The following is a 72,089-nucleotide window of genomic DNA, read 5'->3' as shown; positions in this document are numbered from 1 at the left end:
GGGATAGTTTGGAATCTCCATACGCCCTGGAGACCACAATCTAGTGGCCAAGTGGAACAGATGAATCAGACATTAAAAGGGCAGATTAAGAAAATTTGTCAGGAAGCGAAGATACAGTGGCCTCAGGCACTACCTCTAGCCTTGCTAAGAATCAGGATTAAACCCAGAGAAAGGATAGGAGTAAGTCCATACGAAATTTTGTATGGAAAACCATATCATGCTACAACCTACAAAGGGGACCCTCACTTAGTAGGAGATCAAGTATTGTTGAGTTACATTTTGTCTTTAAATAAAGTCCTTACAGCGCTGCGAGGAGCATTGCAGTGGAACCGGCCTCTGCCCTTGGAGAATCCTGTCCATGACATACAGCCAGGAGATCAAGTATATGTGAAAAACTGGAATACGGAACCCTTGAAAGAAGTATGGGACGGTCCTCACCAGGTGATCATGACTACCTACACGGCAGTGAAAGTCCAAGGGATCGAAAATTGGATTCACTACACTCGAATCAAGAAGGTCCCGTCAAGATGGGAAGTACAGCCTCTGTCAGCAACAAAGCTGGTGTTCAGGGCAAGGCCTTAGTTCTTTTAACATTAGTCTGTATAATGCAGGTGGGAGAAGCGTTTGTTAAAATTACAGTTCCGGAGCCAGATGTAATGGTGCCTGAGGGTGCGGGAGTAAATTTAACCTGTTTGTTTCCTGACAACCAGAGAACTGGATTAAAAGAAGTACATGCAGCTTGGAAACAAATCACCACAGACGAGGTATTTACAGAAGGAATTGTGACACTTTGGGATATGGAACAGCGAAGAGGTAACACCACATTGACAATATCTCATATGCAAGCTGATCAGGTAGGACAATTCTCATGCATTGTGCAGATTAGAGAAAGTTTTGATTATGGGAACATAAATGTAGGTATTCTAAAAGAGAATGGGAGAACATGGCAGGTGACAGAAGCTGGAAAAACACAACAAGAATTGGGACAAGAAAATTTAATAGTGGGATTAGTTAGGGATTTTGGACAAGTACAAAATACTACGTCCATCACTGCATGTTTACCTTTACCTAAAGCGGCGGGAGATCCAATACCATGGGGCATCATTCCCGTTGGGGAAATGCCTCCAGTAACTATAAATGGGACAAAAAGATGTAATAAAGAAGTACGGAATCATACTAAGATGATAGAGGAAACCTATACAGTTCAAGGGAAATGGTCAACACCGGGACAAAAGAGTGAGTGCCTAAAATTACTAAATCCAATTTTTACAAGAATTGGACGGTTCAAGAATGTAGGATGGTGTACTTATGACATAAGACAAAAAGACAAAAACCAGTCACAGAATTTTCTTATGAGATAGTATGTCAAGAAGGGAAGGAAGAATGGGAACATTGGAAAACCATTTGGGGTCCTAGTTTGTTAGAACCTTACAGTTACATAGGACCAGTACATTGGTGTGTCGAATGGTCAGGCCAGAGAGAGCAAGGACATCTAGGAGTGTTAGGAACTGAAACAGTAAGATGGGATCGAGTGACCCTCACACCTAGCTGGAATTGTAGCAAAATCATCACCTGTGATACCCCTGAATCCCAACTTGGTTTAGTGCCAGTACGGATACTATTAAAATGGGGCTGTGAATGTCAAAGGTATAATCATACAATAACAGGTGAAATAAAAGGGGCATGGAAAGATTGTCAGACGACTACCATCAGGAGTCCAGGGCATTCAGTGTGGGTAATGGGGCACGGACAGTGGACTACTCATATGCCTATTAATGGCCCGGTCACACAGATTACTTTAGGAGTCCCTACACTTTGCCCTTTTTGGAAACAGTCTAAATTAACGCAAAAAGAGATGCAGTCACGAACAAAGAGAGAAACAAATGAAGCGGCAGGAGAACTAGGATTGGGAGATGAAGATGAATGGCATGAACCCTCATCAGGAATTAAATTTGGATGGGTATTGGAGTCCTTGTTTGCACCAATTTCTACATATAGAAACCGGGAGATGCTGTACAAATTAGTAGGACAAACTGAGAGGCTAGCCGCAGTTACAAAGAAAGGATTTAGGGATCGAAACTTACAGTTGCAGGCAACGACAAGAATGACAATTCAAAATAGAATGGCATTAGATTTGCTTTTATTAAAAGAACATGGAGTCTGTGGGTACCTCCAAGGAAAGGTTGACCATTGCTGCGTACATATCCCAAATGTCACAGAAGAAGTAGAAAAAGACATAAGTCAATTAGAACAAATTGAAACAAAAGTGCATGAAGTCCAGGAGGAAGATGAACATAACTGGGTAGGAGCACTGTTTAGCTCCCTAGGAATCCAAGTCTCTGGTTGGATATCATCAATTGTACAATATGTAATAATGATTGTATTGATTATTGTAGTATGCATGATTATGTATAGATGTCTTTTAGGAATGATTGCCAGAGAAGGAACTCATACTCGACGTGTTATGAGAGCACTGACCCGGAAAGAAGTAATCCTGCCAACTCGAAAAGAAGACTCACCATCCTACTTAGAAACCATAACTTGAAGAATTGAGCATCCTTGCAGAAAATCTGAAGAATGCTCAAAAGGGGGGAGTTGATACCGAAATAATGAGAAAAAGGACTAATGTAGATATAGTAGTAGTTATGCTAAGGCTTAGAAAACTGCAGTTCTCGGACAGGCCCTGGGAACCAGCCCTGGGAATGAGCTGGGGACTGTGGAAACAATAATTAAAGATAATTAAAGAATTTAGTGGAGCATATAAGAACATCTAGAAACTTTCAGGATAAGGCTAAAGTATAATAATAAATAAAGGGTTCTGGTGATGGGAAAACATGCAAGGGGGAATTAAAGGGGGGTAGCCTATAGTTTTGAATAGACATGCAAAATTTATAACTTTTAGGAATGATATCTACAAGATTTATGTATCTGTATTGTCTTGAAGAATGTGTACCTCTGCACGTGGACTACTTTGTAAAAAGGTATAAAAAACTTGACGAAAAAGGGAACTGTGGGATCCTGACTTTGGACGCGAGTCCACAGGTTCCCCAGGCCCTGAATAAAGCACCGCATAAACTGACACTCTGTTAGTTTGTGTTCTGTTTGGGGCATCGGGCAGCAGCAGGACTGGCAATCTCAACTCTGTCACCGCCCAAATCTTTTAGAAGATGCCCTTCCTTCTCAGCCTGTGAATGAGCTGCACATTCCCTTTGAAACTGTCAGAGGCTTCTTAAAGACACAAAGTCCCACTTACGGCTTTTTGCTTGGTTTGGAAGTGCAGAAGGGCAATTCTCCATCCATCAGCTCCAGACTGCACTGCCTTAGGAACACGGCCCCCTCGCCAGGTTTTGCCCACTCGTGGCAATTCTAGAGGAGGAAGAAAGTGCAATTGCACAATTCTAACCAAAAAGGAATGACAAGTGGGACAGACTAAACATCTTGTCTAGATCCAGGCGTTCAGCTGGGACTGTGGAGAGTTTGGGTTCTTGCCAACTGGACGTGTGTCCCTAACTGCAATGTCTTGGCCTGCAGGAGAGTCTCCCTCACCTGCAGAAGCAGAAAGCTCAGGTGCTGTGCTCAGAACGGGCTCGTCTGATGCAAAGCTGTCAGAGCCATGTGAGGGCAGAGCGGGCCCAGCCGTGCCCAGGGCTGAGCCCAGCAGAGCCCTGGCAGAGCCCAGAGCAGCCTCAGCATCTGCAGAGCCCGGCTGCAAGGAGAGAAACCAGAAACCGCCCGTCAGCTGAAGGCTCCTGTCCCCCTTGTCCCAGCTCCCGCCGTGCCCAGGCCGTGCTGGCCGTGCCCAGAGCTGGGCACAAACCTCCCAATCACTGCTGCCTCTGGGAGCAGAGCAGGAGGGCAGGACTGTGCCCAGCCTGCAGCCAGCCATGGCACATCCAGCCCCTCAGCAGCTGCCCAGAGCCAAAAAGCAGCTTGGCAGCCAACTGAAGAATTCATGGCATCTGCCCCAGCAATTGGGGAAACCTTTGGTGCCCAGCCAGGCTATGCTGTGCCCAGATCTGGGAGCATCCCCCTGGCTGTGGACTCACCCACAAATTGGGTGTGGAGTGTGTCTGTGAAGAAGGTGCCAGAATCCAGTCCATCATCTTCAGCTGGCCAGGCTGAGGAAGAGATTGTCATCATTGAGGTTGTCCTTAGTGTCCCCAGCAGCTGCCCCACCTGGAACAGCTTCTCCAGGGGCTCCTTCTCCTTCCCTGGGGGCCAGACCAGGCTGTCAGTGTTCTGCCCAGGGCCCCAGCCATGAGTGAACCAGACAAGGAAACCCAGGGCGGATGGTGGCCACCAGTGCTTGCCACACCAGGTCTCCAGCTCAGCTCCAGCCCAAGAGCTGCATGCTCCCTTCTGATGATCCCTGCTCAGAGCTACAGGCACTCTGGTTTGCTTTGCCACTGATTGCCAAGAGATGTGTGCAGCTGTTACCTGCCAGGCTCCTGGATCCAGCTGTGCCTGTGGATCTCTCCCATCTTCTAGGGCAGACGAACACCCTGAATCCAAGGATCGTGGAAAAGGTCTTCTAAGGATGGCCTGTCCAACGGTTGCATGGACAAACACCTCTTAATAACATCTTGGCACTCTGAAGAGAGAAACCAGAAATCACCAGTACGTTGCAGAAGTTGCCTCCCCCCCTCCCCCCTTTCCCGTGCCCAGGCCATGCTGGGTGTACCCAGGGTTGTGCCTAAACTTCCCCATGGATTTACTGTTTAGAGGAGAGCAGGAGAGCAGGACTTGTGCCACCTCCTCAGCAGCTGCCAGAGCAGGATGCTCACGACCCCGCTGCTGTCTCCCAGCACTGCTATTCCCCCCTGCCCAGAGATGAGGATCCACCTTGAGAGAGCCGTTGTGGGAACAAGATCCGTCCCCAGATGATCTCCTGGCCCCTCCTGAACGGGTGCTTCCCCACGACCAGGTGGTACAGCAGGAGGCCCAGGGACCAGATCGTTGCTGCCTCGCCATGGTAGTGCTGGTGGTGGATCCACTCTGGTGGGCTGTAGGACAGGGTTCCTATGGAATACAGATGGAGTTCAGAAGGAGGATGCTGCTGCTCCCAGAGCCTCGCCCCAGCATCCCTGGGCATTCAGGGGCTGCCCCAGTGGCACACGGGGTGACTCGCTGCCCTCTCACCAGCACTTGGGACTTGCGTACAGACTCGGGGCTGGAAAAGAAGCCACCGGTGCTGGAAGAGGGCAGCCGAAGCCTTGAGAAGGCCCAACCATGGCACGGAAAAGAAAAACCCACCCAGGGGTGGAGAAAACCCACTCTCCTCCCCGCCTGCACGGCCCTCAGAAAATGTTAGTAAGCCAAGGCAAACAAGGGGAGAGGTGCAGTTCGAGCCCTTCCTCGCCTGCACACCAAACCAGCCAGGGCACGGAGTCAGACCCCCCCCCTGTTACCCCCATGGGGTTTTTGTCGGCCTGGCTGCCCCAGCTCCAACCCCAGCCCAGGGCAGAGCGGGTGATGAAGGCTGTCAGCAGGGCTGGGAGCTGGCTCCCCTCACACCCCCACCCAAATCAACTTGGCTCAAGCATTAATCCCATCCCGGCTCCAATAGGCAGAAGCCTCAGTGCTGCAGCCCGGCTGGGCCATAAGATGCCCAGGAGCAGCCCCTGGGAGGGCTCACCTGCAAACTGGGTGTAGGCTGTGTCCTGGAGGAAGGCGCCACAGCCAAAGTCGATCAGTTTCAGCTGTCCGGTGGCCAGGTCGAGCACGATGTTCTCGGGCTTGATGTCCCTGTGCAGGACCCCGCAGCTGCTGCAGTGCCGCACGGCCTCCAGCACCTGGCGGAACAGCCCCCGCGCCTCCTCCTCCGGCAGGAACCTCCGCTCCGCCAGCAAACCCGACAGGTCCTGGCACCGCTCCGGACGCTCCAGCACCAACAAGAAGCTGTTGGGCAGCTCAACCCACTCCAGGAGCTGAATGACAGCAGCACACCCAGAGGACACCTTGTCCAGCAGCACGATCTCCAGGGGCGCACGGGCGCCGTGGGGCTGCGCGAGGACCACGATGCCGTCAGTGGGGCTGAGGCCGTGCCAGGGCTCTGGGACCCCTCAGCCAGCCCGGGACGCTCTGTATCCCCCGCTCGCTCTCCCTGCAGGGCTCCCGGCGGCTCCCACCCTGCCGGGCCCCAGCTCCTCGCCGCCCGGCACGCCCCGGCTTCGGCCGCTGGCCCCGCTCACTCACCAGCTCGCCCCAGTGCCGGATGCGATCCCGTGGCACGCATTTGATTGCCACCTGCGAGCAAGGGGTAGAAGCGGGCTGAGCTTACCGCCCGCTCCGCCGCGCCCCGGCCTCCTCCTCTTCCTCCTCTGCCTCTCTTCCTCTTCCCCCACCCTCCTCCTCCTCGTCCTCTGCCCGCCGCCGGCCCCGCCACTCACCGGGGCGCCGTCCGCGAGGCGCGTCCCCGAGTAGACGCTGCCGAAGCCGCCGCTGCCCAGCAGCGAACCCAGCCGGTACCGCTCCTGCAAGGCCTCCTGCGCCTTCCCTGCGGGCGACACGCGGCCGTCAGCGCTCGGCCCGGGGCCAGACACGGCCCCCGAGCGCCCCCCGACCGTCCCGGGCCGGGCATCCCCACCCGCCCCGGGCCCCGGCGGCTCAGGGCCGGCGGCCGCGCTGCCGAGCGGCGGAGCTCGGGCCGGGGAAGCCGCAGCGGAGGCGGCGGGAGCGGCCGCGCCGCGTGTGTCCTCCGCCGGCCCCGGGAGGAGCCGGCACCGCCGCCGAAGCCGCGACTGGACTCCGCGTCGGGGCCGGCACCGGGCTCGGGACAGGCGGAGCCAAAGAGCGGCGATGCCGCCCCCGGCCCAGGCACTGATGCCCGCCCAGCAGCGCCAGCGCCAATACCGCCAGAGCCGGGCGGAGGCGAGGCCGCGGCGGGACGGCCGGGGGCGGGGACGGGGCAGCCCCGCCCGGGGCCGGGAGTGGGGTGGGGACATGGCCCGGCCTGGCGCGGGGAGAGGAGGGGCCGGGACAGGGACACCGAGAGGGGAGGGGGAGACCGGGAAAGGGGTACTGGGAGAGGCTGCGGGACACCGCGACAGAGTGTGGGACAGCGGGAGAGTGAGACGAGGAACAAGAGAAGGGACGTCGAGGGTCTGCGGGATCGCTTCTTCTCTGCTGCTGCTGCCGAAGCGCCGCGAGCGTTTGTCCGCGAGTCCGTTCCCCGTGTGTCCGTTCCCCGCGTGTCCGTTCCCGGTGTGTCCGTTCCCGGTGTGTCCGTTCCCTGTGTGTCCGTTCCCGGTGTGTCCGTTCCGCCCCGTGCACCCCGGGGCAGCACGGGCCGCTCCGCACCGGGGCCGAACTGGAGTCACGGAGCATCTCTTCCTCCTGCACCCACTCAAAACCACCGTCTTGTTTAGCTGCTTCTTCATTAGATTGGAACTGTGATAAATGTGATTCGTGACAATTAAATTGTAACTATATTAGCAAAATTGTATTTAGATCAATAGAAAACAATTGCTACAGAGTGAGGGGGGAGATGGGTGAGACAGGGCAAAGGACATCTTCCAGATGTTGGGAGTCGAAGAAAGATGTTGGAAGGGAATAGTAGAAGGACGTAGGTCTGACAAGCAGCATCTAGAAATACAAAGTTTCGACCTTGAAATGGGACAAAATGGGATGATTCCAGGCATGGGACTCAAAGTCTTGCTGTGGAAAACATCTGCTCAGTCACATAGTGGCCATGCGCTCCCCGCAGGTTACACAGCAGACACTGAGGAAGACGATGAGCCTTCATCGGAAATAAGATCCTCAAAAGGATGAGAGACGCCCTAACCCATTAGTAGAGCATGCGCCATACAACACAGTGACATAGATTTTAGGAATAGAAACTAGGAGGAGTTTTCTATAAACTTCTGTAGCATACAGTATATAAGTGGGATTGTCAGCCTGGATGCTTTGGTACGTGAGGAAGGGCGAGTCCCTCCTCGTACCCCTGGTAGGGGGAGGGTCCCCTCCCCGGTCAGTTATGCTTATGCTTTATACAAACCTCAATTATACTAAATTGCTTACTCTCAAATTTTACTTTTCCTGAAATATATGTATTCAATATTCATTTTAATACTTTGATTGTATTAATTTCCAATACTTTGATATTTTTGTAGTCCTCTCTAATACTTTAATTGTATCCATTTTTAATTGTTATTATTAAAAATTTGCTGCTACATTTAATCTCGTTGCTTGATAAATTGGAAAAATAGAATATCATTCACAACAGAACTTTTATTTCCTGCAGGCTTGCAACTTGTCCCCTGTGCTCGCATGCCCCGGGCCCTATCCCGCCCGCTCGCCCCGCGCTGCAGTCTGTTCCTCACAAGCAAGCAAAGCGCTGTCCGCACTTTCCTCTGGAGCAGAGCAAAGTGCCGAAGGAGGAGCCTGCCAGGGCCAGGCACAGCCAGCCCCGTGGGAGGGCAGAGCAGCACATGAGGAGTGAGAAATGCAGCCCCTGCAGGGCAGCGCTGCTCTCCGGCCGCTCCGGGTGGGCAGCGGCAGCAGAGGGGCCACGCCCGGCGCGGTGCCCTCATCCCCAGGGCTGTTCCTATTTTCTTGTTCAGTTCCGGGTGAAAATCGCAGACTGCCGACAGGAGAATTAAAATAAAAGAATGAAACTGCTATTTCTGCCGAGTTTGGATCCCAGTCCTATACAGCAGCTCAGCTGCCTGCCTCCTCCCTGCCAATCCAGCCCTTTCAGCCTGGAGCAAAGGCCCTCTCTGCAAAGAAACTGCTGGCTGCTTTATTTGTCCTGCTGTTCATCGACACAGCTAGAAAAGCAAACTAGTTTGGATCCTCAGTCTGTCAAAACATGTGAACTTTGCCATGTTAAGCCAAGAGACAGAGTCTTGACCCCTGCACGATGTCCTAGGAATCACCTTTGTTGCTGCTGTGTATTGTCACTGCTGAGGGTGAAATACTGTGAGAGCACGTGCCCTGTCTATAGAACCCATAGCCAACCTAAGTTCTGTGCTTTAAAATCTTGCATTTGCAGGTTCCTGATGTCTCCAGCATTGCTTTCAAAGCAAAACAGGGAGAAGGCAAACTGTGTGTAGCTAATGATACTGCAGAGTGCATCAAACTTGCTAAGTCCTAGGTCTTCGAGGTAACATCAGTTGATGTAGAACCAGTGCAACACAGAAAAGGGGAGCGTATAAGGAAAGGAATTAATAGTATATGTGAACATCTTGGGTTGTTTCCTTCCATTGTCATTTCACTTCTGGAAAGCTGCTCCGCTTTTCCAAGCATTTTCTCTACATTGGTGTTTGCTCTTTTCACAAACTTTTCCTGGAGGACGAGCTCCTGTCACAAGACGTGCCACCAACTGCAGAGTCTCTTAGCTTTCCACACTGTGCGTGCTGCACTGTCCTTCAGCAAAGCAGGACAAAGGTTTTGAGAACTTGAAAACTTGTCCTTTCTTTTGCTGGTGGGCTGGGGAGTTGTGCCGTGGGTAAGGTTTTCACTGTTACTGTTCTGATCTAAGAAAACAGGAGGTGGTACCAGGACTTGCTAGGGAATACAAGCCTGGCTGAATTCAGAGAAAGAATCTCCAGGGCCTGCAGGCAGAAGTGGAGAGTTGTGTGATAATCATTCCAACCTCTCAGTGGACGTCTTGAAAATTATCTGGAATGTGAAAATGGTCTGACAGAGGGAGTTTGTTTCTGAGTTCGGGGTAGACGATTCCACATCCGGTGCATTGGTGCATAAATCAAGAGTACAATCTGCTCATGATAAGCACCAGAACAAGCTGGACCTCTCAAAGTAGCCAACTAAAAGAATCTGAACAGGGGAAATGTAGGGAATGGCTTGGTTAACCTTGCCTATGTTATAGATAATAAAAAGATTTAGCCAAATTGAGTATAATCAGAAATAAGTGATAATTTATTTCATGGCCGGGATACAGTCCACAACACCCAAAATCGCAAAGAGCAACGCTGAGCCCGGGTAAACACACTGTGATCCAAACTCTACTGCTCCGGATTGCCCAATGTTCACAAAACCACTTTTCAGTCCAGTTTATATACAGTTTTTCATAGCCTGGAGCAGAGGTCTTTGTCTCCTTTCCTTGCTTTGCATATTCATGTATTTTATTCATGTAGTTTCCTTTCTCTGCATGGGGCTGGACAAAACCATATTCTGGGAGACCATGAATTCTGATGAAGGCAGGCCTTGGTTTAGGGAAGCTGGTATTGAGATGTATTTTTCCCGATTAATCCTGGGTGCTTGGCGCTCAGTGTCTGGGTGTTCTCTGGACTGTTTTTGAAGAGAGCCATCTCCTTGTGGCCACGTCCATTCACTTGTTAATTTGGGCTGTCCTGCTTTTGTTGGCTGTTACAATGTTGTGGTGAAGCAATCTGTGGGTTTTTTTTTTCCATTTGTGGTTTTCTTTTTGGTTTCTGAGTTTATTTTATTCATACAAACACTGTTTATTAATTTACAACTTTACACGAATTACATCAGATATTACACCTGGAAGAAGGGTAATTTTTTCTAATAATTACTAATCCATTCCCTTGGCTTTTGGCTTTCTTAGCAAGGCCATTTCCATCCCAGGAGCCATCACAATGTCACAAGGGCCCCTTGGTTCCATGAGGTTCATTGGTGTCACCATGGTCTCCTTGGTTCCAGGAGCCATCACAATGTCACAACAGACCCTTGGTTCCATGAGGTTCCTGCAGCAGGACTTCCCTATGGCCCAGCAGAGCTCATCTGTTCTGTCCATCAGCTGGGCCATCACTCAGGGCATCTTCCCCCTCTCAGGAATTGCTGAGATAACCCAGGCCGGACATCTGTCCTGTCCTGAGTTCTCTCTGGTGCCAGGGAGGTGGAATTCCCAGCTGGCCATGAACATCTGGCCTTGAGAGCAGCCTGAAGGGAGATAAGCCTTCAATTTCTGAGTGACACACACTTCACTTTACAAACTATAAAAGCCACACAAAACTTTCACCAAGCAGAAATCTTCTGCACAGTCCCTGCAAATGGGTAGGGTTCCTCCCCCAAGTCTGGATGCATCTTGGTGGTTCCTTTTGTGGAAGCTGAGTGAAAGGGCTCCATGTGTACTCCCTCATCAGTTTGGTGGTAAGTTCCATTGACTCTTGATCTCTGCTATTTCTTCACTAGCTGTAATGTAGGGAATTTTATTGTGCACTGGGTTTGTATCTACCTCTACTTCCTCTGTTTATCCTGTGCAGTAAGTAGTCCGTTCAAAGTCTGTTAATCTTGAGTCCATTCAGTAAATAATTCATTTTATAATAGACCTAATTTGCCATTCTTAAGAACTTGAGAACAAGAGCAATTTGGGGTGCAGGTCACCTGAAAAAAAGCTACTGCAAAAAACCTGAGCATAAAGCAGGACTTGTCTAAGCTTTCACTCCATTTGTAACATATTTCAATTAAAATAAAAAGAGAAAAGCACTTTTTTGCCCATTTATTATTTTCCTGTTTATACACTGTTATCAGCAATCTCCAGTTGATATTGATCCCCAGCACCTCCTAATGCAGTCTGAATAGAGATGAAAATCAAGACCCTTATGGCTGACAATCAATCACACACTGTCCCTACCCCCACCCCACCATTTCCCCCATCCAAACCCTGGCACTCAGAGCAGCCTTGTGCAAATCTGAGCTCCCTCCCCTCCAGGCTGTGCCTGCAGCTTTCAGCTCCTTGGCACCAACTCCCACCTGCTTTCCTTGGAGAAGGAGCTGCCCCAGACACAGAGGGATGTTCATTTCTTGTCAGCAAACAAAACCAAAGGCAGGCACAGCTCCATAAAAAAACAGAATTCCAGCCCAAGGAGTGCTGGGCAATGGAGCCACATCCAGGGGTGTCCCCAGGGCTCAGGATTGGGGCCAGGGCAGTGAAATCTCTTTATTGTTGATCTGGACGAGGGCATGGAGGGCACCCTGAGACAGTGTCCAGGTGAGGCCAAGCTGTGTGGGAGTGTGGCTGTGCTGCAGGGCAGGAAGCTCTGCAGAGGGATCTGGACAGGCTGGAGCCATGGGCCCAGGACAATTGGATGAGGTTCACCAAGGCCAAGGGCTGGCTCCTGCCCTGGGCTCACAACCACCCCAAATCCCTGCCTGTGCCCTGCCCCTGATCCCCACAGCCTGTCCTGTTTCCTTCATCCCTGCATTGCCAGGGACTTTCTGGGACAAGGCAGCTCTGCTGTGGGGATGGAGGGAGGTGCAAGTGCCAGCACTGCAGTGGGAACCACAACTCATCAGGTTTGTGCCCTTTGGGGGTCAGCAACTGGTGAGACTCAGAGGCACAGAAGGTTTCTCTTCTTGGCCAACATAAAACAAAGTACCCATGATAAAATTCAATAAACTTCAAAATTCTTTCCTCAGCTCTGTGCAATGTCAAAGCAGTATCTGATGTATCCACCATGAACAAGGTATTTCCATACAGGAACAGTTTTAGACACAGACATTAGAGAGGGTGATTCTGTGATAGATGTAGACACAATTAAGATGTTGACTAATGTGGAATGACCAGAGAACAAGAGGAGGAGGAAATCTGGGAGCAATGGCAAAGCCATAGGAGCTGGTCTAGTGAAGAGATGTCCTTAGACATGGCCATTTAAACAGGAGAGGTGGAAAGACCCAAATGAAGGGGGACATGAAATAATAGACAGTGTAGTGGTAACACAGGTACAGGGGAAGATCAGTATTTCCTGTCCTGCCATCTGTACACACCCAGGAAATCTCTCTTCTCTTCTGGTGGAACATATTTTACATTTTGCAAAGTACTCAAATGCCCCAGCTAATGAGATGTGCTCGTGCACCTTCCAAGCTGCAGGTCCCCTACAGCCCCAGAGGGGTCCTGTCCCATAAACATCTGCTCCAGCCCATTCCAAAATCGGGAGCAGCATCGTCCCAGGAGCGTCAGGGAGCTGAGGTTGGAAGGGACCTCAGAGAGTCTGCAGCCAAACCTGTCAGAAACTGGGTCAGACCAAGGGGTTCAAGGCTTGATTTGGTGTGGATTGGAAAATCCCAAAGGCCAGGGATGGGGAAGCATCTCAGAACCTGTCTGAGCCCATGGGAACAAAGGTTTTCCACATGTCCTGTCTGATCTGCCCTCATTCCCCTTCCACCCATTGTCTTTTGTCCCCCCCAGCCCCCCCAGTGCAGAGCCTGGCTCTGTGTTCTCCATCAGCTCCTGGCTGGCACTGCCAGGCTGGCATGAGGAGCCCCTCAGCCTTCCCTGCTCCGGGCTGGACAAGCCCAGCTCCCTCAGCCTCTCCTCACAGCCAAAGGGCTCCAGCCCCACCTTGGAGGCCCTTCCCTCACTCTGCTCCAGCTGCCAGACATCTTTCCTGCCCTGGGCAACCCAAACCAGGCCCCAGTGACCTGGATAATCCACGGCCTTGATGTCCTGGTCACACAGCCCTGGCCCCTTGTCCCCGTGTCAGGCTCTGGGGTTGATTTGTGGAACATCCTTGGGGGAGGCTGTGGCTCCAGGTGGAGCAGGGGGATCCCGGGGGACAGGGGACCCTGCTGGGCACGAACAGCATTGGACTTGTCTGGGGAAACTGTGAGGGGGGGCTGGGGCAGAGTGACCAACCCAGTGACCTCACACAGCCCTGCTGGGATGTCACACAGCCCCTCCTGTGATGTCACAGCCTGCTCTGTGATGTCACACCTCTGTCCTGTGATGTCACAGTCATCTCTGTGATGTCACAGGGACAGCCTGTGACACTCAATGACCTCGCATACCTCACTCTGTGATGTCATAGCCCACTCGGTGATGTCATAGCCCACTCTGTGACCTCATGTTACCAGATGATTAATTGCCCATCCCAGCTGAGCTAACACAATTCCTGTTCTCCAAAACCACTGGCCTCTGCAAACTGCACAATGCTCATTGTGTGAGAAAGAGAACGGGAAGTTCCCCAGCCTCAGTGTCCTGCCAGCTCAGCCAGGCTGAACTGGAACATTGGGGTCCACGACCACCAGGGACCACCAGAGAGACCCCCAGGACAGAAGAACCCATGGGTAAAGGGGAGGGGAAATATGTTCATGATTTTGGGGAAATGATTATCATATGTGTGTTTAGTCCAGGACAGTCAATGAATAAGTTTGCAAAGTACAGAATATAAACAGAAACTTTCCTGTACTCGGCTTTGGGAGGAGCTGTCCCCTGTGTATCCAGCCAAATAAAGAATGCTGCTTTTTAATGCTATATTGGTGTTTGGGAGTTTTTTATTTTACTGAATTTTTGGTAACACTCCCACTGCCCAGGAAAGCTCTGTCTCCAGCTGTTCACAAACAGAGAAGGGTTGGTAGGAGATGTGGTGCTCAGAGGCTGTTTGGGGTACTGTGACCATGAAATTATTGAGTTCTTAAATATTCTGTGAAAGAAGGAGGGGCATCAACACAATTTCTACACTGCCCTTACAGAGAGCAGAATTCAGCCTATTCAGGATACAGATTTGGGAATAACTGACTTTTTCAAGGGAAACAGTCCTTAAAAACAAAGCATTCCAAGAAGGATGGAGACAGTTCAAGAAAGAAATCATGAATGAGAAGGAGGAGCATGTCCCAGTGTGCCAGAAGTGAGCTAGAGAGGAAAATGACTGGCCTGGCTGGGTATGGAGCTTTTTCCAGGCACTCAGGGAGAAAAGAGAGTGCATCACCTTTGGACAGAGGTGCAGGCAACTCAGGAAGTGTTTAAGGATGTTGTTAGGTCATGCAGAAAGAAAATGAGAGAAGTGAAAACTCAGTTTGGACTTAACCTGGACACTTTTGTGAAAAATAATAGAAAATATTTCTATAAATAAGTTATTAGCAAACCATGGGACAAGGAGAATCTCAGCTCTTTATTGGATGCTGTGGGGAATAGAGAAACTGAAGATGAGAAAAAGGCTGAGCTACTTAACCCATTCTTTGCCTCAGTTTCGAACAATAAGCCAGGATGTCCTGAGGACAAGTGTTCTCCTGAGCTGGTAGATGGGGACAGGGAGCAGAACAGACCCCTGTAATCCAGGAGGAAGCAGCTGGGGACCTGCTGAGCCACTCAGATGATCACAGGTGGCTCTGGCACCAGATGGGATCCATCCCAGGGAGATGAGGGAGCTGCTGGATGAGCTCCCCAAGCTGCTCTCCATCATTTCTCATCAGTGCTGGCTCAGCAGGGAGGTGCCAGAGGACTGGAGGTGCCAATGTGAGCCCATCCCCAAGAAGGGCTGGAAGGAGGATGTGGGGAAGTGCAGGCCTGTCAGCCTGACCTGGGTGTCTGGTGAGGTGATGGAACAGATCACCTTGAGTGCCATCACAGGGCACCTACAGGATGGCTGAGGGATCAGAGCCAGCCAGCGTGGATTTCAATATCTGCACTGATGATCTGGATGAGGGCATTGAGTGCAGCATCAGCAAATGTGCAGATGGCACCAAGGTGGGTGTGAGTGTGGATGTGCTGGAGGGTAGGAGGGCTCTGCAGAGGGACTCAGACACCACTGTGACACTGACACTGCGGGGTGTCATGGCACCAAGAAACTATTGTGACACCCAGGGGCTCCATGGAACCAAAGGGACATTGTGACACTGGGAGGCCTCATGAAATTGTGACACCCTAGGGCTGTATGGAACTTTGCTGACAATAAGTTGGGTGTGAGTGTGGATGTGCTGGAGGGTTGGAGGGCTCTGCAGAGGGACCTGGACAGGCTGGATCCAGGGCCCAAATCCAACAAGGTGAGGTTTAACAAGACCAAGTGCCAGGTCCTGCACTTGGGCCACAACAACCCCTGCAGTGCTCCAGGCTGGGGACAGAGTGGCTGGACAGCAGCCAGGCAGAAAGGGACCTGGGGGCACTGATGGGCAGCAGGCTGGACATGAGCCAGCAGTGTGCCCAGGTGGCCAAGAAGGCCAATGGCACCTGGCCTGGGTCAGGAATGGTGTGGCCAGCAGGAGCAGGGCAGTGATTCTTCCCCTGTGCTCAGCACTGGTTGGGCAGCACCTCGAGTGCTGTGTCCAGTTCTGAGCCCCAATTTAGGAAGGACATGGAAGGGCTGGAGCGTGTCCAGAGCAGGGCAAGAAGGCTGGTGAGGGGTGTGGAACACAAGTGCTGTGAGCAGTGGCTGAGGGAGCTGGGGATGTTTATCCTGGAGGAGGCTGAGGGGAGACCTCATGACTCTCTACAACTCCCTGACAGGAGGGTGCAGCCAGGTGGGGATCTGGCTCTTCTCCCAGGAAACAGTGAAAGGACAAGAGGACACAGCCTTAAGCAGTGCCAAGGGAGGTTTAGGCTGGACATTAGGAAATATTCTTCACAAAAAGGGTGATTGAGCATTGGAATGGGCTGCCCAGGGATGTGGGTGAGTCACCATCCTTAGAAGCTGTTCAGGAAAGACTGGATGTGGCACTGAGTGCCATGGTCTGGGTGACAAGGTGGTGTTGGGTCACAGGTAGGACCTGCTGCTCTAAAGGTCTTTTCCAGCCTGGGTGATTCTGTGATTCTGTGATGATTGTGACACTGCAGAGCCCTGGGGAAGCAAGGGGCTATTGTGACACTGTGGGGCTAAATGGAACCAAGGTCCATCAATGACTCTGGGTCATTGTGGAACCATGGAGGCCACAGTGACACAGAGGACTTTGTTGAACCAAGGGGCCATTGTTACACTGTAGGGACTTGTGGAACTAAGGGAACAATTTTGACACCTGGGTGCTCCCTGGAACTAAGGGCCCACTGTGATACTGCAGGGCCTCATGTACTTAGGCATCATTGTGACACTGACACTGCAGGGTGTCATAGCACCAGGAATCCATTGTGACACTGCAGGATCATGTGTCACCAGGGCTCCATTGTGGCACTGTGCAAACGCAGAGTCCATTGTGACACAGTGGAACCTTGGGTAACAATGGGGCCATGGTGACACTGCAGGGCCCCATGGAACCAAGGGGTCAGTGTTACTCTTTGGGGCCTCATGGAACCACAGAGACCACTGTGACCCTGCTGGACCTCGTATAACCAAGAGGCCATTGTGACACTGCAGAGACTCATGGAATGGAGGAAAGAATTTTGACACCGTGGTGCCCCAGGGGTGCAAGAGGACACTGAGACACTGTGTAACAAAGTTACCATTGCTGCACTGCGAGACCTCATGGAACTAATGGGCATTGTGACACTGCAGGGCTCAGGAGCAAGGATCCATTGTGACACTACAGAGCATCATGGAATCGTGGAGACCATTGTGACACTCTGTGGCCTCATGGAACCCTGGTGACACCAAGCTGGGTGTGAGTGTGGATCTGCTGGAAGGTAGGAGGGCTCTGCACAGGGACTTAGACAGGCTGGATCCAGGGCCCAAATCCAACAAGGTGAGGTTTAACAAGACCAAGTGCCAGGTCCTGCACTTGGGCCACAACAACCCCTGCAGTGCTCCAGGCTGGGGACAGAGTGGCTGGACAGCAGCCAGGCAGAAAGGGACCTGGGGGCACTGATGGACAGCAGGCTGGACATGAGCCAGCAGTGTGCCCAGGTGGCCAAGAAGGCCAATGGCTCCTGGCCTGGATCAGGAATGGTGTGGCCTTCAGGAGCAGGGCAGTGATTCTTCCCCTGTGCTCAGCACTGGTTGGGGAGCACCTCGAGTTCTGGGTCCCCAATTTAGGAAGGACATGGAAGGGCTGGAGCGTGTCCAGAGAAGGGCAAAGAAGGGTGGTGAGGGGTCTGGAACACAAGTGCTGTGAGGAGTGGCTGAGGGAGCTGGGGTTGTTTATCCTGGAGAAGAGGAGAGTCAGGAAGACAAGGTGATGTCAGGGCACAGATTGGACTTGATGATCTCCAGGGTCTTTTCCAGCCTTGCTGATTCTGTGATTCTCTGAAAACACCCCTGGGGCAGTTGCAGGATGAGCCCTGGGCCTCCTCTTCACAAGGTCCAGCAGCCCAGGTCCCTCAGCTTCTCCACACAGCCCCAAAGCCCATCCTGTCAGTCCTGCAGAGCCTCTCCAGCCCCTCCTCATTGCCCACAACAGGGAGCCCCACACCCAGACACAGCAGCCCAGATGTGCCCCCCTGGCCTTTGGTGCCTCTGGCAAGGGAGCAGCACGAGGCACTGCAGGACCCTGCAGACAATTCCTGAAGCACTTGGAGGATGATCCTGCTCCCCAGGGGATGTTACCAGGGTGCCAACTCAGGAACCGAAATAAGGAGTGAGGCCAGAGAAGAAATTGCGAACAGGGATGGGCTGTTTGCAGGGGAGGTGATAGGGTGAACAAGAGGAAGAATTCTGCACAAAGAAAGAGTAAAGAAAGCAAAGGTGAAGCCAAGGAAATGCTCAGGGCAGTTTGGAGGAGGCTGCCAGGCTCCCCTGGCTCTGAGCAACAACATTTGCAGTGGGACAGGAAACTCACAGCTGATGGGAACAAATTCCTGGCTGACTTCAGAGGCCACAACAAAGCTGAGTGGTTTCCCTGCCGTCCCCCAGCCCTTGCTGGCCCCAGGGGCTGATGGCATTTGTGCTCACTCAGCTCCATGTCCCCACAGCAGCACCATGGGGGTGCTGAGCCTGCTGTGTGCAATGCAAACAGGGGCTCCTGAGCCAGTGCTGCCGTGTGTGTGCCTGCAAGGATGCGGCTCCTGTGTGAGCTGGGGGAGAGGCCAGGGCTGCAGAGGGGGGATGTTGTTGGCAGGTGCATGAGGACGCTCTGGGACGCTGCCCTGGGGTGTCCAGCACAGTGGGGATGGATCAGCCCCTGCTCTGCTGCTCCTTGCCAGGGTGTCCCCCTTGCAGGGACCTTGCAGAGCACCAGCCATGCTGTTTGCCCCCAGCCTGCCCACGGCCAGCCTGGGGCTGCTCCCGGGGCTTTTCTGTGCTCAGCATTGTCCTGGCCAAGTGTTGTGGAGAGAGCGTGGCCAAGGAGCCTGGAGCCCCCAGGCCCTGCCCTGAGGCATCAGCGCTGCCCCAGCAGTGCCCATGGCCTGTCCCTGCTGCAGCCCCAGCACTGCCACCCCCAGGGCTGTGCCCGGCCCCGAGAGCACTCAGGCCCTGCAGCAACACGAGGGCCAGGAGGGCAGCGGGGCAGTGGCACGGGAGCAGCACTGGCCACACCAAGTGCTGCTGCTGCTGGGCACAGCTGCTGTGCCAGCACTGATCTGCCCCAGCTCTGCACACAGACATTGCTGCTGCAGCTCCAGAGAAGGGAACAGAAGGGGCATCTCTGGAGAAATCTTTGCTGGGAGAATCTTTATTTTATTTTGTTTAAAGTTACCAAGAGTGCAGCCCCTCATTGACACAGTCTCTGGGTCACAGAAAAGATGGAGAAAATCAAAAGGAAATACAGCACAAATAATGACATTTCTTTGTCTACAATATTGAAAAGCTAAAACAAAGGAAAGTAAAGAACAAACCAACAAGCAAACCAACAAGAAGAATCAAAGGAGACTTTTATTACAAGTGATTTTCAGAAATTGGCCAGCAGTTTACTGTTTCTGAAACCATCTAGTGTTCAGTCTCCACACTGCAGCCTTGAGCTCCTGATTCCTTAGGCTGTAAATGAGAGGGTTCAGGGTTGGAGGCACCACTGAGTACAGAACTGACAGGGCCAGATCGAGAGATGGGGATGAGATGGAGGGGGGCTTCAGGTAGGCAAACACTGCAGTGCTTAGGAACAGGGAGACCACAGCCAGGTGAGGGAGGCAGGTGGAAAAGGCTTTGTGCCGTCCCTGCTCAGAGGGGATCCTCAGCACAGCCCTGAAGATCTGCACATAGGAGAAAACAATGAACACAAAACAGCCAAATACCAAACAGACACTAACAGCAATGAGCCCAATTTCCCTGAGATAAGATTTGGAGCAGGAGAGCTTGAGGATGGGTGGGATTTCACAGAAGAACTGGCTTAGGGCATTTCCATGGCACAGGGGCAGGGAAAATGTATTGGCTATGTGCAGCAGAGCATTGAGAAAGGCACTGGCCCAGGCAGCTGCTGCCATGTGGGCACAAGCTCTGCTGCCCAGGAGGGTCCCGTAGTGCAGGGGTTTGCAGATGGACACGTAGCGGTCGTAGCACATGATGGTCAGGAGGGAAAACTCTGCAGCAATGAAGAACACAAAGAAAAAGAGCTGAGCAGCACATCCTTCATAGGAGATGTTGCTGGTGTCCCAGAGGGAATTGTGCATGGCTTTGGGGACAGTGGTGCAGATGGAGCCCAGGTCAGTGAGGGCCAGGTTGAGCAGGAAGAAGAACATGGGGGTGTGCAGGTGGTGGCCGCAGGCTACGGCGCTGATGATGAGGCCGTTGGCCAGGAGGGCAGCCAGGGAGATGGCCAGGAAGAGGCAGAAGTGCAGGAGCTGCAGCTGCCGCGTGTCTGCCAATGGCAGCAGGAGGAAGTGGCTGATGGAGCTGCTGTTGGACATTTGCTGTGTCTTGGCGTGGGGATCTGTAAGAAAAGTAATGAGGGAATAGTTCAGTTTGGAGAGGATTTTAAATATCCCAGCCCAGCTTGGTGTCACTTTCCCCCCACTGCCTGCCCAGGGCTCTGCTGCCTGGAGCTGTCCCTGCCAGCAGCTGCTTCCCTGTGCCCAGGGCTGGGCCCTGCCAGTGCTGCCAGAGCCCAGCCCAGCCCTGGGGGCTCAGCTCTGCCCTGCACACCCCTCCCAGCACAGGGCACTGCCCAGGACCAGCTCTGCTTCTGCAGGCTCTGATGGCAATGTCATAGCTATCCTGAGGAGGCTGGAAAAGTGACACTGATGCTGCCTGTGAGGGACCCTGGGCTAATTTCTGTCAGTGACTGCTTTATTAAAATCCAAGAAAAAATCTTATATTTTTTCCAAGCTGAACTTAGAGATTAATATCTATATGCAATTTCCCATCTAAGCAACCCAGAGCAGTAGATTATAAAATCAGGATTTTCTTTTTTAGGCAGGCCCTGCCTCACTGTGCTCCCTGTGTAATCTACCTAGAAACATTCTGGAGTTAAATGTTATGCTGGGAGCAGCAGTCCTGAACAATGCAGCATCCTCACCACACAAGGACAACCCTTCCAAGCCTTACCAGCTGTCTCCTTCCACCCAGACCTTGTCCCCCAGTGCTGGGAGCAGCTCCCAGGGCTGGCTGAGAGCTGTCCCTGGCAGGCAGCAGAGTCCCTGCCCCAGCACAGTGCCCTGGGCTGCAGGACCCTGCTCTGCACCACAGCCCTGGGCACCCCTGGCTGCTCTACACAAGAGATCATCAGAGAATGTACTCACACAGTCTGCAGGCATTGGGATGTTGCAGCTTGAGGAGATCACTGCAGGAGCTGCAGCTGCATTGTCCTGCAGCCAGAGGCTTCCTGTGTCAAGGGCTGGGAGTGATTCTGCCCCAGTCACTTCTCAGCATCTTCCCAGCCCTGACTGATTGAAGCTCTCTGTGCCTCTGTGCTGTGCCCGGGGTGGCTGCAGGCAGTGCCCCAGCCCTGCTGGTCTGGGAGAAAAGCTGCTCATCCAGAGAAATGTGTTTTTGAAGCTCTTCTTGGTTGCCAGGATCGCCTTCTGATCCAGGAGCCCAGCCCAGCTCATCAGCACAGACACAGCACAAGGACTTTAATGACCCCCTCAGGGATTGGGGCTGAGTCTCTGAACATCAGTCCCTGAGTGGGAGCAGAAGAAACTTCTCAAGAACTCCAATTCACAATCAAACTCCAAAGTTTCCTAAAGTTTTAATGGGTCCCAATGAGGGACACAACTGAGAAAGTGTCCCCAGGTTCCAGTTAGAGCAGGAAATTGGAGGCAGAGATGATAGGTGGAGACAAAGAGAAGCCAAATCTTGGTGACCTGGGGCACAGCAGGGTCTGTGCCACCAAGGGCTGGGAGGAGACACCTTGTCCTGAGCCACTGGGGCCTCCTGGCACAGACCCAGCAAGGCTGGCCACTGTCACCCCTTGTCCTGCCCTCAGCTTCCCCCCACTTCCCAGTGGCCTCAGGTGTCTGCTGGGATGAGTCCCTGGGGAGCCTTGGTCAGGAATGGCCCTGGGGGCTCCTTCTTGCTCCCAGGGACTGCAGGTTTTTCCAACGACTTTGGTTTTTGCTTTTGCCTTGGAGTCTCTGAGAGTTTTGTGCAATCATGGCCTCCAATTATCTGCTTTAATTAGTCCCTTGAGAGGCTCTGTCAGTAACAACACTCAGTTGGGCTGATTAATGCTTCAAATACTTCAGTTTTTTTAAAGTACTTGGAGGTTCCCTTTTGACACCAACTGTTTTAGTAGTTTATGCAATCATGGCCCCAATTATCTACTTTAATTAGTCCCTTGAGAGCTTTATATTGACACTCAGTGGGTCTCATTAATACATTGAGATACTCAAGGTTTTAAAGGTAGTTTGGATTTTCCTTACCTCTCTGACTCTCTGAGAGGATTTTGGGCGATCCTGGCATCCAGTTCTTTCCTCCAAGGAGTCCATGAGGAGCCTGTGTTGGGGATGGACCTCAGTGGGACCCATTAATGCTTTGAGACACTTTGGGTTTTTCTTCTGCCTTGGACTCCTGGAAAGGTTTGTGCAATCTCCTCTCAGGCCCTGAGGTTCAAGGGCTCAGCACCAAATGCACCACGGGCCTGATTGGGATCAAGCTCATCACAACAAACCATGGCTCTGCCTTGATTTCCCTCTGGTGAAGTTCATTCATTAGGAATATTTTCAAATCCAGTTATGGAGAAATATTTCCAATAGATTCTATGAAATACATATTCCTATTTTGAAGACTGTATTTCATTGTTATTCTCTTTAGAGTAGAGGTGATTGCAGCATTCTGTGATTGATATTTGTGAGAAATGGATTTGTAAAGGATTCTCAAAGCATGACTGAAAGCTCACACAGTCTTGTACACCTGGATGCAAACTCTGAGATAAGGTGTGCTGACTCAGAATGGCCCTGGAATAGAGAAGACATTGCTGAGAGAGAGATTGAACTAGAAACAAGTTTCACACCATGGCCTTGCAAAAAAACCCAGATGTTTTGGAGAATTAGAACTGTGAAAGATGCATTGGTGCAAAAACACGTGGGATACAATAATGAGTGGTTGGTGTTACAAGTATTAGCACCATTGTGTAGCAAAAGCTGATAGACTGAAAAACATTAATAAGGTGTAGTAAACACGAAATAACTCGGCTTTGGATAGAATGGCATGGAGTTTTACATGTCTTATGTTTCACCCTTCAAGGAGTCTAATAATGGAATAAAATATTTTTTAAAATATGCCTCTCAGTTGCCCTGTCTGTGTAGAGCTGGGATTTTTCAACAGTGCTGAGTCCTTGGACATCAGTCCCTGAGAGGGAGCTGAAAGAAAACTTCTCAAGAACTCAGAGTCAGATTCAAACTCCAAAGTTTCTTGAAGTTTTAATGGGTCTCACTGAGAAACTGAGAAAGTGTCCACAGGTTCCAGTTAGAACAGAACACTGGAGGCACTGATGACAGGTGGGGACAAACAAGGGAAAGGTGTCTCTGATGCTGAGCACACCTGGATGTGTTTCAGGAATGCAAAGGGCCAGGGGCTGAGCCCCAGCCCCTGGCAAGGCAGATCCTGTCCCTCCCTCATTGCTCAGGGCTCTTCCCGGGCCACTGGGCTCTGGCCATGTGCAATGCCAAGGGCAGCACCATGGAGCGGCCCCTGCCAGGCTGCTGAGCAGGGACAAGGAGGCAATGAGGCCCCAGCACAGCAAGGCTCACTTGTCCCCTGCTTTCAGTGAAGACTTTTTTCCTGATGTCAAACATATCCTACCCCTGGCTTATTTGCAGACTGCGTCCTCTCATTCTGTCAGGTGCTGCCTGTGAGAAGAGACCAACCCCCACCTGACTACAGCCTCTGTTCAGGTGGTTGTAGAGAGTCTCACTGGAGACCATTGTAGCCATTGGGGACATTGTAGCACGACAGGGCCTCATGGAATCAAGGGGACCACAGTGACAGAGCGGGGCTCCATGGGACAAAGGGGCCATTCTGACACTGTGGAATCAAGGAGATCATTGTTACACTGCAGGGCCTCATGGAACCAAGGAGGCCATGAGGACACTTTGAGGCAACGTGGAACCAAAGGACCATTGTGACACTGCAGGGCCTCATGGAATCATGGAGTCCATTGTGACACTACAAGACCTCACTGAAGCAAGCAATCATTGTGACACTATGGAGTCCTGGCAGGCCAAGGGGCAATTGTCACAATTTGTGGCACCATTGAATCAAGGAGTCCATTGTGACAGTACAGGGCCCCATGGAACTGAGGATTCATGGAACAGTGCTGGACCCCATGGAACCAAAGGTCCTTTGTGACACTGTGGGGCCTCATGGAATCCTGGAGGCCATGATGACACTTTGAGGCCTCCTTGAATCAAGGGGCTCTGCAGGACCTTGTGGAACCAAGGAGACCCTTCTGCCATTGTGAGTCCCCATGGAACCAAGGGTCCATTGGGATACTGCAGTGTGGGAAATGCAGGCACGGAGAGCTCTCAGGGCCTTGGGCATACAGGCTCAGAGATAGAGATGGGTACAAGGTTTGACCTGAGACCTTGGAGAAGGCTTAGAGAATTAGAGCATTAAAGTGAAACAGACATAAAGCAAGAATATAAGTTTGTAGTTTAGGTAAAAATATGCTTCAAGAAAACAGAAATAGGGATTATGTAAGCAAAGCACTATGTTAAGCAAGATAGTGAAAGATTTTAAAGTTTAGCAAAAATGAGTTGTTGTAAAGTTAATTAGATGTTAAGATGTATCAATGTAGGTTTGTGCAGTGTTATATGATATACTGGAAAATGATGAATTGCACCAAAGCCATGGGAAGAAAAGCAATTAATGATTGGTGTAAAAAGACACTAGCAAAATTCATAGAAGTTTTTGATTGGCTAAAAAACTAATATAAGGCATTTGTAACTAAGAATGAGGAAGCTTCTGATATTATGGCCCTGGATGTAACACCTTTAATGTCTCACCCTTCTATGAGACTGATGAAATAAAGCAATAAAGCATCTTTGACAATGTCTCTCAGTTGTTCCATCTCTTGTAATATTAATCTCCCAATAGAGATCTTATGGACATCAGGTCTACCCTTTGAAATCAATGGCAATGTAGGAATAGCAAGTCTACCTATTATAAAAAACCAAAGGGAATTTAGGAACATCAGGTCTACCTTTTGAAATCAATATGGATTTAGGGAAACGAGATTTACCCATTAGTCAATGGGGATTTTGCAGAAATTTGGTGCTGAAATGGGGAAATTTGGGGGAAATACTGGGCTGAATTCCAGGAATTTCCATTTCATGATCATGGTGCTGACACTCTGGAATTCCTGGCATAATTCCTGGGAGCTAATCACAAATTCTTGATCCCGCACCTTCAGCCTGTGCTGGAGCTGTGCCTCCACTTAAGCCCAAAATCGTTGTTTTCTGCCCCAAATCTGGGAATTCCAAGCCCAAAGTTGGGATTTTTGGCAGCAAAAATTTTCAGACGTTGGGTCTACCCATTGATGTCAAAGGGGATTGAGGGATATCAGGACTACCCATTAATAGGGCTTGATTGGGAAGGGTTAGTGGTTCAACTGGGAGCACTTGGAAGGGCTAAGGGGGGACTCTGGGGTTACTGGGAGCACTGGGGCATAAGTGGGACCACTGGGAGAGATTTATGGAGATAAATGGGTATAAACAGAACTCAACATGTACCCTTTAAAGTCGATGGGGATTCAGGGACACCAGGTCCACCCAGTCAAAGCAATGAAGATTTTTGGACACCAGTTTTGGGGGCTCTCAGGGGATTTGGGTGATTTAGGTGTTCAAGGGGTACCCAGGTGTATCCAGGTGATTTTTGAGGTAATCCAGATGATTTGGGGGAGTACACAGGTGTACCCAGATAATTTTGGGGGATCTCTAGGTTATTTTGGGGGCACCCAAGTGTCCCGACTCTCCCTAACAGGCCAGGAGAAGATGATGGCCACTGTCCTCCCAGTCGACGTGGACACAGATGAACCTTGGCAGACGAGGGGCTGTTGGGGGCACCCCAACATTCAGGGAGTACCCCAAAAGTCAAGGTGAGGACATCAGGGTGGGAGGGAGCCCTGAGTTACCTCAGGAGAGGATGCAGCACAGGTACAGCCAGGTGCTTTGGTCAGTGGAGTTGCTGAAGACAGTGCTCTGAACATGGTCTAGCTCTGGGAGGGGGCAATGGGGGCACCCCAAAGTCTCAAGGGGGCTGTGAGGGACACCCCAATATCTGAATACTCAAGTGTACCAGAGTTCAGGTGTACCCATTAAAGTCAAAGGGGATTTAGAGACACCAGTTCTACTCATTCAACCCAACAGAACGCATCACCTCCCACTTTAGGTGAGGGAGAGGCTGGAAAATTTCGGGGATCGTGTGAAATTGTGGGAATTTTACTGGGCAATTGCTCACATTCCTTCAGCCTTTCGTGGGGCAGTGCCCCAGCCTCGCCCTTTCTGGAGTCCCTGGCAGATGCAGGCAGTGGTGCCAGGCTGAGAAGTTGGAGAAGTCACAGCTCAGCAGTGCCCCAGCAAAGGACAGCTTGGCCTCAGGGTCCCGCCTGCCAGCCAGCACCCACTGGTGTTCCTAGGCATAGACTGAGAGGGCACCAGTATAAACCAGTAAGCACTGGGAGCCACTCCTGAGCCCCTGAGACCTGTGGCAGCAACTCCCAATATAAACCAGTAAGGGTTGATGTGCCCAAACCTGCTCCCAGTGTGGTCTAGAGGCTCCCAGTGTGATCTAGTGAGATGGGGAGCATAAATGCTTTTGAAAATTCAGAATTTTAAAAGCATATAATATGCTTAAACAGGTAGAGGGGAAATTGAGCACATAGCAGAAACGGTATATAACAAACCACATAGGAAGTTATTTGCCAGGAAAAAGCTTTAAGATAACAAATATTGCAAAAACTCAGCAAAGCAAGACCTGGCTATTGTACAAACCCAACAAAACAGAAACCTGTGGCTCCAGAAACCAGCCAGGACCAGCCAGGTGGTTTTGAGTAGGACAAGCTGACCCGAGGGAGAGCCAAACCTCCACTGTGGCTGCCCAAAAGCAGAGTTCAAACAGCGATTACTGAGGAAGACATATGGCCTTCATCCCAATAACCACGAAACACAACCACCAGGAAGGGTGGCAGCTAATTTTAATACAAAGGAAGAGAAGGTGGAAATGGGCGGGCAGGGAGGGCTGGGCTTGTGGGATCAATGTGTATTTATACCTGGAACCTGTCTTGACCAGGTACACGTGGTTTGGAGGAAATATCCCCCCATGCGTCCCCCATGTGCTGCCAATGAAACACTCTCTACAATTGCAGTGTCAAGTGCTGATTCTCGAAATCAGTTGTTGAGCCAGCCAGAAGGTCTTCGTCTGTCTGCTGGAGCACAGGGGACATCGACATCCCAGTGCACCCCGGACTTTTTCCAGAGCTGACCTCTGCTCCCCAGTCACTCTCTGCAGGGTCGAGCAACCAACCTCCTATATGGCCTAGAGGAACGTTTGACCAAAATGTTTTGGGGGAGGCCCAAGGTAAGGTGAGCTTGTAAGACACTAGGGATGCCTGGACATGGCTAACAGTGTGTCAGAGACATCCGACACACAGAGCTGACAGATTTGGGGAAGGTATTTGGAAAGTGGCAAAGGGGTTTCTGTTGACCACTTAGGGTGGCCACTAGCAAGTTTGGGGGTAACTTGAAGGAACCAAGGTGTTCTCAATATTGTTAACAGCATAACTCACTGCTATAACCCTAACTGCTATAAATATTCTGTGTAAATTGTGCTTGTTGTTTGTTGTAGGGTGGTGGAAGGAAGTATTTTATATGGTGGATGGTGGTTTGTGTTTGCATCACTCTCATTTTGGTGGTGGAGATTTTGGATTTTGGGGAATGTCTGCTCTGTTTTCTGTAGTGGACCTGTGCACTATCTGGTGTAACACTGCCCTCTTGTGTTATTAACTGTCATTGCAACAAGTTAAGATTTCTGTTCTTTGCTGAGGCGTGAGATTCTATTGTTTCTGATGTAATGCTGCCCTCTTGTGTCTGTAACTGTCAATGACAGGTCAGTGATTTTTTTTGGAAACTGTCAGAGTTTAAAAGGTGGTGGAAGCTGGGAGTGAGTGCGGAGGGCTCGACCAAGCAAAGAGGAAGCCCTTTCTAGGGGGCTCCAGATTGAGCCCCCGGATTTCTTGAGGGATCAAGGGAAACTTGTACACTTGGTAAGGGAGGACGGGGGAATAGAGAAGGTACACTTGGGAGGAATATTCTCAGATTCCATAGATAGTTATCTGGGTTTGGATTGGGAGCAACCTCTAATGGAAAGGGAACCTAGAAGGGTTAGACCAATTCCTTGCTTTGCGTGTGGACCAGCAATTTGGACACCAAGGTGGCATCCAGCCTGGGACCTCCTACAGTGACATTGGTGCAAAAGGAAGTGGCACTGCAGATATAGGAGGTGGACGCCTACATGCCCCAGGTGTACCCCGGACCCATGGCATCATATTCAGGAATTAATACAGGTTGAGTGTGAGATTGTGAATTTGATCTGTGCAAAGAGTCATTCAGTCCCCAAGGACTGGCACGTTTTCGATGACCACTGGGAGGAAGTGAAAGAATATTGCCAGCAGAGGTTTGGGAGAGGAGAGAAGAGAAATAAGGAGAGAAATCATGGGGACCCAGCAAAATAAAGAGGTGCCTAGGAAGAGCCCTTTAGGATGTATACTAACCCACTGGAAGGAAGTTGCGGGGACAGGAGAAACGGAGAACAAAAGGGTTTTCATCAAATACTCGAATCAATGGTGGCCTCTCTGGAAATCAGAAGATGAGGCAAAGTGGCCATTAAATGGAACATGGGACTGTAACACCATGTGGAAGTTAATGTTGTTTTTAAGGTGGGAAGGAAAATGGGATGAGGCATCATATGCAGATGTTTTTCATCTTACAGAACCACCCAGAATGGCAAAGGGATTGTGGTATTAACCCTCCACAAGACCCACTGATCCTAGCAATGGAAAGAGAAAACACAAGGGTCTCACATATATTAAAATGATGCTGCTCAGCCTGTAGTCTTGGTCAGAAGTGCACTAAAAATGACAAGGTATATAAGGAAGAAGACTCTGATCTGGATGATCTCCCCTCCTCCATCGCTAGAGTTGGGTGGGAGCCCAGGAAGGGCACCAGATCAAACTCCAGCACCCCTGGGAAGTCCAGCATCCTCCCATACAAGGGCAAAGCTAGGGAACAACCAGCACCTTTGCAGGCACCTCTTAGAGAAGAAGTGGGACCAGATGGAACAATGATGCTACTAAAGGTTCCCTTCAATACCAATGATTTGGAAATTTGGAAAAGGAATGTAAAGGATTACAGAAAGGACCCTCTAAGTATAACTGAACACTTTTGGTTAATATTGAAATCACATAACCCGGATTGGAATGCTATACAGTTACTGTTCCATGCAATGACAGAACCAGAGAAACAGCTGATCCCAAAGGTACCCTGGGATTTGGCCCAGGAGCACTGTAAGACATGGGAGAGGATGTAAAGGAATTCTTTCCCCCCCACCAGGACCCAAAGTGGGATGTGAATAGAATGGCAGGAAGACAGAAGGTACAAGAATATCAGGAGTGGATTGCAAAGGGAATAGAGAAAGCCATCCCCAAATCTATGAACTGCTCAGCTTTATATGCTATTAAACAAGGTCCCTTTGAGTCACCACCTGAGTTCTCAGACAGGCTGAGACACAATGCGTCGTAGCACACCTTTGGACCCAGATCAGATATCGGGATACAGCAGTTAGTGTCATTATTTTTAGGTCAATCCACCGGTGATCGAAGATGTAAACTCCAGAAATTCAGACCCACTGAAGGAAGAAACTTAGAAATATTATTGGATGAAGGCTGGAGGGTGTTTAGCAATCAAGAAGAAGGGAATAAGGGGAAACAAGGAATGGTGATGGCATAGTTAAAAAGGAAGATGAAAATTTTAAAAAGGGGCTTCCCCCTCCGCGCCTAGGAATAAAAGAATGTGCTCTATGGGAGCAATTAGGCCACTGAAAAAATGAATGCCCAGAACCCTGAGAAAAGGGAAACAAAGGGGCACGGGTAGTGGAAATGTAAATGAAGACTGACAGGAACCAAAGGGATCTTCCCTAGCTGATCCTTTGGTTATAATGAAGCCAGGGGAAGGAAAAGATCAAAAGCAAATAAAATTTTTAATTGATACAGGGGCAATGTGTTCGATTTTAAACACAGCTTTAACTCAGGTGGGAGAAGATTATATTATGGTTAAGGGAGCCACTGGCCAAGCTGTAAAGGCTTATTTTTGTGGACCACTAAAATATAAATTGGGAAAACGAGTAGGCTTGCATACGTTCTTATACATGCCTAATTCACCACATGCACTCCTGGGAAGAGATTTGCTTGAACAATTGAACGCAACAATCAGATTTGAAAAAGGGGAGATTACTCTGGAGGTGGATACTCAAGAATATATTCAAATAATGAGGTTCCCATAGAAGGAAAAATCGGTGAAGATATCATCACCCAGGTGTACCCTGGTGTGCGGGCCACTGAGAAGCCAGGAAGAGCTAAGAATGCATCACCAGTAGAGGTAAAGCTTAAAGAGGGACAATGACCAGTAAGGATAAAACAATATCCCTTAAAAAGAGAGGGTAGGGAAGGAATCCAGCTGGTAATAGAAAAATTCTTGCACTGGGGTCTGTTAAGGGAATGTGAATCTGATTTGAACACTCCCATATTACCAGTTCACAAACCTGATGGAACGTACAGAGTAGTCCAGGATTTAAGAGCAGTCAATAGAATAGCAGAGGATTTATGTCCTGTAGTAGCAAACCCATACACTTTGTTAACAGTACTGACACCTTAACTAACCTGGTTTACTGGTTTAGATTTGAAAGATGCTTTCTTTTGCCTCCCTCTCTATGAAGCCAGCCAAAAGATATTTGCCTTGGAATGGGAAAGTGGACAAAGGACCCAGCTCACTTAGACTGTACTGCCTCAAGGATTCAAGAATTTCCCCACCATATTTGGCAACCAACTCGGCACGAATTTTGAGTCTTGGGAAGCCCCACCCGGGAGGGGGAGACTGCTACAATACAGAGATGACATCCTGATTGCCACTGAGACAGAAGACACTTGCATGCCTTGGACAGTGAGTCTCTGAAACTCTTTGGGGCTCCAAGGGCACCAAGTGTCTAAGAAGGAAGCCCAGGTAATGCAGCAGGAAGCCACTTACTTGGGGTATGAAATTAATGTGGGGCAAAGAATTGTGGGGCAAGCCTGAAAAGAGGCTCTATGCCAAATACCAAAACCACAGACTGTGAAAGAATTGAGAACTTTCCTCAGAATGACTGAGCAGTGTCGCCTTTGGATCTATAATTACGAGTTGCTTGTTCAACCCCTGTATGCACTGATCAACTCTGAACAGAAGCATCTGCAATGGGACAAACAGGCCACAGGAGCCTTGGAACAATTGCAAAAGGCCCTGATGTCAGCTCCAGCTCTGGGACTCCCTGAACTGGGGAAGCCTTTCTTTTTGTTTTCTCATGAGAAACAGGGAATCACCTTGGGAGTATTGGCACAAGATTTAGATTTAGATATCACAGAGCAGTCACCTACATCTCCAAGCAATTGGATGTGACCACAAAAGGATAGCCAGGATGCCTGAATGTGGTAGCAGCAGTAGTGATAAATATCCAGGAAGCTTGAAAATTCACTTTGGGACAAAAAAATGACTGTGTTGGTGTCCCATACAGTGTCTGCAGTATTAGAAATGAAGGACAGGTACTGGCTTTCTCCACAGAGGTTCCTGAAATACCAACCCATACTGGTAGAACAGGATGCTGTGGAGATTGTGATCACTAACATTGTCAATTCAGCTTCTTTCCTCAGTGGAAACACAGGAGAACCAGTACACCATGACTGCTTGGAAACCATTGAAGCAACATCCTCAAGCTGCCTGGATTTGAAGGATGTTCCTGTGGAAGATGCAGAGGACTGGTTCATGGACAGAAGCAGCAATGTCCTGAATGGCAAAAGGCATGCAGGATATGGCATCTCCATCAGCCATGAGGTAACAGAGTCAGAACCATTGCCTGTCAATACCTCTGCACAAAATGTGAAAATCGCCTTGACCCGAGCCATGGAATTGACCCAATGTGAGAATGTGAACATAGACATGGATCCAAAGAACACTTTTGGGGCTGTGCATGCTTATGGAGCAATGTGAAAGGAAAGGGGGCTACTGAACTCTCAAAAGAAAAACACTGAACATGCAGAAGAAATTCTGAAATTGCTGGAGGCAGCACAGCTCCCAAAGAAAATAGCAATTATGCACATCAGAGCACATCAAAAGGCATACTTGGAATCAGAAAAAGGAAATGAGCTGGCAGACAGGGAGGCAAAAGAAGCAGCAAAAAGAGAGGTACAATTGGAAGGAGCTCTAATCCCAGACAGGAAAATCTCCCTTGAGGGTAAACCAAATTATGACAAAGAGGATCTGAAGCTAATTCCAAATTTGGATGAGACATACAGTAAAGAGGGGTGGGCCCCTACCCCAGAAGGAAGGGTAATCATACCTGGCCATCTAATATGGTTTGTAATAAGGGAGGAGCATAGGAAAGGACACTGGGGACCAGAGACTGTGTATGAACACTTAAATCACAACAGCATGGCTAGAAATTGATACACTACAGTGAAGCAGGTAACTCAACAATGTGATCTCTGCCTCCAGACTAATCCTAAAAACAAAGCCAGAAATGGGTGAAATAGAGAAGGGAAATGTACCTGACCAATTATGGCAAATAGACTTCACAGATCTCCCAAGAAAAGGGGGCTTTTTTTATTTACTGGTATGAACTGATACCTTTTCAGGAGTGCTTAAGGCTTTCCCTGCTAGAACTGCTAAGGCCAGAAAAGTGGTCAAGGAATTAGTAAAAGAGATAGAATCACGATTTGGGGGTCCAGCTGCCATTTCTTCAGAGAGAGGGCTCCTTTTTATTGCAAATGTGGTACATCAGGTTAATAATACTTTAGGTATAGATTGGCAATTACATACTCCATATCATCCCCAGTCAAGTGGACAAGTGGAGAAGATGAATCACTTAAACAGCAAATTTTTAAATTAGGACAGGAGGTCAATCTGCCTTGGCCTCAATCCCTTCCTTTAGCCCTTTTACACACACGAACTAAACCAAGGGCAAAGGAAAGGCCAAGTCCTTTTGAGATCCTGTATGGGCGACCTTATGCAATACAGAAGGGAACATCAGCACAAATAGGGGAAGAAACTGTCACAGAATACATGGTGGCCCTAGGGAAACAACTCAGCAATATCAGGAAACATGTAGAAAGAAGCTGGTGTAGGGGATTGGATGGACCAGTACATAATGTACAACCTGGAGATTGTGTGTATGTGAAGTCTCTCACAGAAAAGACTTTGGAACCACAGTAGGAAGGACCATACCAGGTGCTCCTCAGCTCCTTCACTGCCATCAAGATCAGAGAACAAGCAGCATAGAGACATCACACTAGAATTAAAAAGGCTTCACAGTCACCATGGAGAATCAGGCAGGTGCAGCCTGGAAAGCTGTGGCTCTCATGATCATAGCCATGGCTATGGCAGACATGTGTGCAAGACCTCCTATATACAATGGAACTGGCATTTCTGTGTGTCAGGGGAAAGCTTCTGACTTGGACTCTCCTAAGTCTCTGTGGCAGGTGTTCCAAATATCAAACACAACTGTCTGGCCAGGGAAAGATGTCTGGGGATGCAAATTTGCATTTGTTCAGGACGGATTCCATCAGGGACTTATAAAACCCATTCAAATTGGTACTGAATGTTGTGACACATGCTTCACTAACTGTTCTGAATTCAGGCTTAAAATAAAGGGATTTGAAACCAAGGCTTTTAGAATTAAACCATGAGGGAACTGTGCTACATCTATCTGAACACAGAACGTGGGCCCAAGGGGTTAAAGGGAAGTGGCAGATTATTAACATAGAGCTATGTGCCACAAGAAAACAACTGAGGTTTGTATGTGAATGAAATGTCAACAATGACCGAGATATCTGCCTGGATACACAACAAAGCATCTGTCTCTTCAGAATCCCTTCAGTCAACCAGACAACCTTGCTGGTATATATAGATCAGGGTTGTGTATGCCTCAGAACAGCATGCCCCACCATAAGAGTGGACGAGCTCATTATAAAGGAAACACAATCTGATTTGTGCATTTGTAACTTGGTCAAAATTGAGGGGTGCAATTTCTCCTATTGGGCACCTGTTGTATCACATCAGTATATAAAGGCAAACATGACAACTGTGTAGGATGTATTGTCTGTGCCCAGAAGAATGAATCTCACTCTAGTTATAGAGCTACTAAAACACTGAGATATTCAGGAAATTCTGAAAGAAATGAGGAGTATGGTAACGAAGATCTTGATCACAACACACCATGAGACAGACTATAAGGAGACCATAGAAGGTTGGAGGGAGACACATCTCACCACTGGTGGGATGTATTTTTTGGGTGGTCTCCTACTGCAGCACGGTTTCTGCACTGATTGTGTCATCTGATATTAGTTTTGTTAGTTCTGATCAGTTTAAGTTTTGTTCTTGGTTATGATTTTCTGGAATTTGAAACAGTCACAAAGAATGGCTACAATGCCTATCCTGTTATCCAATCAACGAGGTAAAGACAGTCATAGAGAGTATGATAGATATCTTAGAAAGCAAAAGAATTTGCATCATTTAGAAGAAAAGGAGGGAAATGAGATGGGGAACATCTATGGTTTTGAAAATTCAGAATTTTAAAAGCATATAATATGCTTAAGCAAGTGGATGAGACTTAGAACACATAGCAGAAACGGTATGTAATGAACCACATATGAACATATTTACCAGGAAAAAAACATTAAGATAGATTGCAAAAACTCAGCAAAGCAAGACCTGGCTATTCTACAAACCCAACAAAGCAGAAACCTGTGGCTCCAGAAACCTGCCAGGACCAGACGGGTGGTTTTGAGTGGGACAAACTGACCTGAGGGAGAGCCAAACCTCCACTGCACCTGCCCAGAAGCAGAGCTCAAACAGCGATTACTGAGGAAGACAGACAGCCTTCATCCCAAAAACCACCAAATACAACCACCAGGAGGTTGGGCAGCTAATTTTAATACAAATCAGGAGAAGGCAGAGATGGGTGGGCAGGGAGGTGTGGGCTTGTGGATCAATGTGTATTTATACCTGGAACCTGTCTTGACCAGGTACACATGGTTTGGAGGAAATATCCCCCCAGGTGTCCCAGCTGCCAATGAAACACTCTCTACAATTTCGGTGTCAAGTCCTGATTCCTAAAATCAGGAAAGGTCCAGCAGCTGTGTTGGTTCTGCAGAGCAAAAATGGCCCCTGGTTCCATGGGGCCCCAGTGTCACAACTGACTCCTTGCTTCCATGTCACCCCCTCAGGGTCAAAATGGCCCCTTCGCTCCAACAGAACACAAAGGTTTTGTATAAATATTGAACAAATCCTGCTTAACACACCTGGGAACATCTGTCTGCATTCAAAAGTGAGATTAAAGGTGAGGGTGGCACCACCAGCTTCCATCTACAACAAAGACCCAGGGAAAAGACAGGGACAGAGAATTAAGCTGAAAGACTCAGAATTCTGCTTACAGAGATCATTTCTGGTCACACTGTCCCTCGTAGGAAGGTGACATCATTCCAGACAGCCTGGACTGAGCATGTGGTTCCTCAGTGGGGTTTGTTGTTCAGGAAACCTGCTCAGGTTTTTCCATTCTTTCCTCACAAATAGGAAAATTTCTCCTGGGCCTGTGTGCAGGCAGAGCCCTGAGGAGAGCAGGTGGGACATGGTGCAATGGGCTGGGACACCCAGCTGCAGAGCTCAGGGGACAAGGTTCTGGTGCAGGGCACAGGGATGTCAGTCCCAGGTGGGCGATGTCAGACATGGTGAGGCTGGGGGTGAGGAGCAGGTTGTTCAAACAGGGTCAGCCTGCAAGGGGCTCATTCTTCTGTGTGCCCAGACCTCCTAAGGAGACATTCAGCATCAAGATCACTTGGGGAATGCTTCAGTCAGCTCTTCTCTGAACTGTAATTTAAAAGAAAATACTCACTTGATTAAAGAAAAAAACTGATGAGGCTCACTTTGAAATCTTCCTCCTTAACAGAACTCCAAACTGACTCCGAGCAGCTGCACAAGCCCTGATAACTTGAAGACAACTGGAAGAAGACAAGGTGCTCCTGAGGACTTTCTCTATTTTTATGATCCCCACAGTGGATTTGGGGCTAAATCCAGGACCCTCAGGCACTGAGAGAAGGTTGAAGAAGCTGCTCAAGGAGGCAGAAGCAAAACTCCAAGTCCCTTGGAGCATCAGTGGCCCCACTGAGGGCAGGGAGTGCCAAAGGCTCCCCAGGGACTGGTGAGAGCAGATCCTTGAGGGCAGGATTGCAGGAGCCCGAGGCTGTGAGCAGGGAACTGCAATGCTGAGCAAGGCCTGGGCTGGTTGGAGGAAGCAGAAAGGCCAAGGCCTGAGCCCAGGCCTGGCCCAGCAGGGCCTGTCCCTCACGGGTGGCTCGGGGCTGTTGCTGGGGCAGTGGGATGGCAGGGGCAGCAAGGACAAATGTCATCAAGCTGTGTGACACTCCAGATGCTCATGGAACCAAGGGCCAGTGTGACACAGCAGGGCCTGATGGAAACAAGAGGCCATGGTGAGCCTGCAGGGCTGGAACACCCCAGAACACTGAAATGCTGGGGGTAACCAAAGGTTCCTTTACTCGACTTTGATGCACAGGAGAAACCCAAGACAGATATTCTCAACATGGGCAGATGCACAGAAGATTCTTGATAGGAAGGGACCCACAAGGATCATTAAGTCCAGCTCTTGAGTGAATGGCCCACACCGGGATTGAACCCACAACCTCAGTGATACCAGCACCATGCTCCAACCAGCTGAGCTAAGAGATCCAAATGACACACAGTTTTACTGGCAAAATATAGACAATCAAAGAACATTGGCAAAGGATTTAATACAAATCAAAAGAAGTGTTTTATCATATCATTAACTTCACTGACGTCATTTAACCTAGAAACCTTTAACCATTAAGATGGAAATGTATCCAAAAATCTTCCAGGTAAGCAGGATTAGAAGGAGAAGAAATAGAGAAGAACAGCAGGAGAGAAGGTCGATAGAAAGAGAATCTGGGCTGGGATAAGATCACCCCTATTGTGTGATTGATTGACAGCTCAGCCAATCAGAGTTGGGTTAACAGTGCCCCTGCTGTGTGATTGATTGACAGCTCAGCCAATCAGAGCTGGACTAACCACTCCTGTTGTGTGATTGATTGGCAGCTGTGCCAGTCAGGGGCTGGGGGCGGGGCTCTGTCCCACCACAATCCCAGGCCTGACCCAGCCCTGGCCCCACATGGGCATTCCGAGCACCCCGAGGTGTCTGGGACATCAATCTCATCCAGCCTCTGGCAGCCACCATGGTGACACCATGGAACCTCATGGAACCAAGGGCCAGTTGTGACAATGTGGGTCCAAGGACACCATGGTGACACTGTGGTGCCTCATGGAACCAAGGAGACCATTGTGACACCTGAGGGCCCCAAGGAACCAAGGGTTTATGGTGACCTTGTGGAGCCCGTAGTGTCACAGAGGAGCCATTGTGACACAGTGAGTGCACATGAAGCTAAGGGGCCATTGTGACACTTCAAGGCTTTGTGGAACCAAGAGCCCACAGTGACATTGCAAGGTGTCATGGCAGCATGGGGCCATTGTGACACTTCAGAAGCAAGGAGAACATTGTCACACTGCAGGGCCCCATGGAACCAAGGGAACATGGAACAGGTCAGGCTGGCTGGGCCTCCTGGGGGCCACCTGGCAAGTCCAGCTGATTTTGGTATGTCCAGGGCCACTTCTCATCTGCCCCTGAAGCACTGGGGCTCAGTGCTTTCCCTCCTATGGGAAAGAACTCCTCCAGGTGTCCAGTGCCAAAATTGGTATGTGTCCTCCAAATTTCCGTATATGCTAAGATAATTCCCAGATGAAATCAGCCAGGAGAGACAGATCCGGCTGGCCGTGGCTTCCTGAGGGCTGGCACTCAAGTGCCTTTGAAAAACTGGGGCTCTGTTGTGAGGTCCAGCAGTGTCACAGTGGTCTCCGTGGTTCCACAAGGCCCCAACGAGTAACACTGACCCCTTGGTACTGTGGGGCCCTGCAGTGTCACCATAGCCCCATTATTACATCAGGTTCCACAGTGTCTCATTGGACTTCATGTTTCCACGAGGCCAAAAAGTGTCACAACTGTATTCTTGATTTCATGAGGCCCCAGAGAGTCACAGCTGCCCTTGAATTCCATAAGGCTACAAAGGTCCACAATGGACTCCTTGTTTTTACATTGCCACAATGGAGCCCTGGTGACACAAGATCCTGCAGTGTCACAATGGATTCTTGGTTCCATGACACCCTGCAGTGTCAGTGTCACAGTGGTGTCTAACTATATGAGGCCCTGCAGTATCACAGTGGGCCCTTCATTTCACAGGACAGCTAGGTTTCAAAATTGTTGCCTTAGTTCCACAAGTCTCTGCAGTGTAACAATGGCCCCTTGGTTCAACAAAGCCCACTGTGTCACTGTGGCCTCCTTGGTTCCACAATGACCCAGAGTCATCAATGGACCTTGATTCCGTTTAGCCCTACAGTGTCACAATGGGACCTTGCTGCCTCAGAGCCCTGCAGTGTCACAATCATCACAGAATCACCCAGGCTGGAAAAGACCTTGGAGAGCATCAAGCCCAACCTGTGACCCAACACCACCTTGTCAGCCAGACTGTGGCACTCATTACCATATCCAGTGTTTCCTGAAACACTTCCAGGGACAGTGAATCACCCACCTCCCTGGGCAGCCTATTCCAATGCTCAGTCACCCTTTTTGTGAAGAATATTTCCTAATGTCCAGCCTAAACCTCCCTTGGAACAGCTTAGGGCTGTATTCTCTTGTCCTGTCACTGCTCCTTGGGAAGAAGTGCCCAGCCGCCCCCTGGCTGTACCCTGTGGAGAAGCAGTGGGGGATATAAGAATAAAAAAATTGTCAAATGGTTTGAGTGAGAAGAGACAAAAAAGAGGCTCTGGTCCAACTCCCTGTCCATTACCCAGGGACGCCTTCACTCATTCAGGTAATACAAAGCCTCTGACCTTGGACACTTCCAGGAATGGGGTTTCTATTCAGAGGGCAACAACCTGTGCCAGTGTCCTGCCACCCTCATCATAAATATTTCATTGGTATGGAAAATCTAAACCTGCCCTCATTAAGTTTAAAGATATTCTCTATTATTCTGGCAATAAAACCTTAAGGAAAAAGGTTACTCAACCATGCCTGGACTTAAATCACAAAATCGTCAAGGCTGAACAACTTTGGGAGGGCGCAGAGATCTCCCAGGACATGGTTTGGAGGCCCCAGGAAAAGGATCACTCTATGGGAGCTAGGAAGTCTTTGGCTCACTTGAATGGAGACTGCGGACAGAACAAGAATAGACCGTGAAGATTACAAACGTGGATTCAAATATATTGGATCTCTTTTTAGGAGTGGAAATGAGCCTGAGATAGAAATAATGGCACCAAGTATAGCTGGAGAAGTTCAGACTGAACGCAAGGATGAAGGAATTTCCCTCCCAGGGCAGGGCTGTGGTGCAACACATCCCCCAGAAGGAGTCTGGAGCAGCCCAAGGCTCTGTGTGTGCAGGCAGAGGCAGGCAGGAGGCAGAGCTGTCAGCAAAGGAAGGGGCCAGCGAGGTGGGGCAGCCGGGGGATGACGACAGCCTGCAGGGACAGAGGCGCAGGGCATGGACACCGTAGGACAGCCTGGGCTGCAGAGGCCACAGGGATGGGCAGCAGCTGAAAGGCCCTGACACAGCCAACTCCTGCAGCACTTGGGCCATGCAGGCTGGCCCTGGGCCTGAGGCCAGCAGGGGACAAGTGAGCCTTGCTGTGCTGGGGCCTCATTGCCTCCTTGTCCCTGCTCAGCAGCCTGGCAGGGGCCGCCCCATGGTGCTGCCCTTGGCACTGCACATGGCCAGAGCCCAGTGGCCCGGGAAGAGCCCTGAGCAATGAGGGAGGGACAGGATCTGCCTTGCCAGGGGCTGGGGCTCAGCCCTTGGCCCTTTGGATTCCTGAAACACATCCAGGTGTGCTCAGCATCAGAGACACCTTTCCCTTGCTTGTCCCCACCTGTCATCAGTGTCTGCAGTGTTCTGCTCTAACTGGAACCTGGGGACACTTTCTCAGTCATATCCCTCAGTGGAATCCATTAAAACTTCAATAAATTTTGGAGTTTGAATCTGCCTCTGATTTTGTAAGAAGTTGTCCTTCAGCTCCCTCTCAGGGACTGATGTCCAGGGACTCAGCACTGTCGGAAAATCCCAGCTCTATAGAGATGGGGCAACTGAGAGCCTTTTTAATTATTTTCTTCCATTATCAGTCTCCTTGAAGGGTGAAACATCAGAGATGTAAAACTCAATGCCATTCTACCAGAAGCCAACTTATTTCCTCGTTATAAAACCTTAGAAATGTTTTTCAGCCTATTAGTTTTTGTCACACAATGGTGCTAATAATTCTAACAACAATATCCTATTATTTTACAACACATGTTCTTGCCACAATGTATCTTTCACAGTTCTAGCTCTCCAAAATATCTGATCTTTTTGCAAGGCCACTTGCAAAACTTGTTTCTCGTTCAATCTCTCTCAGCAATGTCTTCTCTATTCCAGGGCCATTCTGAGTCAGCACACCTTATCTCAGAGTTTGCATCCAGATGTACAAGACTATGTGAGCTTTCAGTCAGGCTTTGAGAATCCTTTACAAATCCATTTCTCACAAATATCAATCACAGAATGCTGCAATCACCTCTGCTCTAAAGACAACAGTAATAAAATACCACAATGAAAATGGGAATGGATATTTCTAAGAAGTCTTTGACATATTTCTCCATAACCGGAGTTGAAAATCTTCTGAATTATCTGGACCAGAGCAGAAGGAAATCAAGGCAGGACCACGGTTTGCTAAGAAACATCTCAAAAATTAAGTCATAATTAAAATCCAAAGTGTCTGATACTGCTCATGGGTCCCATTGAGGGCCACGACTGAGAAAGTGTCCCCAGGTTCCAGTGTGAGCAGGAAATTGGAGGCAGAGATGACAGGTGGTGTGGGAAATGCAGGCACAGAGAGCTCTCAGGGCCTTGTGCATACAGGCTCTGAGATTGAGATGGATCCAAGGTTTGACCTAAGACCTTGGAGAAGGCTTGGAGAATCCAAGCATTAAAAGTAAAATAGATATAAAACAGGAATGTAAGTTTGTACTTGAAGTAGAAATATGTTTTAAGCAAACAGAAATATGCATTATGTAAGCAAAGCAGTATGTTAAGTAAGATAGTAAAAGATTGTAAAGCTTAGCAATAGAACTTGTTATAAAGTTGATTAGAAGTTTAAGATTTATCAGTGTAGGTTTGTGAAGTGTTCTAGGATTGGTTGAAAAATGATGCATTGCAGCAAAGCCATGAGAAGGAAAGCAATCAATGATTGTTGTAAAAGGATGCTGGCAAACTTCACAGAAGTATTTGATTGGATAAAAAACGAACTTAAGGCATTGTAACTAAGAATGAGGCAGCTTCTGATATTATGGTGTTGGATGTAACGTCTTTAATGTCTCACCCTTCTGTGAGACTGACACCATGAGGCCATAAACCATCTTTTACAACGTCTCTCAGTTGCCTCATCTCTTGCAATATCAATCTCCCAAAACACATTTTTTTGACATCAGACATGACTAATGAAATCAATAGGGACTTATCGACACCAGGTCTAGCCCATTAAAGTCAAGAGGGATTTAGGAACACCTGGTTTATCTATTAATTTCAGTGGGGATTTTGGTGAAATTTGGTCCAAAATGGGGGAATTTGTGTAAATTTGGAGGAAGTCTTGGACTGAATTCTGGGAATTTCTGCTACAGGATCGCAGTGCTGATGCTATGGAAGTCCTGGATGATTTCCTGGAGGCCAGTCCCAAATCCCTAATCCCTCACCTGTGGTCCATGCTGGAGCTGTGCCTCCAGATAAGCCCAAAAATATCCATTTTCAGCCCAAAAGCTGGGAATTCTGAGCCCAAAACTCGGATCTTTAGCACCAAAAATATTGGGACATCATCTTTGCCCACTGAAGTAAAAAAGGATTGAAAGACACCAGGTCTACCCCTGTGAAGTCAATAGGCACTTAGGGACACCAGGTCTACCCATTGATAGGGCTTGATTGGGAAGAGTTACTGTTTAAACTGGGAGCACTGGGAAGGGCTAAAGGGGGACACTGGGGTGACTGGGAGCAGTGAAGCAAAAGTGGGGCCACTGGGAGGGATTTGTAGAGATAAATGGAGATAAACAGGACTCCAGGTCTAACCCATTGAAATGAATAGGAATTTAATTTAGAGCAGGTCTATCCTTTAAAGACAATGGGGTCTAGGGGCACCAGGTCTACCCAGTTAAAGCAATGAGGATGTTTGAGACAGTAGTTTTGTGGGGCCCCAGGGGTTTTTAGTGATACAGGTATCCAAGGGGTACCCAGGTGTATCCAGGTGATTTCTAGGGGTACTCAGGTGATTTTTGGGGATACCCAGGTGTACCCCGGTGATTGCTGGGGGGGATTCAGGTGATTTTGGGCAGTATCCAGGTGTACACAGATTATTTTGAGGGATATCCATGTCATTTTTGGGGCTCCCAAGTGCCCTGACTCACCCTGAAAGACCAGGAGAAGATGATGGCCACTGTCCTCTCAGTCGACATGGACACAGATGACCCTTGGCAGCTGTGGGGCTGTCGGGGGGCACCCCAACATTCAGGGGTACCCCAAAACTCCAGGTGAGGACATCAGGGGTAGGAGGGAGCCCTGAGTTACCTCAGGATAGGATGCAGTGCAGGTACAGCCAGGTGCTTTGGTGCATGGGGTTGGTGAAGATGGTATTCTGCAGCAGCTCCAGCTCTGGGGTGGGCAAAGAGGCACCCCAAAATCTCAGGGGCACACCGTGGGAAATCCCAATATCTTGATGGGGGCACCCAGGTATCCTGGAGTTCGGGTCTACCTATTAAATTCAGTGGGGATTTAGGAACACCAGGTCTACACATTGAAGTCAATAGGGATTTAGGAACACCAGGTCTACCCATTCAGTGCAACAGAACCCACCAGCTCCCACTTTAGGCGAGGGACGGGCTGGAAAATTTTGGGGATCTCGCAAAATTGGGGGAGTTTTTTAGGGAATCCCTTGCCTTCCTTCAGCCTTCCAGGGGGCAGTGCCCTTGCCGTAGTTCCTGGTGGGCATCAGCAGCCACAGGCAGTGTTGCCAGGCCAAGAAGTTGGAGAAGCTGAGGATCAGCAAGGCCCTGGTGAAGGCCAGCTTGGTCTTGAGGTCCTGCCCGGCCAGAAGTGCCTACCAGTGTTCCCAGGTGTGGACTGGGAAGGCACTGGTATAAACCAGTAAGCACTTGGAGCCACTCCCGAGCTCCTGAGGCTCATGGCAGCAGCTCCCAGTATAAACCAGTAAGGCCTCATGCACCCAAACCCATTCCCAGTGTGGTACTGGGGCTCCCAGGTTTATACTGGGAGGGCACCAGTATAAACCAGTAAGCACTGGGAGCCACCCCTGAGCCCCTGAGCCCATAGCGGCACCTCCCAGTATAAACCAGTAAGGCCAGCACAACCTGAAGTCACTCCCAGTAGGTCCCAAGTTCCATTCCAGTATAAATCAGTAAGGCCCTCACCCCCAGAAGTTGATCCCAGTGGAGTGCCAAGCATGCCTAAGCCCCCTCCCAGTATAACCCAGTAAACCCGAGTTTAACCCAGTAAAATCCAGAATATCCCCATATAACCCAATATAAACCACTACAATCCAGTCACTGCCAGGAGAACATCCCAGTATAACCCAGTGACCCCCAGCATCCCATCCCAATATAAACCAGTTTAACTCGCAGTCAGCCACCAGGTCCTCCCAGCCAGCAGGGGGCACTCACACACCTGTGTTCCCTTTCCCAGTAGAATCCAGTACAAATCAGTAATACCCCAGCATCTCATCTGAGTATAATCCCGTATAAACCAGTAACCCCCAGCACCCTATCCCAGTATAACCCAGTACAGACCAGTAACCCCCCAGCACCCCATCCCAGTACAAACCAGTACAAACCAATACAAACCAGTACAACCCACTCACAGTTGCAGGGGTCGGCCACCAGGAGGTGCTCGCACAGCGCCAGGTCCTCCTGGCCAGCAGGGGGCGCTGCAGTGTGGCTGAGTACCCAGCCCTGGTGGTACCACACCCTGTAGGATTTGGGGTTCACCCCCAGGAACTGCGCCACAAACAACAGCTCTGATGGCACCCTGAAACCTGTATAAACCAGTCCAGACCAGTATGGAAGAGTATGGACCAGTATAAGTGGTAAAAACCATTAAAAATCAATAACCAACCGTGTAATGCAAACCAGTATTAACCAGTATTAACCAGTATGGACCAGAAAACACCAGTATGGACAACTACAAACAAGGAAAATAGGTAAAAACCAGTACAAACCAGTGAAAACCCTTGTCTGTGTCAGGAGCCAAGCTGGCTGGGCCCGGTAAAAAACCTGCTGCCCAAAGTCAGTAGAAATGTTACGACCCATTTCAAACACCTTAACACCCATCACTTCACCCACCAAATGATTTGTAAAGACATGAGCACACATCTTTCCTCTCACATTGATGGTTCCTGTGCTGGTGACAGTCTGTTAAACCCAGCCTTCAGCCTGAGCTCTCTGCTGTTGTAGTTCCATGCACAGAGGTTGTTGTCTCTCAGCCCTTCCATGGGCAGGCCGGTGTTCAGCCATCTCCAGGACAGCAGGGCCCCAGCCCACGTCACTGTGCCCTGGGAAGACAAAAACCATCACTCCAAATGTCCCCTTCTCCTTCTTCCCAGGCATTTGGCCCTGCCAGTGAAGTTTGTTGCTGGGTGCCAAAGGGAAAAGGAGACCCCTGTGACACTGTGGGGCCCCACGGAACCAAGAGTCCATTGTGAGACACCTGGGCCACGTGAAGCCAAGGAACCATTTTGACACTGGGGAAACTCATGGGGCCAAGGGTCCACTATGACATTGTTGGGCCTCATGGAACTTGTGAGCCATTGTGACACTGCACGGCCTTGTGGAACCAAGGAGACCACGGTGACACTGTGGGGCCACCTGGAACCAAGAGTCCATTGTGACACTCTGGAACTACAGAGACCATTGTTGAGAGTATGGAACCTCAAGGAGCCAAAAGTCCATTGTGATAGAACATGGCCTCATGGAACCAAAAAGCGCATTGTGTCACCGTGGGGCCCCATGGACCCAAATCTCCATTGTGACAGAACAGAACCTCATGGAACCAAGGGGCCTTTGTGACACTGCAGGGCCTCTGGGAACCAAAGAGTCCAAAGGTCTGAAACATTCATTGCAGATTTCTGAGTTTGGAAAGGGGAACCTGATGGTGGTACCTTGGGCTGGCACACACTAATCTAAGGTGTCTGTTTTCAATGAGGAAATTAAGGCATTTTAGATTGAAAAAAAAAGGAAAACCATCTCTTTTCCTGAAAGTTGCCAATTCTCCAAGCTAAGCAGGTACCACGTGAGTAAGGACAAACAGGATGGGGCTGGGGAATGTGGAGCAAGGTTGTGCACAGTGGCTCAGACCTCAAGGCACAGCTTCTCTGAGCAGGCCAGACCTCCTGAGGAGAGACCCTGGATCAATATCAATCACAGAATGCTGCAATCACCCCTGCTCTAAAGAGAATAGTAATGAAATACACCCTTTAAAGTAAGAATGCGTATTTCTCAGAATCTCTTGGAAATATGTTTCCATAACTGGATTTGAAAATCTTCCTAATGAATGGTACTAGACCAGAGGGAAATCAAGGCAGAGCCATGGTTTGTCAGGACTTGCTTGATCCAAATCATCCCAATCAGTAGTGCATTTGGTGCTGAGCCCTTGAACCTCAGGGCCTGAGAGGAGATTGCACAAACCTTTCCAGGAGTCCAAGTCAGAAGAAAAACCCAAAGTGTCTCAAAGCATTAATGGGTCCCACTGAAGTCTGCCCCCATCACAGGCTCCTTATGGACTGCTTGGAGGAGAGAATTGGACACCAGGATTGCCCAAAGCCCTCTCAGAGAGTCAGAGAGGAAAGAAAAATCCAAAGTACCTTTAAAACCTTGGGTATCTCAAAGTATTAATGAGCCCCAGTGAGTGTCAGTACAAAGCTCTCAAGGGACTAATTAAAGTAGATAATTGGGGCCATGATTGCATAAACTACTAAAAGAGTTGGTGTCAAAATGAAACTCCAAGTACTTTAAAAAAACTGAGTACCTTGAAGCATTAATGAGCCCCACTGCATGTTGTTAGACACAAAGGCTCTCAAGAGACTAATTACAGCAGATAGTTGGAGACTATGATTGCATATATCTCTCAGAGATTCCAAGGCAAAAGCAAAACCCAAAATCCTTGGAAAAACCTGCAGTCCCTGGGAGCATGAAGGAGCCCCCCAGGGCCATTCCTGACCAAGGCTCCCCAGGGACTCGTCCCAGCACATCCCTGAGGCCACTGGGATGTGGGGGGAAGCTGAGGGCAGCACAAGGGGTGACAGTGGCCAACCTTGATGGGGCTGTGCCAGGAGGCCCCAGTGGCTCAGGACAAGGTGTCTCCTCCCTGCCCTTGGTGGCACAGACCCTGCTGTGCCCCAGGGCACAAAGACTTGGCTTCTCTTTGTCCCCACCTGTCATCACTGCCTCCAATTTCCTGCTCTAACTGGAACCTGGGGACACTTTCTCAGTTGTGTCCCTCAGTGGGACCCATTAAAACTTCAAGAAACTTTGGCGTTTGATTCAAACTTGGAGTTCTTGAGAGGTTTCTTCAGCTCCCTCTCCGGGACTGATGTTTAGGGCCTCAGCACAAACCTCAAGAGGGTCATTAAAGTCCTTCTGCTGTGTCTGTGCTGATGAGCTGGGCTTGACTCCTGGCTCAGAAGGCGATGCTGGCAACCAAGAAGAGCTTCAAAAACACATTTCTCTTGATGAGCAGCTCTTCTCCCAGACCAGCAGGGCTGGGGCACTGCCTGCAGCCACCCCGGGCACAGCACAGAGGCACAGAGAGCTTCAATCAGTCAGGGCTGGGAAGATGCTCAGAAGGGACTGGGGCAGAATCACTCCCAGCCCTTGACACAGGAAGCCTCTGGCTGCAGGACAATGCAGCTGCAGCTCCTGCAGTGATCTCCTAAAGCTGGAACATCCCAATGCCTGCAGACTGTGTGAGTACATTCTCTGATGATCTCTTGTGTAGAGCAGCCAGGGGTGCCCAGGGCTGTGGTGCAGAGCAGGGTCCTGCAGCCCAGGGTGCTGTGCTGGGGCAGGGACTCTGCTGCCTGCCAGGGACAGCTCTCAGCCAGCCCTGAGAGCTGCTCCCAGCACTGGGGGACAAGGTCTGGGTGGAAGGAGACAGCTGGTGAGGCTTGGAAGTGCTCTCCTTATGTGGTGAGGATGCTGCATTGTTCAGGACTGTTTCCAGCATGACATTTAAATCTAGAAGATTTCTAAGCCGATTATACAGGAATCACAGCAACTCAAGGACTACAGAAAAGGGAAAATTCTGCTTTTTTAACGTACTGTTCTGGGTTGCCTAGATGTGAAATTGCACATAGATATTTATCTCTCAGTTCAGGTAGAGAGAAATAAGGAATTTAGTTCTCAGACCTTAATAAAGCAGTCAGTTACAGAAATCAGCACAGGGTCCCTCACAGGCAGGATCAGTGTCACTTTTCCAGCCTCCTCAGGGTTGCTGTGATGTTGCCATCAGAGCCTGCAGAGGCAGACCTGGCCCTGGGCAGTGCCCTGTGCTGGGAGGGGTCTGCAGGGCAGAGCTGAGCCCCCAGGGCTGGGCTGGGCTCTGGCAGCACTGGCAGGGCCCAGCCCTGGGCACAGGGAAGCAGCTGCTGGCAGGGACAGCTCCAGGCAGCAGAGCCCTGGGCAGGTAGTGGGGGGAAAGTGCCACCAAGCTGGGCTGGGATATTTAAAGTCCTCTCCAAACTGAACTATTCCATGATTATTTTTTTACAGATCACCATGACAAGACACAGAAAATGTCCAACAGCAGCTCCATCAGCCACTTCCTCCTGCTGCCATTGGCAGACACGCGGCAGCTGCAGCTCCTGCACTTCTGCCTCTTCCTGGCCATCTCCCTGGCTGCCCTCCTGGCCAACGGCCTCATCATCAGCGCCGTAGCCTGCGGCCACCACCTGCACACCCCCATGTTCTTCTTCCTGCTCAACCTGGCCCTCAGCGACCTGGGCTCCATCTGCACCACTGTCCCCAAAGCCATGCACAATTCCCTCTGGAACAACAACAAAATCTCCTATGCAGGATGTGCTGCACAAGTTTTTCTGATTTTCCTCTTTTTCGGAACAGAGTTTTCCCTCCTGACCATCATGTGCTACGACCGCTACGTGTCCATCTGCAAACCCCTGCACTACGGGACCCTCCTGGGCAGCAGAGCTTGTGCCCACATGGCAGCAGCTGCCTGGGCCAGTGCCTTTCTCAATGCTCTGCTGCACACAGCCAATACATTTTCCCTGCCCCTGTGCCATGGCAATGCTTTGGGGCAGTTCTTCTGTGAGGTACCCGAGATCCTCAAACTCTCCTGCTCCAAATCTTATCTCAGGGAAATTTGGCTCATTGCTGTTAGTGTCTGTTTGGTATTTGGCTGTTTTGTGTTCATTGTTTTCTCGTATGTGCAGATCTTCAGGGCTGTGCTGAGGATCCCCTCTGAGCAGGGACGGCACAAAGCCTTTTCCACCTGCCTCCCTCACCTGGCTGTGGTCTCCCTGTTCCTAAGCACTGCAGTGTTTGCCTACCTGAAGCCCCCCTCCATCTCATCCCCATCTCTCGATCTGGCCCTGTCTGTTCTGTACTCAGTGGTGCCTCCAACCCTGAACCCTCTCATTTACAGCCTGAGGAATCAGGAGCTCAAGGCTGCAGTGTGGAGACTGAACACTAGATGGTTTCAGAAACAGTAAACTGCTGGCCAATTTCTGAAAATCACTTGTAATATAAGTCACATTTGATTCTTCTTGTTGGTTTGCTTGCAAGTTTGTTCTTTCCTTTCCTTTGTTTTAGCTTTTCAATATTGTCCACAAAGAAATGTCATTATTTTTGCTGTATTTCCTTTTGATTTTCTCCATCTTTTCTGTGACCCAGAGACTGTGTCAATGAGGGGCTGCGCTCTTGGTAATTTTAAACAAAATAAAGGATCCCCCAGCAAAGTTTTCTCCAGAGATGCCCCTTCTGTTCCCTTCTCTGGAGCTGCAGCAGCAATGTCTGTGTGCAGAGCTGGGGCAGATCAGTGCTGGCACAGCAGCTGTGCCCAGCAGCAGCAGCAGCACTTGGTGTTGCCAGTGCTGCTCCCGTGCCACTGCCCCGCTGCCCTCCTGGCCCTCGTGTTGCTGCAGGGCCTGAGTGCTCTCGGGGCCGGGCACAGCCCTGGGGGTGGCAGTGCCGGGGCTGCAGCAGGGACAGGCCATGGGCACTGCTGGGGCAGTGCTGACACCTCAGGGCAGGGCCTGGGGGCTCCAGGCTCCTTGGCCAGGCTCTCTCCACAACACTTGGCCAGCCCAATGCTGAGCACAGAAAAGCCCCGGGAGCAGCCCCAGGCTGGCCGTGGGCAGGCTGGGGGCAAACAGCATGGCTGGTGCTCTGCAAGGTCCCTGCAAGGGGGACACCCTGGCAAGGAGCAGCAGAGCAGGGGCTGATCCATCCCCACTGCGCTGGACACCCCAGGGCAGCGTCCCAGAGCGTCCTCATGCACCTGCCAACAACATCCCCCCTCTGCAGCCCTGGCCTCTCCCCCAGCTCACACAGGAGCCGCATCCTTGCAGGCACACACACGGCAGCACTGGCTCAGGAGCCCCTGTTTGCATTGCACACAGCAGGCTCAGCACAACCATGGTGCTGCTGTGGGGACATGGAGCTGAGTGAGCACAAATGCCATCAGCCCCTGGGGCCAGCAAGGGCTGGGGGACGGCAGGGAAACCACTCAGCTTTATTGTGGCCTCTGAAGTCAGCCAGAAAGTTTGTTCCCATGAGCTGTGAGTTTCCTGTCCCACTGCAGATGTTGTTGCTCAGAGCCAGGGCTGCCTGGCAGCCACCCCCAAACTGCCCTGAGCATTTCCTTGGCTTCACCTTTGCTTTCTTTGCTCTTTCCTTCACCAGATTTCTCCCTCTTGCCCATCCCTGTCCCCTCCCCTGCAAACAAGCCCATCCCTGTTTGCCCCTTCCTCTCTGGCCTCACTCCCCATTTCAGTTCCCAAATTGCAACCATGGGAATGTCCCTTGGGGAGCAGGATCATCCTCCAAGTGCTTCAGGAATTGTCTGCAGGGTCCTGCAGTGCCTCGTGCTGCTCCCTTGCCAGAGGCTCCACAGGCCAGGGGGGCACATCTGGGCTGCTGTGTCTGGGTGTGGGGCTCCCTGTTGTGGGCAATGAGGAGGGGCTGGAGAGGCTCTGCAGGACTGACAGGATGAGCTTTAGGGCTGTGTGGAGAAGCTGAGGGACCAGGGCTGCTGGACCTTGTGAAGAGGAGGCCCAGGGCTCATCCTGCAACTGCTCCAGGGGTAGTTTCAGAGAATCACGGAATCAGAAAAGCTGGAAAAGTCCTTGGAGATCATCATGTCGCACCTGTGCCCTGACACCATGGCTCCCTGAGCCTCCTCTACTCCAGTATCAACAACCTCAGCTCCCTCAGCCACTCCTCACAGGACTTGTGTTCCAGACGCCTCACCAGCCTTGTTGATCTTCTCTGGACACGCTCCAGCCCCTCCATGTCCTTCCTAAATTGGGGACCCAGAACTGGACAAAGCATTTGAGGTGCTGCCCAACCAGTGCTGAGCACAGGGGAAGAATCACTGCCCTGCTCCTGCTGGCCACACCATTCCTGATCCAGGCCAGGAGCCATTGGCCTTCTTGGCCACCTGGGCACACTGCTGGCTCATGTCCAGCCTGTTATCCATCAGTGTCCCCAGGTCCCTTTCTGCCTGGCTGCTGTCCAGTCACTCTGTCCCCAGCCTGGAGCACTGCAGGGGTTTTTGTGGCCCAAGTGCAGGACCTGGCACTTGGTCTTGTTAAACCTCACCTTGTTGGATTTGGGCCCTGAATCCAGCCTAAGTCCCTGTGCAGAGCCCTCCTACCTTGCAGCAGATCCACACTCACACCCAGCTTGGTGTCACCAGGGTTCCATGAGGCCACAGAGTGTCACAATGGTCTCCACGATTCCATGATGCTCTGTAGTGTCACAATGGATCCTTGCTCCTGAGCCCTGCAGTTTCACAATGCCCATTAGTTCCATGAGGTCTCGCAGTGCAGCAATGCTCTCCTTGGTTACACAATGTCTCAGTGTCCTCTTGCACCCATGGGGCACCAGGTGTCAAAATTCTTTCCTCCATTCCATGAGTCTCTGCAGTGTCACAATGGCCTCTTGGTTATACGAGGTCCAGCAGGGTCACAGTGGTCTCTGTGGTTCCATGAGGCCCCAAAGAGTAACACTGACCCCTTGGTTCCGTGGGGCCCTGCAGTGTCACCCTGGCCCCATTTTTACCCGAGGTTCCACTGTGTCACAATGGACTCTTTGTTTGAACGGTGTCACAATGGAGCCCTGGTGACACATGATCCTGCAGTGTCACAATGGATTCCTGGTGCCATGACACCCTGCAGTGTCAGTGTCACAGTGATGCCTAAGTACATGAGGCCCTGCAGTATCACAGTGGGCCCTTAGTTCCATGGAGCACCTAGGTGTCAAAATTGTTCCCTTAGTTCCACAAGTCCCTACAGTGTAATAATGGTCCCTTGGTTCAACAAAGCCCACTGTGTCACTGTGGCCTCCATGGTTCCACAATGACCCAGAGTCATCGATGGACCTTGGTTCCATTTAGCCCCACAGTGTCACAATGGCCCCTTGCTTCCCCAGGGCTCTGCAGTGTCACAATCATCACAGAATCACTGAATCACCCAGGCTGGAAAAGACCTTTGAGACCATCAAGTCCAACCTGTGACCCAACACCACCTTGTCACTCAGACCATGTCACTCATTGCCACATCCAGTCTGTCCTTCAACACTTCCAGGGACAGTGACTCACCCACCTCCATGGGCAGCTCCTGCTAATGCCCCATCACCCCTTCTATGAAAAACCTTTTCCTAATGTCCATCCTAAACATCGCCTCGTGCTGCTTAGGGCTGTATCCTCTTGTCCTGTCACTGTTTCCTAGGAGAAGAGGCTGACCCACCACTCGCTGCACCCTCCTGTCAGGGAGTTTTAGGGAGTGATGAGGTCTCCCTGAGCCTCCTCTTCTCCAGGATAAACAACTCCAGCTCCCTCATCCACTCCTCACAGGACTTGTGTTCTAGACCCCTCAACAGCCTTGTTGCCCTTCTCTGGACACGCTCCAGACCCTCCATGTCCTTCCTAAATTGGGGCCCAGAACTGGACACAGCACTCGAGGTGCTGCCCAACCAGTGCTGAGCACAGGGGAAGAATCACTGCCCTGCTCCTGCTGGCCACACCATTCATGATCCAGGCCAGGTGCCATTTGCCTTCTTGGCCATCTGGGCACACTGCTGGCTCATGTCCAGCCTGCTGTCCATCAGTGCCCCCAGGTCCCTTTCTGCCTGGCTGCTGTCCAGTCACTCTGTCCCCAGCCTGGAGCATTGCAGGGGTGGTTGTGGCCAAAATGCAGGATCCTGCACTTGGTCTTGTTAAACCTCACCTTGTTAGATTTGGGCCTGGATCCAGCCTGTCCAGGTCCCTCTGCAGAGCCCTCCTACCCTCCAGCACATCCACACTCACACCCAGCTTGGTGCCATCTGCACATTTGCTGATGCTGCACTCAATGCCCTCATCCAGGTCATCAATGCAGATATTGAAATCCACGCTGGCTGGTTCTGATCCCTCAGCCATCCTGTAGGTGCCCTGTGATGGCACTCAAGGTGATCTGTTCCATCACCTCACCAGGCACCCAGGTCAGGCTGACAGGCCTGCAGTTCCCCACATCCTCCTTCCAGCCCTTCTTGGGGATGGGCTCACATTGGCACCTCCAGTCCTCTGGCACCTCCCTGCTGAGCCAGCACTGATGAGAAATGATGGAGAGCAGCTTGGGGAGCTCATCCAGCAGCTCCCTCATCCCCCTAGGATGGATCCCATTTGGTGCCAGCAGCACCTGTGAGCATCTGAGTGGCTCAGCAGGTCCCCAGCTACTTCCTCCTGGATTACAGGGGTCTGTTCTGCTCCCTGTCCCCATCTCCCAGCTCAGGAGAACACTTGTCTTATTGTTTGAAACTGAGGCAAAGAATGGGTTAAGTGTCTCAGCCTTTTCCTCATCTTTGGTAACCATATCCCCCCTAATAAACAATAGAGGTTCTCCTTTTCCCTTCTTTTGCCATTCATGTATTTCTAAAATCATTTTTGTTATCCTTCACAGAAGCAGCCAGGTTAAATCCTAATAGAGCTTTCACCTCTCTAGTTTTCTTTCTGCATGACTTAGCGACATCCTGAAATACTTCTTGAGTTGCCTGTCTCCCTCTGTCCAAAGCTGATTCACCTTCTTTTAACCCTGAGTTTCAGGAAAAGCTCCATGCCCTACTAGGCCACTCATTTTCCTTTCTATCTGACTTTTTGGCACGGAGGGACAGGCAGCTCCTACAAGACTTCTTTCTTGAATTGTCTCCATCCTTCCTGGGAAACCTTGCTTTTTAAAGGCTGTTTCCCTTAAAAAACACCAGTAACTGATTTGGTACTCTCCAAAACTACATCCTGAATAGGCTAAATTCCATTCTCTCAAAGTCCAATGTAGAAGTTTTGTAGATGCCCCTCCTTCTTCCAGAGAATATTTAAAATCTCCATAACTTCATGGTCACTGTAGCCCAAACAGCCTCTCAACAACACATCTCCCACCAGCCCTTCTCTCTTTGTGAACAGCAGGACACAGAGCTTTCCTTGGGAGTGGGAAGAGAAGGAAACCTCCCCAAAGTGCAGCCTGGAAGGTTCAGCCTGGAGGTGAGCAAACAGACAAGTCCCTCCCAGGGCAGAATGTGGCTGCCGAGGTGTCCCAGCGTGAGGCTGGGCCATGCCATGGCTCTGTGTGCCAGGAGCCGGCAGCGCTGGGTGCAGGGAGCCCAGGGAGGGCACAGCAATGCTGGGCTGAGAAATGCTGGGGGGGACAGCGAGATGGGCGTGTGCAGCCGGCCAGGGCACAGGAGCAGCACGCACAGGGGGCACAGCCTGCAGGAGAGATGGCCAAGGGCTGGGCAGGGCTGGCAGGGCCAGAGGCACCCAGGCCTTTGTGCCCTGGGCTCGGGCAGGGCCTCTGCAGCCCCACAGAAGGAACTTTCCTGGCAGGGGCTGCACTTTGCTTCTGCCTCGGCCCTCCCTCAGGAGCCTGGCAGGGCTTGCAGCTTGATGACATTTGTCCTTGCTGCCCCTGCCATCCCACTGCCCCAGCAACAGCCCCGAGCCACCCGTGAGGGACAGGCCCTGCTGGGCCAGGCCTGGGCTCAGGCCTTGGCCTTTCTGCTTCCTCCAGCCAGCCCAGGCCTTGCTCAGCATTGCAGTTCCCTGCTCACAGCCTCGGGCTCCTGCAATCCTGCCCTCAAGGATCTGCTCTCACCAGTCCCTGGGGAGCCTTTGGCACTCCCTGCCCTCAGTGGGGCCACTGATGCTCCAAGGGACTTGGAGTTTTGCTTCTGCCTCCTTGAGCAGCTTCTTCAACCTTCTCTCAGTGCCTGAGGGTCCTGGACTCAGCCTCAAATCCACTGTGAGGCTGATTAAAATACAGAAAGCCTCCAGGAGCTCTTTGTCTTACTTCAGGGCTTGTGCAGCTGATTGGGGTCAGTTTAGAGTTCTTTTAAGGAGGAATATAAGTGCGCCTCATCACTTTTTTTCTTTAATCAAGTGAGTATTTTGTTTTAAATTACAGTTCAGAGAAGAGCTGATAGAAGCATTTCCCAAGTGATCTTGATGCTGAATGTTTCCTTAGGAGGTGTGGTCACACAGAAGAATGAGCCCCTTGCAGGCTGACCCTGTTTGGACAACCTGCTTCTCACCCCCAGCCTCACCATGTCTGACATTGCCCACCTGGGACTGACATCCCTGTGCCCTGCAGCAGAACCTTGTCCCCTGAGCTCTGCAGCTGGCTGTCCCTGCCCATTGCACCATGTCCCACCTGCTCTCCTCAGGGCTCTGCCTGCACACAGGCCCAGGAGAAATTTTCCTGTTTGTGAGGAAAGAATGGAAAAGCCTGAGCAGGTTTCCTGAACAACAAACCCCACTGAGGAACCACATGCTCAGTCCAGGCTGTCTGGAATGATGTCACCTTTCTGCAAGGGCCAGTGTGACCAGAACGGATCTCTATAAGCAGAATTCTCTGGGTCTTCAGCTGAATTCTCTGTCCCTGTCCTTTCCCTGGATCTCTGTCTCAGATGGAAGCTGCTGGTGCCATTCTCACCTTGGACTCCTCTTTTAAATGCAGACAGATGTTCCCAGGTGTGTTAAACAGATGTTGCTCACTGTTTATGCAAAGCTTTCATATCCTCATGGAACCAGGGAGACAATTGTGACATTTCAGAGCCTCACAGAACCAAGGCTCTGTTGTGACACTGAGGGGAATCATGGAACCCAGCAGACCATGATGACAAATCAATATCACATGGAAGCAATGGTCCATTGTGACAATGCAGATCCAAGGAGACCATGGTGACACTGTGGGACCTCATGGATCCAAGGGGCCATCGTGGCACTGAAGAGCTCCATGGAACCCAGGGTCCAGTGTGACATTGCAGCCCCTCATTGGAACAAAGGCACCATTGTTGACAGCACAGGAACTCATGGAACCAAGGGGCCCTGGTGACACAGCAGGGCCACATGGAATCAAGGAGACTGTGGGAATCCTTAAAATCAGAGGGTTTTGGGAAAGCTGGAAAAAGCAGGCCTCAGAGACAGCCAACTGCAATTACAGCTAAGTGGAAAGCATAAGGCATATCAGCAGAGGAATTATATGAAATATAGAAAGCAAGGACAAATAGAACAATGGTTTGTGTATTAACACGTGGCGAGAATAATTCTCTAAGCTGCAGAAAAATATATCTAGCAAGATATTAGGAAGGTCTAAGTTTATAATGGTGCCCTGTGTGTTGTATTTTAAGGCTTACAAGTAGGTATTGTATTTGATATAAGCAAGCATTGTTTTAACCAAAGGTATATGTGTACTTATAGTGGTTTGATAGAACTACTGTCAATATGTTTTTGCTTTTGTGATTGGTCATAAACCTTTCAAACCGTGTTGTAACATCACATTCTCGGGCTGTTGCTGAGGATGTGAGCTGCTGGCATCTTCCCTCTGTCCCAACCTTGTAATGAGACTGATGCTTGGGAGGAAAAAATAATAATAACGCAGCTCGAGACACATTCCACAGCAGTCCCATCCCCTTTGTGCTTCTATGTGTAAAACCCCTGGCCTGCATTAGAGACCAGTGACATTTAGGAACCTTCTGGAACCAAGGGTCCACTATGACACTGCAGAAACAAGGAGATAATTGTTGGTACTATGGAAGCTCATGGAACCAAGCAGCCATTGTGACACTCCAGGACCTCGTTGAACCAGGGAGACCATTGTGACACTCCAGAACCTCATGGCACTGAGGGTTTATTGTGACACAGCAGTGTCACATGGAATCAATTGTCCATTGTGACAATGCTGATGCCAGGAGACCATGGTGACACCATGGAAGCTCACGGAACCAAGGCTCCAGCGTGACACAACAAGGCCTTGTGGAATCATAGAGAGCATTGTGACAGTACAGAACCTCGTGGAACCAAGGGTCCATTGTTAGAGTCCAGAACCAAGGAGACCATTGTGACAGTACAGAACCTCATGGGACCAAGATTCCATTGTTATACAGTGACACTTCATGGAACCAAGGAGCCACTGTGACACAGCAGGGCCCCATGGGACCAATGATCCATAGTGATACTGCAGATCCAGGGAGACCATGGTGATACCACAGAACCTCATGGAACCAAGGGACCAGTGTGACACTGTGGGGCCTCGCTGGAACAAAGGACATGGTTGATGGGACAGAAGCTCATGGAAACATTGGGACACTGTGACACTGCAGAGCCTCATGGAACCAAGGAGACCACTGTGACACTGAGGAATCTTCTGGAACCAAGCAGCCATTTTCACATGGCAGAACCAAGGAGGCCATTGTTGACAGAACAAAACCTCATAGAACTGAGGGGCCATTGTTATACAGTGAGGCTTTGTGGAACCAAGGGGCCATGGTGACACTGTGGGGACCCATGGAACCAAATATTCATTGTGACACTGCAGGGCTGCTTTAACCAATTGTCCATTGTGATACTGCAGATCCAAGAGACCGTGGTGACACTATGGCAGTTCATGGAACCAAGGGGCTATTGTGACACACCAAGGCCTTGTGGAACCACGGAGAGCCATTGTGGCAGTGCAGAACCAAGGAGACCATTTTGACAGTACGGACCTTAATGGAACCAAGGGTCCACTGTTATATAGCAGGGCCTCATGGAACCAAGGGGCAGTTGTGAAACTGTGCAAGAATTATAATGGAGTCAAGGACAGCACTGATGTTGAAATCCACAGGATAGAAACTTTTGAACACAATTTTGAGTATTTGAAAACAGGTATTCTTTATTACAGCATAGTGGTCACTTGGGCAATCCTTGCTCCATCTTAGTGCCCAGAGCATCGAATGAACATTGAATGAACAGAGTTTTTATCAGACACATTGATTATGTGATTTATTAGCTATCCCACTTCCTTGGACTTTATTTGACATAGTTGCACCCCTTATTGAAAGTCTTTCTATGGTTCTTCGGGGTCTGTCTTCAATATCCTTCAGTGTCCTTTTTAGGTGGCTGTTCCTCTATCCCCGCTTTTGAGTAAGGACAATATTGTTGTTTTGTAGAACTTCTGTTTTTCAGCCTTGCAGAGCTGAGCTGGCATCCTCCTTGTATTTTGTGTGACTTCTGTTTGCCTCAGCTACATCTTTTATCCATTTCTCCAAGGCTGTTCTGTTCTGTTCTACTGTCCTTGACAAGAGTAAATGTTGTTCTGTTCTCCTGTCCTTGTCACAGTGCTCGCCCCACATGAGGCGAGTCTGCAAGCCCCTCCAACCCATGGGCTTGGGGTGGGCAAGTGTTCCTGAGGGAACAGGGATGGGACAGCTGGGCTGGACTGACCCAAGGGATGTTCCATTCCATGTTATACCACGATCAGCAATAAACTGAGAGTAGTGGGGGCAAGGGGAGTAGGGAATTGATGCATTTTTAAGACATTTTTATTCAAAACAGCACCTACACATACAGAATCCACTCCTGCCACAGCATGGTTAAATATTTTCTGCTGCTAGGAGATTTCCTGTGGATTTATTTTGCTTCTGTGTATGGCCTTTGCTTTTGTGCTTGCTTGGTTCATGGGGATTTTTGCTGTTGTGGCTGGGTCTTGCTTTGTTTTTATTTTTTGGTTGGGTTTGATTTTTCCTTATTGAACTGCCTTTTAATTGATACATAAGTTCTACCTTTTCTTGTTGCTTGATTGGCCCCTGATGGCAAGAGAAATTTACCCAACTTAGTCATTTTGCCCAATTACATTTTGCAGTCACCATTAACTAGATGAGTTTGGTCACAGACTCCCTGCAATTTGGCAGCATCTACAAAGGAATTGAAAGTGCATTTCATGCCCTTATAGCGATAATAGAAATGTTCCACACTGGTGGTCAAGGACTGGTCACTGAGGGATGTCACCAGGGAGTGGCTGCCAAGAGGACTCTGTGCCATGGATGACATTTGACCCTCATTGTTCAGCCAAATTCCCACTCACCCCATGTTCCTCTAGTGCAGCCCAGCTCTCTCCAATCTGGCTCTGAGGGGAGCACAGCAGACCATGTCCCAGGCCTGGCTAAAGTCTGGGCACACAACATCCCCTTCTTTTCCCTCCCACAGTGGTTCTGCAATCCCTGCCTTGTGCTGCCAGTGCCTGCAATGGCTGCAGGAGGATTTGCCACCTGCCCTTCCCTGCTGAGCCTGACCAGTCTGTGACTGTCCCAGTGCCCCTCCCTGTCCTGTTTCCAGATTGTTTCCATGTCTGCCCTTCCCAAGTGCCCAGGACTCTCTGGGATGGCTCTGTCCTTTCCAAGGGCTTTGAGAGAGGTCTCACAGTGACACTTCCCAGCCTTCTCAACATCCCTGACTCCAAAGGCCTTTTCCACATCCCTCATTTCCAGGTCAGTGCCCAGAGCACAGCACAGCCCTGTCCAGGTCCTTGGGATGGTTCAGAATGGAGGCAGATCTGATTTCTCCCCACAGACCAGGGAACTCCAATGGTCTCTCTGTGCAGTCCATGGCTGTCCTGAGCATTTTTTCCTGGAACCTCCCTGCCAGAATGTTTCTCTCTATGCAATCCTAACCACATCCCAGTAATGAATTCAGGTGTTTTCTCAGAGTGTAGTGGCCTCAAGGCACTGTTTGTGCCACCAGAACTGTGCCACCCCCGAGTGCTGGTGATGGTGTTTGTGCTCACTCGGGTTCATCTCCCCACACACACACGATGCACTGATGAAATCTCCTCAGTACACACCAAACATGGCCTGCTGGCCTGGTCACTTGGTGTCCCTCCATGCAGGGTCAAACAACCTCCTGCAGCTGGGGAGAGGCCAGTGCTGGGTGTGGTGATTGCTGGGGCTGGTGTGGGACAATTGCCCTGGGGCACCTTCCCAGGCTGTTCCCAGAACAAAGACACAGCCCAGGCCCTGCCCTGCTGCTCCTCAGGTACATCCCAGGAGCTCTGGCTGTGCCAGGACACTGCTGTGTGCCCCCTGCACACTGCCCCTCTGCCCCAGGCACTGGGCTTTGCTTGGCCAGGGCATTCCTGGAGCACATTGCTGACAGCAGCTCTGGAGGAGAGCAAAGCCTTCCTGCCCTGCCCTCAGAAGATGCCCTTTGCTGATGGAGCTGCTGTGCTGGAGCCCAGCTGTGTCCCAGCAATGCCCATGGCCTGCCCCTGCCTGTGGGCACAGCACGGATGCACAGCAGGACAGTGACCAAGCTGCCAGAGCACTGCGGCCTCACAGCCATAGAAGGGCTGGCAAGGAGAGGGTGGAATTGGGAAGAGCAGATGTGGGAAGAGCAAGGGCCATTGTCCCTGGCTGTGCTGCTGTGCTGGGAGTCTCTTCCGTCCACCTCTACCCACAGGCACTGCCCTTCAGAGACAGAGAAGGGCTGAGGAAGGATCCTGGACACACAGGGCAGGGCAGGCACTTGTTTTATTTAAATGCACAGGAGAAAGACCTCTTGCATGTCTTTGTGTTTCAAAAGAAAGGTAGATATCCATGAAGAAATGCAAAGAGTAACACTCCAGTAATTTGTAAGAAATATTACAACAAGAGAAAAAGATACCATAGAAAAAACGGACAAATATGGAAAAAAAAATGTGAGCTTTTAGAGAGTTCTGAATTCTAAAGATTATGCAGCAGAAAAGTTTAATGCTTCAGAAAATACAGTCATGAATTTTCTCAGGGCATCCTTGAGTTCCTGGTTCCTCAGGCTGTAAATGAGAGGGTTCAGGGCTGGAGGCACCACTGAGTACAGAACAGACAGGGCCAGATCCAGAGATGGGGAGGAGATGGAGGGGGGCTTCAAGTAGGCAAACACTGTAGTGCTGACAAATAGAGACACCACAGCCAGGTGAGGGAGGCAGGTGGAAAAGGCTTTGTGCCGTCCCTGCTCAGAGGGGATCCTCAGCACAGCCCTCAAGATCTGCACATAGGAGAAAACAATGAACACAAAACATCCAGAAGCTAAACAGGCACTAACAGCAATGATCCCAAGTTCCCTGAGGTAGGATTTGGAGCAGGAGAGTTTGAGGATCTGGGGTACCTCACAGAAGAACTGGCCCAGGGCATTGCCCTTGCACAGGGGCAGGGAAAATGTATTGGCGGTGTGCAGCACAGCATTGAGAAAGGCACTGGCCCAGGCAGCTGCTGCCATGTGGGCACAAGCTCTGCTGCCCAGGAGGGTCCCGTAGTGCAGGGGTTTGCAGATGGACACGTAGCGGTCGTAGCACATGATGGTCAGCAGGGAATACTCTGTTCCAAAAAAGAAGAAAATCAGAAAAACTTGTGCAGCACATCCAGCATAGGAGATGTGTCTGGTGTCCCAGAGGGAATTGTGCATGGCTTTGGGGACAGTGGTGCAGATGGAGCCCAGGTCAGTGAGGGCCAGGTTGAGCAGGAAGAAGAACATGGGGGTGTGCAGGTGGTGGCCGCAGGCTACGGCGCTGATGATGAGGCCGTTGGCCAGGAGGGCAGCCAGGGAGATGGCCAGGAAGAGGCAGAAGTGCAGGAGCTGCAGCTGCCGCGTGTCTGCCAATGGCAGCAGGAGGAAGTGGCTGATGGAGCTGCTGTTGGACATTTCCTGTGTCTTGGCATAGGAATCTGTAAAATAAATAATCATGGAATAGTTCAGTTTGTAGAAGACTTGAAATATCCCAGCCCAGCTTGGTGGCACTTTCCCCCCACTGCCTGCCCAGGGCTCTGCTGCCTGGAGCTGTCCCTGCCAGCAGCTGCTTCCCTGTGCCCAGGGCTGGGTCCTGCCAGTGCTGCCAGAGCCCAGCCCAGCCCTGGGGGCTCAGCTCTGCCCTGCAGACCCCTCCCAGCACAGGGCACTGCTCAGGCCAGCTCTATCTCTGCAGGCTCTGATGGCAACATCACAACAACCCTGAGGTTGGAAAAGGGACACTGATGCTGCCTGTGAGGGACCCTGTACTGATTTCTGTCACTGCCTTCTTTATTAAGATCCAAGAAAAAAAAATTATATTTTTCCCAACCTGAACTTAGAGATTTATATCTCTATGCAATTTCCCATCTAGGCAACCCAGAGCAGTAGATTATAAAATCACGATTTTCCTTTTTATGCAGCCCCTGCCTCACTGTGCTCCCTGTATAATCTGCTTGGAAATGTTCTAGAGTTAAATGTTATGCTGGGAGCAGCAGTCCTGAACAATGCAACATCCTCACCACACAAGGAAAACCCTTCCAAGCCTTACCAGCTGTCTCCTTCCACCCAGACCTTGTCCCCCAGTGCTGGGAGCAGCTCCCAGGGCTGGCTGAGAGCTGTCCCTGGCAGGCAGCAGAGTCCCTGCCCCAGCACAGCGCCCTGGGCTGCAGGATCCTGCTCTGCACCACAGCCCTGGGCACCCCTGGCTGCTCTACACAAGAGATCATCAGAGAATGTACTCACACAGTCTGCAGGCATTGGGATGTTCCAGCTTTAGGAGATCACTGCAGCAGCTGCAGCTGCATTGTCCTGCAGCCAGAGGCTTCCTGTGTCAAGGGCTGGGAGTGATTCTGCCCCAGTCACTTCTGAGCATCTTCCCAGCCCTGACTGATTGAAGCTCTCTGTGCCTCTGTGCTGTGCCCTGGGTGGCTGCAGGCAGTGCCCCAGCCCTGCTGGGCTGGGAGAAGAGCTGCTCATCAAGAGAAATGTGTTTTTGAAGCTCTTCTTGGTTACCAGGATCGCCTTCTGTGCCACGAGCCTGGCCCAGCTCATCAGCACAGACACAGCACGAGGACTTTAATGACCCTCTTGAGGTTTGTGATGGGGCCCTGAAAATCAGTCCCTGAGAGGGAGCTGAAAAACATCTCAAGAACTCCAAGTCACAATCCAACTCCAAAGTTTCCTAAAGTTTTAATGGGTCCCACTGAGGGACACAACTGAGAAAGTGTCCCCAGGTTCCAGTTAGAGCAGGAAATTGGAGGCAGTGTTGACAGGTGGGGACAAAGAGAAGCCAAGTTGTGGTGCCCTGGGGCACAGCAGGGTCTGTGCCACCAAGGGCTGGCAGGAGACACCTTGTCCTGAGCCACTGGGGCCTCCTGGCACAGCCCCAGCAAGGCTGGCCACTGTCACCCCTTGTCCTGCCCTCAGCATCCCCCCACATCCCAGTGGCCTCAGGGATGTGCTGGGACGAGTCCCTGGGGAGCCTTGGTCAGGAATGGCCCTGGGGGCTCCTTCATGCTCCCAGGGACTGCAGGTTTTTCAGAGCACTTTGGGTTTTGCTTTTGCCTTGGATTCTGTGAGAGCTTTGTGCAATCATGGCCTCCAATTATCATCTTTAATTAGTCTCTTGAGAGCCTTTGTCAGTAACAACACTCAGTGGGGCTCATTAATTCTTCAAGGTACTTCAGTTTTTAACGTACTTTCCTTTTTCCTTTGTTCTCTGAGTCTCTCAGTGTTTTTTGGGCAGTCCTGGCCTCCTATTCTCTCCTCCAAGGAGTCCATGAGGAGCCTGTGTTGGGGATGGACCTCAGTGAGACCCATTAATGCTTTGAGACACTTTGGATTTTTCTTCTGACTTGGACTCTTGGAAAGATTTGTGCAATCTCCTCTCAGGCCTTGAGGTTCGAGGGCTCAGCACCAAATGCACCACGGGGCTGATTGGGATCAAGTCCTGACAAACCATGGCTCTGCCTTGATTTCCCTCTGGTCTGGTGCCATTCATTTGGAAGATTTTCGAATCCAGTTATGGAAAAATATTTCCAATAGATTCTATGAAATACACATTCCTATTTTGAAGCATGTATTTCATTGCTATTCTCTTTAGAGCACAGCTGACTGCAGCATTCTGTGATTGATATTGATCCAGGGTCTCTCCTCAGGTCTGGCCTGCTCACAGAAGCTGTGCCTTGAGGTCTGAGCCAGTGTGCACAATCTTGCTCCACATTCCCCAACCCCATCCTGTCTGTCCTCACTCACCTGGGATCTGCTTTGCTTGGAGAACTGGCTACACTCAGGAAAAGAGATGGTTTTCCTTTTTTATTTTTTTCAGTCTAAAGCTCCTGAATTTCCTCACTGAAAACAGACACCTTTGATTAGTGTGTGCCAGCCCAAGCTGCTGCCATTGAAGTTCCCCTTCCCCAAGGCAGAACCATGCAAGAACTGTTTTAGACCTTTGGACTCTTTGGTTCTACGAGGCCTTGTTGTGTCACCATGGACTCTTGGTTCTGTGAGGTTCTGTGGTGTCACAATGGATGTTTGGTTCCATGGGCCCCACAGTGTCACAGGGGTCTCCTTTTTCCTGTGGCACCCAGCAGCAAACCCCACTGGCAGGGCCAAATGCCTGGGAAGAAGGAGGAGGGGACATTTGGAGTGATGGTTTTTGCCTTCCCAGGGCAGAGTGACGTGGGCTGGGGCCCTGCTGTCCTGGAGATGGCTGAACACCGGCCTGCCCATGGAAGGGCTGAGAGACAACAACCTCTGTGCATGGAACTGCAACAGCAGAGAGCTCAGGCTGAAGGCTGGGTTTAACAGACTGTCACCAGCACAGGAACCATCAATGTGAGAGGAAAGATGTGTGCTCATGTCTTTACAAATCATTTGGTGGGTGAAGGTGAAACAAAAATCAAAGGTTTAAGAGCTTAGCTGAGGGATAGAAGATATACGAAAAATGATTAGAATAGAAACAATGTAGAAAGTTGCTGACTCAGTACAGCTAAGACAATAAATCACTTACTTGGCTTTGTTGTGTCAAGACATGCAATTGGGATATTGTTAAAGTGAAGGAACCATAACTGCATCTGGCCCCCAAAACCAGCCAGAGCCATGCTGGGAGCTTGAATTATGGCCAAGGGGCCAGAGAGCCTGCCAACAAGAGAAAGGTGAAAAGTTGAAAGCAAGGAAGACTCCCTGACTTCATCATTAGGAGACCACTGACCCATTTCAAACACTCACAGACCCATTTGAAGGAAAGAACTGCACAAGCAGAAAAGGACTTTGAGCTCATTTTAATACAAAATGGGGCTAGGCTGGGTTAGGTAATGCATATATATAGGCATGTTGGGTAATTATATGAATATGACAGACTTTTGTTGATAAAAGAGGCAAGAGCCCTGTGCATTTCACACATCCCTGTGGGAGATTTCTCCCAGCTGTGCCCAGTGTTGTAATAACCATATCAGTCTTTAACGGGTTAGAAAGTTTTTGTTTCTGCATCAGTTTGTTGACCATGGCAGGACTCCTCTGTTTGTGTGTGAGAACAGCCCGGGCTGTGGATGTCTCTGGTGCTGCCAGGACCTTCCTGGAGGGATCTCTGCTCCCCAGCTGCTCATCACAGGGACAGACAAGACCTGTTGCTGGACTGCAGACAAAACAGTGTGTTTAAAATTATGTGGGGTAGCCTGTAAGGCATACACAGGGCTAAAAGACACTTGATAAGTCACAGAAGACCTTCTGTGCTCAGCTCAAGCTGTGCAGTTTTGCTTGCAAGCTCCAGGAGGGTGCAGTGGCCAGCCAAAGGCTGTGTGTGTGACTGGTGAGATGACCCTTTGGCACGACACGAAAGCAGAGCTCAGATCAGTGTTTTTGTCAGAGAATGGTGAAGCGATTGGGGTGAACATTTAAAATTGCCGCATGCTGTGTGCCGTGTTGAAAAGAGGTGAGTACTTTGTCCCTTAATAAAGAGATACCCTTCTCTGCAGCGATTTTGACTTTGGGAATCTGGTTGTGTGTGGGGATTCCTGGTTTTGGGGACGGTATTCCCTCTAACACTCGGTGTTCGGGTTTAACCGGTCCCTGCCACCGCTGTCATTGTGTATTTTTAGATTTGAAATTGTGTATTTTAATATTGCCATCTTGTGACAAAAGTTATAATTGCAACAAACCGGTAATTCTGCCCTGTGTTTGCTGTGTTGTTACTCGGGCTGTGTTGTTGGCTGCTCTGTTGTAGTTTGCTGATGGAAGTGGCTGTTGAAGCTCGAGGCCAAGCTGACAGAGCTCGGCAGTTTAGGCGGGCTCTTTCGAGATGGTTTTAGCTTAAGCCAGGAGAGTTTTACAAAGGGTGAAAGAACGTGTAAACCTGGCATGACAAATTAAAAGAATTTCCCTCCTGCAGCTGTGTGTCCTTAACCCTTGAAAATTTAAGGGGAGGTCATATTTGTGGACTGCCAGAGTTATAGTGTGGTGGTTTGAGCATATTTTAAATCGTGGCTTGAAGAATAGAAGGAATCCCCCTCCCTCCTGTAGTTTGGACTGGATCCTTGGGAATTTGTGAATCCAGCGAACTATTGGATAGAAAGAGGAAACGATCAGGTTAATCTGGAAGGAATATGCAGAACCTCAGCAGGGAGGCTGGTAACTTTGGACTGGGAACAGCCTGCACAAGAGAGTCTGGTCATTCAAGAGAGAAGAGAAACAGCTTGCTTTTGCGAGTGTTACAAGGTTTTGGGGCTTCTAGAGGTTGGCACTCTGTGTGGTTACTGTTCCAGTGTAGGACTTGTGAAAAGCATTGGTATTGTTTCATCGAGAGACAGCAAAGGCTATGCCCTGAGTGTAAACCGAGGCATCCTAACCAAGCTGATTTTGAACCTAAGATTCTAAAGTTTGTGTGTGGAAAATCACATTTAGAACCTGCAATTTGGGCGTGTGTGTGGGAGGAAGATGGTGAAAGGACTGTGAGGCTGTGTGGAGAGAGATTTGGGTGGAAATGGGATAACACAAGAAGAAGGAGATAATGGGAACTAGTCAAAGCAAGGAGATTTCTAAGGCTAGTCCCTTAGGCTGTATTTTGACACACTGGAAAGTGTTAGTGGGGTGTGGGAGCACTGAAAATTAGGTAAGTTTGATCAAATTTTGCAAGCAATGGTGGCCTCTTAATAAGCTGGGAGAAGGTCTCAGAGGGCCACCAGCTGGAACTTTAGACTATGAGATTTTATTGCAGCTGATGTTATTCTTAAAGAGAGAACAGACTTGGGAGGAGGTGACATACACAGGTATGTTTTTCTCTATCAGGACTCATCCTGATTGGCAGAGACATTGCAGCATCAGAGCCGCCTCTGATCACTTGGAACTGGCCCTTGAAAGGGACAGTGAGGCTAATAGAGGGAAACCTAAGTGATTCTGCAGTGTGTGCTCAATAAACCAAGGCTGTACTCATTCTGATATAGTCTATCAAACAGAAGCACAAGAATAGGAACTAATGGACCTGTTTAGACCACCCCCTAAAAAGCTAGAAGAAAATGAAGATTCAAAGGAATCAGTTCCAGCCCATTCCAAAATTGGGAGCAGCATTGTCCCCGGATCATCATGGAGCTGAGGTTGGAAGGGACCTCAGCAATCTGCAGCCAAACCTGTCAGAAACTGGGTCAGACCAAGGGGTGTTTGGTGTAGATTGGAAAATCCTTAAGGCCAGGGATGGGGCAGCATCTCAGAACCTGTGTAAGCCCATGGGAACAAAAGTTTTCCACATATCCTGTCTGATCTCCCCTCATTTCCCTTCCTCCCATTGTCTTTTGTCCCCCCCAGCCCCCCCCAGTGCAGAGCCTGGCTCTGTGTTCTCCATCAACTCCTGGCTGGCACTGCCAGGCTGGCATGAGGAGCCCCTCAGCCTTCCCTGCTCCGGGCTGGACAAGCCCAGCTCCCTCAGCCTCTCCTCTCAGACAAAGGGCTCCAGCCCCACCTTGGAGGCCCTTCCCTCACCCTGCTCCAGCTGCCAGACATCTTTCCTGCCCTGGGCAACCCAAACCAGGCCCCAGTGACCTGGATAATCCACGGCCTTGATGTCCTGATCACTCAGCCCTGGCCCCTTGTCCCCGTGTCAGGCTCTGGGGTTGATTGTGGAACATCCTTGGGGGAGGCTGTGGCTCCAGGTGGAGCAGGGGGATCCCGGGGGACAGGGGACCCTGCTGGGCATGAACAGCATTGGACTTGTCTGGGGAAACTGTGAGGGGGGGCTGGGGCAGAGTGACCAACCCAGTGACCTCACACAGCCCTGCTGTGACGTCACACAGCCCCTCCTGTGATGTCACAGCCTGCTCTGTGATGTCAGACCTCTGTCCTGTGATGTCACAGTCAGCTCTATGATGTCACAAGGACAGCCTGTGATGCTCGATGACCTCACATAACCCACTGTGTGATGTCACAGCCCACTCTGTGTTGTCATTGCACACTCTGTGACCTCATGTTACCAGATTATAAACTGCCTACCCCAGCTGAGCTAACACAATTCTTGTTCTCCAAAACCACTGGCCTCTGGAACCTGCACAATGCCCGTTGTGTGAGAAGGGGAACTGGAAGTTCCCCAGCCTCAGTGTCCTGCCAGCTCAGCCAGGCCAACTGGAACATTGGGGTCCATGACCACCAGGGACCACCAGAGAAACCCCCAGGACAGAAGAACCCATGGGTAAAGGGGAGGGGAAATATGTTCATGATTTTGGGGAAATGATTATCATATGTGTGTTTAGTCCAGGACAATCAATGTATGTATGCAAAGTATCCCCTGTGTATGCAGCCAAATAAAGAATGCTGCTTTTTAATGCTATATTGGTGTTTGGGAGTTTTTTATTTTACTGAATTGTTGGTAACACTCCCACTGCCCAGGAAAGCTCTGACTCCAGCTGTTCACAAACAGAGAAGGGTTGGTGGGAGATGTGGTGGTCAGAAGCTGTTTGGGGTACAGTGACCATGAAATTATTGAGTTTTTAAATATTCTGTGAAAGAAAAAGGGGCATCAACACAATTTCTACACTGCCCTTACAGAGAGCAGAATTCAGCCTATTCAGGATACAGATTTGGGGATAACTGACTTTTTAAAGGGAAACAGTCCTTAAAAACAAAGCATTCCAAGAAGAATGGAGACAGTTAAGAAAGAAATCATGAATGAGCAGGAGGAGCCTGTCCCAGGGTGCCAGAAGTGATCTAGTGAGGAAAATGACTGGCCTGGCCAGTCCAAAGTATGGAGCTTTTTCCAGGCACTCAGGGAGAAAAGAGGGTGCATCACATTAGGACAGAGGTGCAGGCAACTCAGGAAGTGTTTAAGGATGTTGTTAGGTCATGCAGAAAGAAAATGAGAGAAGTGAAAACTCAATTAGGACTTAACCTGGCTGCTTCTGTAAAAATAATAGAAAATATTTCTATAAATAAGTTATTAGTAAACCGGTGGACAAGGAGAATCTCAGCTCTTTATTGGATGCTGTGGGGAATAGAGAAACTTAAGATGAGAAAAAGGCTGAGACAATTAACCCATTCTTTGCCACAGTTTCGAACAATAAGCCAGGATGCCCTCAGGACAAGTGTTCTCCTGAGCTGGGAGATGGGGACAGGGAGCAGAACAGACCCCTGTAATCCAGGAGGAAGCAGCTGGGGACCTGCTGAGCCACTCAGATGCTCACAGGTATCTCTGGCACCAGATGGGATCCATCCTAGGGGGATGAGGGAGCTGCTGGACGAGCTGCCCAAGCTGCTCTCCATCATTTCTCATCAGTGCTGGCTCAGCAGGGAGGTGCCAGAGGACTGGAGGTGCCAATGTGAGCCCATCCCCAAGAAGGGCTGGAAGGAGGATGTGGGGAACTGCAGGCCTGTCAGCCTGACCTGGGTGCCTGGTGAGGTGATGGAACAGATCACCTTGAGTGCCATCACAGGGCACCTACAGGATGGCTGAGGGATCAGAGCCAGCCAGCGTGGATTTCAATATCTGCATTGATGATCTGGATGAGGGCACTGAGTGCAGCATCAGCAAATGTGCAGATGGCACCAAGCTGGGTGTGAGTGTGGATGTGCTGGAGAGCAGGAGGGCTCTGCAGAGGGACCTGGCCTGGATCAGGAATGGTGTGGCCAGCAGAACCCGGGCAGTGATTCTTCCCCTGTGCTCGGCACTGTTAAGGCTGCACCTCAAGTGATGTGTCCAGTTCTGGGCTCCCAGTTTAGGAAGGTCATTGACACTTGTGATACCAAACCAACTTGGTGTCACCACAGTCCCATTAGGCCCTAGAATGTCGTCATTATCTCCATGATTCCTTGAGGCCTCCCAGTGTCACAATGTCCCTTTTGTTCCATGGGAGCCCTTGGTATCACAAATTTCCTTGGAACTTTGGGCTTCATTGTGTCACAATGGTCGCCTTGGCTCCATAGGCACTTGCAGTGTCACAATGACCCCCTGCTTCCATGAGACCCTGTAGTGTCATAACGATCTCCTTGGCTATACAGGGTCACGGTTGGACTCCTGGTCACATGAGACCCCAAAGTGTCACAATGGATCCTTGTTTCCATAAATTCTCACTGTGTCATGATATTCTCATCTGTTCAATCAGGCCCCACAGTGTCCCAATGTCCCGCTTGGCCTTGCAGCTTTAAAATTTCCCTTCCACGCTCAGGGCAGATTTCTGCATTCCTCCTCTCTAGCTTGTCCTCTCTTCCACCTCCTGGTCGTTGTGCTGTGGCTCATGCCTGTCATTTGTCCCTGAGGCAGCACAGCCCCCCTGGCCAGCACAGGCCCCACATCCCCTCATCAGACACGGCACAGCACAGGGAGTGTTTTGGGTGGGCAAATGTTCCCCACCAGAGTGTCCACTCCACACCTCAGTGTCCAGTCCCAGCACCCACATCCCGTGCCAGGGATGACAGAGAGCCCTGCTCTGGGCTCTGCCAAGGGCTGGGTGAGGAGGGAGCCCGGGCAGAGCTGATGCTGCCCCTAGAGCAGTGCTGAAATCGGCAGGAGGAAGGAGATAAGCACAGAACAAATAGACCAAGAAACTGGGGTGAGTGCCCAGGTCTGGAAGTGGCTGATGGAAGAGGCTGGAGGGATGCTCAAAGCCCTGGGGCACCTTCTCAGACTGGCCATGCCACCAAGGCCACAGACCAAGCTCCTCAGTGCTGCCCCTGCCTGTCTGAGATCCCTGCCAGGGAACTGGCACAGCAGCACACACCTGCTGGAACGTGTCCTGGCCCTGCAGAGTCACACAGCTCAGCTGACACCAGTGGGTTTTATCTCCTGGGCACTTCCCAGTCTAGCCCAGCTTCTGCCCAGCTCTGCCCACCTCCCCTGCCCTCACCCCAGGCCAGCCCAGCCCAGCCCATTCTGGGTGAGCCCCATGGCAGTGCCCGGTCTGGGGTGCTCCAGCACTGGGGGCACTCACCCCACAGCCCTGGCCCCCTTGAAGGGCTCGGCAGCTGCTGAGGGGCAGAGAGGGAGCTCAGCCTCCACAGCAGCCCCAGGGCTGGAGCTCCCCATGGCAGGGGAAATGGAGCTCAGGGACAGTGCAGAACTGCTGGTCCTGGCTCCAGGAGATGCCCAGCACAGGCTGCCTCTGCCTGCTCAGTGCCAGCCCCTGTCTCTCCCCAGGCCAGCACAGCAGCCCTGGGCAGGGGACAGAGGGGCCTGGCGAGAGCTGGTGCCTGCAGCAGCAGCAGCTTCCTCTGCATTCCTCCCTGCAGGCACAGAAACGCTCCCTTGCTCCTCTCCCTGCACATCCCTTTCCCCAGCTGAGCGTGTCCTGCCTGGCCGGGCTGGCTTGTCCTGCTGGCCCAGCCCCTGCTCCCCACAGGGCCCTGAGCTGGCCCTGCTGCTCGGGACACACCAGGTTCTGCTGCTGTCCATGGCCGGGGCTGCAGGGAAGCAGCAGCTCCAGGGGGAAGGTTGCAGAAAGGCTCTGGGCAGGGAGGCTGAAAGGGGCACCCCAGGGTCTGCAAGGTCTCTGTGTGGGAGCTGAGCCTGTGACCCCTTGAGCCCTCCCAAGAGCTGGGGCTGCACCTGCAGCTCCAGAGGAGATGTGACAGATGGGAGCAGAGACAAATAATTCCTGCTGGATTCTTTATTGTGTTTGCTTCTACAGGTGACCTAGATCCATACGTAGAGGAGGTGTTTTGTTTCAGATAACACTGGTAGAGTGGTAAGAATAATATTTTTTTGTAGGGACACATATTGAGACAGTAAGAAAATTACAGCCTGAAAAATATTCCAGGCTGCAGCTTCTCAGCTCTGTTCCCAGCCAATAAGCTGGTCCAGCTCAAGGCTAGGGAGAATTTCTCCCAGGGTGATAATTTAGTCAAAATAAAAAGGAATTAATAACAAGATAGAACACCTGTTGTGGTGTGTGGCCAGGCCCCGGCAATGGGGTGTCTTCTCTCTGAACCAATCACCTTTTCTCTACTCTTGGAATTGCGAGTCATGCTATAAAACCAAGTGTGTTTCTGAATAAACTCCTCTCTTT

This window comes from Sturnus vulgaris, unplaced genomic scaffold, assembly GCF_052056855.1.
Source record: "Sturnus vulgaris isolate bStuVul1 unplaced genomic scaffold, bStuVul1.hap1 Scaffold_192, whole genome shotgun sequence".
NCBI lineage: Eukaryota > Metazoa > Chordata > Aves > Passeriformes > Sturnidae > Sturnus > Sturnus vulgaris.
This window is presented reverse-complemented; position numbering follows the sequence as displayed.